The sequence below is a fragment of the Cnephaeus nilssonii genome (genome assembly GCF_951640355.1).
Source record: "Cnephaeus nilssonii genome assembly, chromosome: 8".
NCBI classification, from domain to species: domain Eukaryota; kingdom Metazoa; phylum Chordata; class Mammalia; order Chiroptera; family Vespertilionidae; genus Cnephaeus; species Cnephaeus nilssonii.
The window spans coordinates 19,384,140-19,456,228 of record NC_137079.1 but is presented as its reverse complement, the minus strand read 5'-3'; positions in this window follow the sequence as shown (position 1 = coordinate 19,456,228).

The window sequence follows — 72,089 nt, the reverse complement described above, 5'->3', positions numbered from 1 at the left end:
AGAACAGTTGCTGATGTGTTTTATGTGGGAATTCAGAGGAAGAGAGGGATCAAGGGTAACTTCCAGATTTGGGGCTGGGGCAGTTGGTGAAGCAAGCAAGCAGAGAGACAAAAAGCTGATGTGTTGTGAGGTGGAAGTTGTGGGGCAGGTTGTCTTTTAGATACCCAAGTAGACATATGGTGGAGGTATCTCAACTCCAGAAGAGAGTCCAAAGATATAGATCCAGGGTCATTGCCATAGCGGTTTATTTCAAGCCATGGGTCAAGATGATGTCAGTTAGTGAGTGCATAGAAAAAGAAACCGAAGATTAAATTCTGGGGCATTCCAACATTTAGAGACCCATCAGTGGAAGGAGAAACAGTAAAAGTTCAGATACTTGGATAGGAGGAAAGTCAGGGGCCTGTGATCTCACCAAAGATGAGAGAAAAAAACATCAGGACATTCTAACGCTGCCGGAGTTCCTAATACTTAACTTCCCCACCAGCCAAATCTTAAGCTCGCACCCCCAAAAAGAGGCAGGTTTCTATCCCTCTCTTGCTTATGACTCAGGCCCTCTTTGATTAATTTTTATTTCTCCATTCTAGAAATAATCATTCATTTTCTTCAGGCTTAAACAAGACAGCTCTTGCCTTGTAGCTGGCTCCCAACCCAACCATCTCCCAGGTGCACCTTCTCTGCAGCAAGCACTCCCACCCAGCTAGTCCTTGTCCCCTGGGAAGCACCTGGCAGTTGAGAGGGAGAGCTCAAGGGAAGAGGAGGAGAGTGAAGATAAGCACAGGAAGAATGAGCCCATACAGGGATAACACACTGCACTGGAACAATACCTTTTCCCAGAGATCCGAGGGCTGGAACTTGCACATAAAATTATCTTCTTGCTATTTCTTAGAGGTAGACATTGAAATCACTCCAGGAAGAATAAAGGGAAACTCACCATCATTTCTTTGGGAAAAATGAGTGTTCAGAGCAAATTGATTCTGCAACCCATAATTAAGCATGAGAGGAATCAAAGGTAATGGACTTTTATGCCTCACGAAAGCTACAAAAACATCTTATATTCTACCTCTATTTGTTATTGTTTGCTGCATAATATATTACCTGCAAAACTTAGTGGCTTAATGCAACGTGTATTTATTATCTCACAGTTTCTGTGTCAGAAATTCGGGAGTAGGTGGGTAAGCAGAGAATACCAATCCCCATCCTTCACTCTTTCAACAGAAGAAGCAAATGTGCAAAGGGCCATTCCTGAGATGAACAAGAACACTATGCTTTCCACCAGACATTAGCCTAAAAGAAAGAGGTCTCTGGCCTAGACAACTCGCAGTATCAAACAATGTGGGGAATTAGTGAACTGACAAGCCTAAAATATGGCCAATAGGAATAAAAGTTACCCAGAAGAAGCCCAGGATTTGAACTCTGCAACAAATGACAGTTCTAATCTCTCCTCCCCTTCTCTTTACAATGTAATACTTGGCAAGAGAAAGGTCACTTGACAATATTTATTAGCTCATTAACTGTAAGTGTCTTTGCTGCCATGGGAAATATTTTTTATATCAATTCAATTCTGTTCTACAAGCTACGCTGCAGGTGTCTGTTCATTGTGTAAATGAAATGGTGAGCACTAACTCTCTCCTGGCATCCAAGATCCATAACTAAATATTATTCTTTTTCCAGCTGTGAAAAAGAACATGATCAGACTGAGTTGGGCTTGGCTGACATGCATGAGGTCAACTAGGCAAATGTCTGTGTTGCCTGATCATGGGCAGTACTTTCAAGATGAGGAGCTTGGCTATCTCATTTCCCCTGTTTGGACCCCCCACTTTTCCCATTCCCAAGGAAAGGGAAAGGGAACAGAATTAACATGTACTCAGTGCCAGATACTATATTAGGACCTTTTTATACATTATTTAATTTAATTCTCCCAACAGCTCTAATAAGTAGGAAAGGAATTGTTGCCACTAATAAAATAGATGAGGAAACTGAGTCTCAGAAAACTTAATTTGTTACAAAGCTGTTAATGTGGAGAAGCTGTAATCCAAACCTAAATCCATTTTTTTCAAACACATACTATTCTATTAAAAAACAGTCTTTTCAAACATTGGCAATTTCCCATTTGCTTTCAAGAAAAATTTGGGCATGGTTATAGATGATTCAGTAGCAGCAATAGAATAAAATGTCATTGGACTTCTGATTTAAAAAGATTTATCTTTTTAGAATTAGGTGTACTGATTCTTTAAATAAACTGAAATGTGTTTTTCTAATTGATTGTTTTAAAATAGAAATCTGATCACAGCTTAGCTATTATTTATATTTTTTTTTTGGGGGGGGGAGGAATCTATAAGCCCACCAGCTCTATTGGTAGGGATATGATACCCATTGACTAGAAGATACCAAACATATCATTCATTCATTCATTCCCTGCATTTGCACAGGTTCTTCTTTTTGCCCTCTCCTCCACTCTTGGTTTGACTATCTCTTAATTGTCCTTCAAAACTCATCTCAAGTGCCAACTCTTCTGAGAAAGTTACCTTCCCTCTCATAGTACCATATACAATTTTCACTGTTTTATACAACTCCCCCTGCATTTTTCAATTTAATTATTTTCACCCTCAAACTGCTAGAGTATTAATTCTTTGAGGGCAAGGGTCTTGGCTCACTCATCTCTGTTTTCAGTGCCTAATAGCTGCCATTTAGGGATTCTCAAGTTAGTTAAATGAATGAGTGAATAAGTGAATCACTAGTTAATATGATGACATTATTTATTAGGCACCTACAACTTGTAACAATATTTCACATCAAGTCTAATGTTGTGTGCCACTGCTTTGATGATATTTGAATTCAAAACCATGGCACACTGTCAACTGTAGAACACTGTGGGGTGGTGAACCTCTCTCTCTCTCTCTCTCTCTCTCTCTCACACACACACACACACACACACACATACACACACACACACACACACACACACACACACACACACACACACACACACCTTTTCTCAGGTCAGGGGATCAGTAAAGCATCCCATAGCTTTGAGATAAAAGATTTTTGAGGTTCATTTATATAGGTCTCATTTGAAGAGGACTCTGTCTCTACATGACTTCTATCCATAACGGGGCCCTGGTAAACTTTTAAAGAAAATGCTGTCTATTGGAAAAGAGATTTCCCAGCATTTGAGAACTGTCCCATAGGACCTGGAGCTCAGAACTGATATTCTGTGAGTGGAGCAGAAAATGTTTGGTAGGAGAATGACCACAACAGGCCAATTGGTTTAGCTTTTCAACATTTTGAGCTTCAAAGTTAATACCTATTTAAAATAAACTCAGTCATTCCAGAATGTAAGAATGCAATATACACTGAGTGGCCAGATTATTATAATCTCTAAACACATAATAATCTGGCCACTCAGTGTGTGTGTGTGTGTGTGTGTGTGTGTGTGTGTGTGTGTGTATGTGTGTGTATAAATATATATTAGAGGCCTGGTGCATGAATTCGTGCATGGGTGGAGTCCAGCTAGCCTGGCCAGGGGGAGGGGACATGGGCGGTTGGCCAGCCTGCCTGCTGGTCGAACTCCTGGTCGAGGGGAAAATTTGCATATTAGCCTTTTATTATATAGGATATACACTGAGTGGCCAGATTATTATGCCAGATTATTATGCATTCAGAGATCATAATAATCTGGCCACTCAGTATATTTAAAGAGAATCATCACAGAATGTTAACACAGAAAGCATGTCCAGAGTTTTGAAAAAACTTGATTTTATGTGATAATTAATTGATTTCCCCACTTACCCTATTCCTTTAGATGAAAATGCTGTGAAATCACTTTTGAAAAAAAGAATGAAAACATTACAGATTTTTAATCTAACTTTACTAATGGGGCCTCAGAAAAGGACGTCTCTGCTTTGCTTTATCCTCTCTTTATGATCAAAGAGGAACTTAGGAGCCCAGTGGAACAGACTGGAAAATGGCTTGTGATTCGGAGCCAGCCCTGAGGTTGGTGGAGATGGCAGTAAAGGGGAGAGAAAATGGGGTGCTAATGATATTAGAGAGAGTGACTCTTCAGGAGAAAGCATTTATTTTACAGGTTTCAGGAGAATTTATGAGATAGTTAATATTGACAGTCATGTTCATTTTGTGCAGGGAGTACTTTAAGCAGCAACTGACTAGATGCCAACAGATGTGAAAGTAATAGTCCAGGGTGCAAAATGCTGTCTACATTTACACGAGGGAGAATCAGGAGAGTTCTCACTCTGTGGATTTTCAGTACCAGCAGCTATGGTTTTATAAATTACCAGCCTTTTTTTCTCCTCCCTTCAGAGTGTTCCTTTCTGAAGCAATGTGCCCTGTAGCCAGAACAGCTGTATGTCCCGGGACTTTTGGAACAGCTCTGATTTAAAATAATCTATCCTGTCGGACACCCCTCACATGTTAGATGGTGTGACAGTTTGGGGTTCAGAAAGCATGGTCACCATAGATTCAGTGCTTCCAGATGAACACTTGCATTCCATCAAGTCTCAGACGATTTGATCATCCAGCGCTTGCTGCAGTCCCCCCTCCGGCTTGGACCCCATGCACTGTTGTTCCCAAGCAGGAGAAATAAGGAGGAAAAGAAGGGCATTGCACCCTTACGCTATTATAGGAATATTATTCCATAAGAATTTTAAAGTCAGGCAAAAGTGTGTGTTTTTTAAAATCACACAATGTATATTGTAGGAAAATTAAAGATAGAACCAAGCAAACTAAGGAAAACACCTCCATCCTACCAACTGCATAGATTATTATCTAATATTTATTGTACATAAAAACGGTTGTTGATGGTCCTTTTTTCTTAACAAAAAATACCCATGACCAGGTTTGTCACCATGTTTCTTTTTTTTTTAAAATCCTTTTTAAAAAAATAAATATTTTATTGATTTTTTACAGAGAGGAAGGGAGAGTGATAGAGAGTTAGAAACATCAATGAGAGAGAAACATTGATCAGCTGCCTCCTGCACACCTCCCACTGGGGATGTGCCCGCAACTAAGGTACGTGCCCTTGACCAGAATCAAACCTGGGACCTTTCAGTCCGCAGGCCGATGCTCTATCCACTGAGCCAAACCGGTTTCGGCACGATGTTTCTTATTTAGCAATGTATCACAAACATCTTTCTACATCACTAAATACATATTTACATCATTCTTTTAATCACTGCCTAGTACTCTATAATAAAGATATGCAATAAATTACTAAAAGCCCTTTGGATATTGTTAGTTGGATGTTTTATTAGTACATACAATGCTGAGAAAAGGCATAATTTTCTTCGCATGCAGTATTTGGTGGTGACATGGGACTTTATCCTGTACAAGTCTGCAAATCTCCCTGAAAGCTGCCAGGAATGATAGCTTTCGGTAATGTGCGAGAGTCTAGCCCTTCTATGCCCAACACATCAATGGAACACTAGGGAATCCCAGTTTAATCTTCATTATCATTTGCCATTGGCTTCTTTTGTGTTTCTCAAGGATTCCCTGGTGTCCAGTCCAACTTTCTTGATCATCTCGTTGCCATTATTTTTTTGGCTGGATGTCGCAAGCATTGTTCTGAGGTCAGTCTATGGTTGAGTCTGTCTGGATCGCATTTTCGGGTGGTGCATCACACACCATGTCTGCTCCCTGGCTCCAACCAACAAGACTTAAAAGAGATTTTTTTTAAAGGCTCAGAAAGTTTTTTGGATATCAAACAGCTTTTACAAAAATAACATTTTTATGACTTAAAATGTAAATGAATCAGAAACATATGGATTAAATTTCCTTTGAAATACCCCAGGGTTTAAAAACTGAAGGGATGAGCGCTTGCAAAATGAGTTAAATCGAGTTTTGCCAAAAATCAAACATTTGAAAAATTGTTGGGGATGTTTTGCTGATCCCTAGGTGCTCGTGCTTATGGGCTCTTCATTCTCTATTTCAAAAGCACTGAGACTGTAAAATGTGGGTCACTCCATAAAACGTACTTAGGACTAATTCTATGGGCATTTGGCTCTGGAGTTAAAGAATTGATTTCAGAAGTCAATTTTAGAATGAACTTGAGTTAGGCCTTACTTCTTCAGTATGTTGCAGTCCACTCCTCCAACTGTGGTCATGCCCGTCCTGTGTGAAGGGTGCTCCAAGGGAACTCAGACTATGCTGGGAAAAGCCTGACCTATCCATCAAGCACGCCCAAATTAGTACTCCTCTCTTACGTTACTTATCTCCGGAATTTCCCTACTCTTGTAGTTTAGGTCAATATGCATAGAAGCAGGGCCTAAGAGAGAGATCCTTGTATAAGTGATTTATTGAGAAAGAACTCTCAGGAGAAATCTGTAAGGAAGTGAGGGAAACAGGTAAGGCAGGGGCAGAAGCTAAGCAAAGATGTGGTTTCAGCTGAAAACTATCCTCAGTCTGATCCTACAGAGAGCTCTGAAGCATAATAGCTCCTGGGAGCTGTCCCACCTCGAAACATAACCCCTATCAATCAGTCCTTGGCTGTCAGCTGCCCCTGGGAGGGAGAGCCAACCACTCTGCCTGTTGGGGGAGGGGCAGCTCCAGTCTCTCTGCTGAGGACAGTCCTTAGGGCATTTCCACAGACAAGAGTATAAGTGTCTTAGCCAATAATACCCACAGCGGTTGAGGACAGAGGCAATGGGCACAAAAAGGGATCTGGCAAGTTATTAACAGTGTTCGCTCTATCCCTCTTAAAGCCTTGAAGACACTTTTAATTCCTCCCTCTCTCTCTCTAATGCTTTCCCATATTCAATCAAATTCTTTCCATTTTATTTTATTGTATCTTTTTTCTTGCCTTTATTTTATTTGAAGATTTCCTACTGCAGCCATGTTAGTGTAGGCTTATCATGAAATATCTGGATCCCTCTACCCATGTCTCAGTTGAATCTCTGCTTTAGAAATCTCCTACCCAGGTTATCCCATACATTGCTAGATTACTATTCTCCTCCAAACATCATTTTCAAATGTTTAAGAATCAATTCTAGTTCTTAAATATCCACAGGAACATTTTACAAAAATTGTAAGGTAAAGAATACATTAAAATCATAGTGTTCTTTGGAGTTCCATTAAATGCTAGCATAGTAGTTTTAATATGATAGAAGTGTTGTTTGCTATATCTGCTTTTATACTAAAATAACAGACTATAATGTGGAAAAGTAAAGCATAAGAAAATTAATTTGACAAATATTGATAGAATCTATCAATTAGCTAAGCTTAAGTTTTACTTAAATGGAATCCTATATAATAAAAGGCTAGTATGCAAATCGACTGAACAGCAGAACAACCGGTTGCTATGAGGCACACTGACCACCAGGGGGCAAACGCTCAATGCAGGAGCTGCCCCCTGGTGGTCAGTGCGCTCCCAAAGGGATAGTGCTGCTCAGCCAGAAGCCGGGCTCACACTGGTAAATGCAGCAGCGATGGTGGGAGCCTTTCCCACCTCTACATCAGTGCTAAGGATGTCCGACTGACAGCTTAGGCCCACTCTTAGGTCAGACATCCCCCGAGGGCTCCAGGACTGTGAGAGGGCGCAGGCCAGGCTGAGGAACCCCGCCAAGTGCACGAATTTCATGCACTGGGCCTCTAGTAATATATAAAACACTTAGACCAGTGCCTGCTAAGGTTAAGTGTTCAACAAATAGCCTATCTAATAAAGAGGGAATATGCAAATTGACTGTCATGCTGTAACAAGATGCCTGCGCCCACAGCAGAGGCAAAAGTTCTGTAACACAAGATGGCTGCACCCACAGCAGAGGTGGGGATCCCATAACACAAGATGGCTGCGCCCACAGTGGAGGCCGAGTTCTCGTAATGAGCCTAAACGAGCAATCAGCAGGGATCTGAGGCTGCGTGGCACTGGGCTGGGGCAGGGGACCTGAGGCTGTGCCCCCCGCCTGGTGGGGCTTGATGGGGTCCTGAGGCTGCAACCCCTGGCCTGGGCCAGGGGACCTCAAGGCATGCCCTCTGGCCCGGCACCAGTCCAGGTGACTGGAGGCCATGCCCCCCACCCAGCGGGGCTTGATGGGGGTGAGGCAGGCCGGGTCTGGGTCTCGTGCAATTTTGAGGCACACGTGGGTGGGCAGGGACTTGACTCTGGTTCCCGTGGCGTGCCCCAGACTCTGACAGGAGGAAGATTTTCATATACATTTTACTAATTTTCTTTTATCTCTGACACTTCTATTATAGAGAAAGGTAAAATAGCAATATTAAAATATTTCCTCTAATTAATTCCCTTTTAATGTGCACGAATTTCGTGCACTGGTCACTAGTTGGCTAATATTATCACTGTTGTTTCAGTGATCTCACAACTGGTCTCTCTGATTACACTCTTGTCATTTTCCAAGAGTTGTTTTATACAGAAACTAGAATGATCATGTTTAAATTGAAATCATATGATTATATTACAGTCTTGCTTATATTTCTTCCCATTATATTTACAATGTAACCTCATCTTTATGTTGGTCTGTAAGACAGCACAACCCTTCCCTGCCCATGTCTCCAACTTCAGTTCTAGTCACTGCCAAGACATGCTCCCAGCACATGGGCTATCTTAAGTTCCTTCTCTGTCAATCTCTTTTCTGCCTCAGAGTTTTTGCACCTGCTAAAACCCTCCTCCCGCCCCCTCTTCTTGCATGACTAGATCCACCTTTAGGTCTCAGTTTAAATGTTTTATTCTCAGAAAGTCTTTTCCTGACTGCCTCATTTATTCTTTAATTCAATAAGTATTTATTGAGCACTTACTCTGACCCAGGCATTATTATATTCCCAGAAGAAAAAGTAAAAAACCATCACAAAAGGCAGCAGTCCTTGTCCTCTGAGAACTTACATATAATTAGAGAAACAGAAAAACGAAATAGGGCTCTGGCCGGGTAGTTCAGGATTAGTTGGTTAGACCGTCATCCTAACACACCAAGGTTGTTGATTTGATCCCTGGTCAGGGCATCTCTCTCTCTCTCTCTCTCTCTCTCTCTCTCTCTCTCTCTCTCTCGTAAATCAATAAACAACAATTAAAAAAAGAAAATCAGGATAAGTAAGCAAATTAAATGTTTGTATGAGAAAATAAAGGTGAGGAGATGAGGAGTGCTGGACTTGAATGATTGCAATTTCTGACAGGTCAGAAAAGACCTCTTTAAGAAAGAGATCTGCATTTGAGCCAAGACCTGAAACAGATCCAATAGTCCCATTCCACTACATATTTTGCATTTTGGTCTTTTGTGTTGAAAGAGATCTTTATTTGAGCAAATACCTGAAATAGATCCAGCTATACCATTCCACTATATATTTTGCATTTCAGTCTTTTGCGTTTTTTTTTTTCCTTCTTAAAGGTACTTATTAAAATTTGAAATCGTATTTTTTTCTTATTTTGTCTGTTTTTGCCACTAGGTTGTAAAGTTAACGGGAACAAAATCGTATTTGTCTTGTTTACTATTTACTCCCAGTATATAACACGGTACTGATGCAAAAATTATTAATATATATTTATTCAATAAATAAGTGAAGTTGTTTATTATTACTGAACCAAATATCAGAAATCAGAATTACTCCTGAATGCAACTTATCATGTTAGAATGAAATGAAATGCCTTGTGTGGAAGTACATTTCATAGAAGAACAAAGTGAATTGTAATTGATTGACTATAATGCTCTCTGATATTTTTGCATAGACATGGAGCATAAATAAAATAGAAATACTTTGGCTACCATCTTAGCACTCTATCATACTGCAAGAGAGCAAAAGCAGAGCCATACTCCACCTTCTGAACCTCTGATTTCTGTATCTTTCCTGCCTCCTCCTTCCAACATAAAAAAAGAACAGGAGCACTCACCAAATTTTCCAGGTCTATCTCACTTTCTCCAATGAATGCCTAAGGAACTGAGAGGATTAAGATTGAACCATGAAGCATATTAAAAAATTGGAAACCTAAGAGGTAGGCCTATTTTCTTTTCAAATATATTTTTATTGATTTCAGAGAGTAAGGGAAAGGGAGAGAGAGATAGAAACATCAATGATGAGAGAGGATCATTGATTGGCTGCTTCCTGCACGCCCCACAACCCAGACAAGTGCCCAGACCCGTAATTGAACTGTGACCTCCTGGTTCATAGGTCGACGCTCAACCACTGAACCATGCCAGTGGGGCCCTATTTTTGCACATACAGGCCTGTAGCTGGAGAGCACCAGCCATGACCAGACTCCCGATAGTGTTATTCTAAGAAAGGCCAAGAAGACAAATTAGGAAGTCTTAGCCCAAGAAGTCAAGGGAAGTACAGTGTCTTGTAAATTATTCTAATGGATGTATGCAGAAAGAATAGTTATAAATTCCTTTAGATTACTGAGGAAAAATGATCTAGCAAATTGTATTCCAGGTGGAGTGGAAAGGTTCATAGTTTGGTCAGAGCTCTGCTAGAGACTTGAGATATGTGCAGTATTGTTTTATTTCATGTTCTCTGATAACTAAGGATATTAAATATCTCATAAGGCCTATTTACTGACCATGTGTATTTTCCTTTGGGTAAACTCCCTGTCAAAAATTTCGCCTAATGTTCTATTAGGGGTTTAGAGTGTTTTTTTATTTATTTGAAATTTTTAAATGTTTTAATTTATTTTTTTCCTTTATTGATTAAGGTATTAGATATGTGTCCTTATCCCCCATACCCCCCCGCCCCTTGCCACTCATGCCCTCACCCCCTGGTGTCTATATATGCAGAGGTTTTACACATGATCAATCTGTAATATAAAGTTTAGGGGATTGTGGTTTATCTTGTACAAAGTCTGCACATTAATTAGAACAAAAATAAACCTTAGCAAAATTTGGTCTACTGTATAGGCATATGCCATGCAGCTACATTTCTTTCTTTTTTTAAAAAAATTCTTTATTTTGAAATAATTATAGATGCACATTTAATGTAAGAAGTAATACAGAGAGCTTGTGTGCATCAATAACCCAGTTTTTCCAATGGTTAGCATCTTACAAAACCACAGTACAGCCTGTTTGGTGTGGCTCAGTGGTTGAGCGTCAACCCATGAAACAAGAGGTCACTGGATCATTTCCTGGTCAGGGCACATGCCCGGGTTATGGGCTCAATCCCCCAGTAGGGGATGTGCAGGAGGTAGCCAATTTATATTTTTCTCTCTCTCCCTCTCCCTTCTTCTCTCTCTAAAATCAATAAAAAAAAGTATAATATCACATAGGACATTGACTTTGATGCAGTCAAGGTGTAGAACATTTCCATCACCATGCAGACCCCTCAGGCTGCCCTTTTATATCCACCATCACTCTCTTCCAGTCATAGCTCTTCCCTCAACCCGAATAACCACTAACCTGGTTGTTCATATCTACAATTTTGTCATTTCAAGAATGTTATAGATTTACATAGTATATAACCTTTTGGGATTGCCTTATTTCATACAACATATTTTTTGAGGATTTATTCAAGTTGTTCTGTGTATTAATAGTTTATTATTAAAATACTAGTGGCCTGGTGCATGAAAATTCATGCACAGGGGGATGGGGGCGGGCACGTCTGCCAGCCCGGCCTGCCCCCCTCTCACAGTCCAGGAACCCTCAGGGGATGTCCTACTGACTGCTTAGGCCCGCTCCCCATGGGGAGCGGGCCTAAGCCACAGTCTGGCCTCCCTCTGCAGGAGGCGACACAGCTGATCAGGGGAAGGTGCCTCCCTCATCACCTGCTGCTGCTGCCACTGCCAGCCATAGCAGCTGTGAAGCCTGAGCCCCAGGCCTTGCAGCCACTGGGGCTTACTGCTGCCTGAGCCCTGGGCCTCGCAGCTGCCTGAGCCCATGGCTGCCATGAGCCCTGGGCCTTGCAGCTGCCGGGGCTCAAGGCTGCTGTGAGCCCATGGCTGCCTGAGCCCACGGCTGCCTGAGCCCTGAGCCTCGCAGCTGCTGTGGCTTTGTCTGGATGGACGTCTGGAAGATGTCCGCCCTAATTAGCATATTACCCTTTTATTACTATGAATTTCTTTCTAGTTAGATAATTATACATTTTCCTTTCCTACTTTTCTTTTATTTCCCATTCTTGCGTTATTGCACTAGGTAGACCTCCCAGGACTACCTATATAATAAAAGCCTAATATGCTAAGTGTCCTACCATTTGTTTGACCATTCAACGCACTGACCACCAGGGGGCAGACACTCTGACTGGTAGGTTAGCTTGCTGCTGGGGTCCAGCTGATCGGGACTGGGTCAGATGGGCAGCCCATGCGCTGGAGCCCTCCCGCAGTCCCTCCCTGGCCTGGTAGTGCATCGGTGTGAGGGACCCCACTAGTGCACAAATCCGTGCACTGGGCCTCTAGTGTTGAATAAGATGGTGAGAGTGGATTTCTGAACTCAGGAAAGCATTCAGTCCTTCACCATTTAGGATAATGTTAGCAGTAAGTTTTTGTAAGTACTATGTATCAAGTTGAGGAAGTTTACTTATATTCCTATTTTAAAATTATATTTACTTATTTTTAAATTTATTTTTCAATTACGGTTGATGTACAATATTATATTAATTTCAGGGGTATAGCATTGTGATTAGACATTACATATCTTTTTTAAAAATATATTTTATTTATTTTTTACAGAGAGGAAGAGAGAGGGATAGAGAGTTAGAAACATCGATGAGAGAGAAACATTGATCAGCTGCCTCTTGCACACCCCCTACTGGGGATGTGCCTGCAACCAAGGTACATGCCCTTGACTGGAATCGAACCTGGGACCCTTGAGTCCGCAGGCCAATGCTCTATCCACTGAGCCAAACTGGTTTCGGCGACATTACATATCTTATGAAGTGATAACCTCAATAAATCTAGTACCCATCTGGTGCCATACATAGTTATTATAATATTATTGACTACATTTCCTGTACTTTAGTTTATAGCCCAAAATTATTTTATAACTGGCAATTTGTGCTTCTTAATCCCTTTACTCTTTCCTCCATGTTCCCCAATGTCTTTCCATCTAACGACCATCGGTTTGTTCTCTATATCAATGAGTTTGTTTCTGTTTTGTTTGTTTATTTTGTTTTATAGATTCCACATATAAGTATAATATTTATCTTTGTGTGACTTATTTCAGTTAGCATAATACCTTTTAGGTCCATGCCTCTATTCCTATTTTTCTGAGAGTTTTTATCATAAACTAGAGGCCCGGTGCATGAATTCATGCATGAGTGGGGTCTGGCCTGCTGGAGGGAGGGCATGTGGGAGGTTCGCCACTGGCCCTGCCACTGATCGGGGTAGCGGAGGCTGATTGGTGGCTGGGCCAGCTGGGAGCAGGGCCACAGAAGTTTGGCTGGCTGGCTCTGCCCCTATAGGGCTGGTTGGCCGGCTGCATGCACATCAGCAACCGGTCATTCAGGTCGTTCTGGTCGCTTGGCTTTTATATATATATAGATGAGTGTTGAATTTTGTCAAAATCTTTTTCTGCATTGATTAAAATGATCATACGATGTTGTTGAGTTCTTCCATAACCTTACTGGTTTTTCTCAATCATTCTATCAATTGTTGAGTGAGGAGTGATGAAGTTTCCAACTATAATGAGTGGATTTCTATTTGTCCTTTCATATCTAGCAGTTTTGCTTCAGTGATTTCCCAACTCTGTTGTTTGCTGCACACTAATTTATGATTTCTGTGTCTTCTGAACAGATCGACAGTTTTACTATTATATAATGTGCCTCTCTGTTTCTGGTAATTGTCTTTGTTCTGAAGTTTAATATTAATAGAGGCTTTCCTGCTTTATTTTGATTAATATTTTCATGATATCTTTTTTTCTTTTAGTTCCAACCTGACTATATCATTATCTTTGAAGTAAGTTTCTTTTAAACAGCATATAGTGCATCATGGTTTTTAATTCACTCTGCCAATCTTTGTCTTTTATGTGATTGTTTCAGTTATTACATTTTATGTACATAATTTATCATAGTCTACTGGTGTGTCATTTTACTGGATATCTCATGTTCTTTAACCCTCCCTCATTTATAATAAAATTGTCTTAAATCTTACTTCTACACACACTTAGAACCACACCAGACAGTGCTATAATTTTTGTTTTGAATCAGTCATCCTTTAGAAAATTCAAGAAAAGAAGTTAAGCCTTTTGTATTTTCCCAAATTTTGCTTACCACCTCATTTTGCTTTAGTGAAATTCCAAGATTCCTTCTATTGTCATTTCTTTTGCATTTGGAGAATTTCAATTGGCCATTCTCTTAGGATAGGGATGTTGGTGAGAAATTCTCAATTTTCTTTCATCTGTGAATGTTGTTTTATTTTCCTTTTATTCTTGAAGGATACTTTCACTGGGTATAGGATTTTGTACTGACAGTTGATTTCTTTCAGCACTTAAAAAAACTACAATATCACTTCCTTGTCATTCCCCTGGTTTCTGATGAAAAATCTACTGTCATTCAAATTGTTTCCCCCTTTGAAATATATTTTTATTGATTTCAGAGAGGAAGGAAGAGGGAGAGAGAGATAGAAACATCAATGTTGAGAATTATTGATCAGCTGCCTCCTGCACGCCCCCAAATGGGAATTGAGCCTGCAACCCAGGCATGTTCCCTTGACCAGAATTGAACCCAGGACTCTTCAGACCCCAGGCCGATGCTCTATCCACTGAGCCAAACCAGCCAGAGCTGTTTCTCCCTGTAGGTAGTACATATTTTTCTCTGCTGCTTTCATACTTTTTCTTTTATTTAGTGTTCTGAAGTTTAATTATGATGCATCTTGATGAGAACTTATTTGCTTTATCCTATTTGCGATTTGGTCAGTTTCTTGAATCTGTAGGTTTAAGTCTCTTAAGAAATGTGAAAAGTTTTCAGTCATTATTTTTTAAATATTTTTTCAACTTCTCCCTTGTCTTTTCTTTTTCTAGCAATTCAATGATATGAATATTAGATATTTTATTAAATTTCATAGACTCAGGGCTCTGTTAATTTTTCCAGACTATTTTCACTCTGTTTTTTCAGATTGAGTAATTTCTATTATATTCAAGAATGTTCATAATTGCTTGCTGTAGCATTTTTATGATGGCTACATCAAAGCTTTGTCAGATAATTTTAACATGTTTGTCATTTCAGTATTGATTGTCTTTTTCATTCAGTTTGAGAATGTTCTCATTCACAGTCTGACTAGTAATTTTTTATTTAACCATGGACATTTTATATCATGGGACTCTGATTTTTATTTAAACGTTTATTTTCTCTAGCTTTATCGAATATTGCTCTGGCAGCAGATGGTGAAGAAGCTCTTGTTACTATGATGTGGAGCTGGTAGTCCAGGTCTCCCATTCAGGCTTACTTGCACCCTAGGTGGTGGGATCCTTGTTATTGCTGGGTAGGCTTCACATCCAGCTCTTCCCATTGTCTCCCCTGACACCACAGTGGGGGTGGCCTCATTACTAAAGGGTGATGGTGAATGTCCTCACTTTTGATTAGGCTTATTCTAACACCATCCATAAGGAGGGAAAGAGGTGATTCATTAATGCTGGGTAGGTACTGAGGTCCAGACTTCATAGGTGGTCTGGCCTCACACTGAAGGTAGGGCCTCTTTACATCTCTGTGGGGATAAAAGTGCAGATTCCTTATTTGACACCTCTTCTAATAGGGGTCTTGGGGCACTTTGTTGCAACCTTTTGGGGTAAAAGTCTAGACTTTCCAGTTAGTCTTTACTGACATGAGTGGAGCCATTATTTTGTTGTGATTGGCTGGAGTAAATTATTTAAAATTCTTCACTTTCCAGGTTACCCCTATCCTGAAATTGGGCTACAGATAGCAGACCTTTGTTTGGGATGAATTTTTTTATCTTGCACTTGGCATTCCCAGGTTGCCAGCTTCTTTAGCTCCAAGAGTGGCATATAAGAGGCAAAAGCAAACAAACGAAAACCCTCCACTAATGTAACTCATATTCTTCCTCAGGTCTTGAGATCCTGAGCCTATCTGCCTTCTTTCTGTCTTTCAGAGTCTTCCCATGTTTGTTTTGTGTGTCATGTCCAGGATTTTTAGTTATAATTAGAAGAAGAAATAGGAAGAAGTGCATCTACTTAATATTCCCTGAAGTGGAAGTCCTTAAATCTTCTTTCATTTCTTTTAGTAGGTATTCTATTTTTATGTTATAGGTGCCACATTGTTGTTATGCTCATTTAAAATATATAATATATCTATCTATCTATCTATCTATCTATCTATCTATCTATATATATATATATATATATATACTAGAAGCCTGGTGCACGAAATTCGTGCACGGTGGGGGGTTGTCCCTCAGCCCAGCCTGTACCCTCTCCAATCTGGGACTCCTGGAGGGATGTCCGACTGCCCGTTTAGGCCCGATCCTGGTGGGATCGGGCCTAAACGGGCAGTCGGACATCCCTCTCACAATCCAGGACTGTTGGCTCCCAACTGCTTGCCTGCCTGCCTTCCTGATTGCCCCTAACCGCTTCTGCCTGCCAACCTGATCACCCCCTAACCACTCCACTGCCAGCCTGGTTGATGCTTAACTGCTCCCCTGCCAGCCTGTTTGCCCCCAACTTCCCTCCTCTGCCAGCCTGGTCACCCCTAACTGCCCTCTCCTGCAGGGTTGATCACCTCCAACTGCCCTCCCTTGCAAGCCTGGTCCCTCTCAACTGCCCTCCCTTGCAGGCCTGGTCCCTCACAACTGCCCTCCCTTGCAGGCCGGGTGCCTCCCAACTGCCCTCTCTTGCTGGCCATCTTGTAGTGGCCATCTTGTGTCCACATGGGGGCAGGATCTTTGACCACATGGGGGCAGCTATATTGTGTGTTGCAGTGATGATCAATCTGTATATTACTCTTTTATTAGATAGGATAGAGGTCTGGTACAGGGTTGGGGCCAGCTGGTTTGCCCTGAAGGGTGTCACAGATAAGGGTGGGGGTTCCCTTGGGGTATGGGGCGGCCTGAGCAAGGGGCCTGTGGTGGTTTGCAGGCCGGCCACGCCCCCTGGCAACCCAAGGGGAGGCCCTGGTATCTGGAATTTATTTTCCTTCTACAATTGAAACTTTGTAGCCTGGGGCGGCAGCCATTTCTGTGGCAGTTAATTCACCTTCTACAATTGAAACTTTGTAGCCTTAAGCGGGTGAGCCCGGCCAGGGTGTGCGGAAAGCTTTGCTTCCCCTGTTGCCGCCGGCAACCCTGGCCTGCTCTCTCAAGCTCCATTCTGCCGCCATTTGTTTGAATTTGTTTACCTTCTATAATTGAAACTTTGTAGCTTGAGTGGAGGCTTAGGCCTGCAATGGCTATGGAAAGCTTGGCTTGCTCTGTTACCTGGGAAACCTTGCTCTCTGTGGCTGTAGCCATCTTGGATTGGGGTTAATTTGCATACTCGCCCTGATTGGCTGGTGGGTGTGGCTTATGTAGCGGAGTGATGGTTAATTTGCATATCACCATTTTATTAGAGAGGATATTTGCATATTATTGATTTCAGAGAAGAAGAGGGAGAGATAGAAACATCAATGATGAGACAGAACCATTGATTTGTTGCCTTCTGCATGCCCCCTGCTGGGGATTGAGCCCACAACCCAGGCATGTGCCCCACCTGGGAATCGAACCATGACCTCCTGGTTCACAGGTCAACACTCCATCAGTGAGCCACGCCAGATGGGCTTGTTATGCTCATTTTTAAGCTTATAGTTATGTATATAGTTATTATTTCTAAGTTGAGTCTCTGTAGGATCTAGAACATTTGAATCTTCCATTAGTTCTCAATTTCTCTGGAATTGCAGGGCGAGTCCCAAGAAACACATCCAATATAATAAAAGCCTAATATGCAAATTGTCCCCTTGGGCAGTCATTCAACCAGGAGTTCGACCAGGAGACCGGGAGTTCGACTGCTCATTATGATGTGCGTTGACCATCAGGGGATGGTGCAGAACATGGCGGGCATCATGGATGTGGCACTGGCAGCAGGCAGCAGTGGAGGTGCTGCCAGCCCTGATGGGCCCCGACAGGAGTGGGACTGTGGTGGGATGGTGGAGTAGGTGAGTGGGTGACGCCAGGCCAAGTCGGGTGCGAGCAGGGCGCCTGCCCTTCCATGCCAGACACTTGCGCTTTGATCGCTGGCCAGGCCTAGGGACAGCACCCATGCATGAATTTCGTGCACTGGGCCTCTAGTATATGTATAAAAAACATTTCAGATAGAATCACATTTTATTACTAACTGAAACTTTCAGTTCACAACCCTATACAACATGGTATTCTGGTGAATTGGCTTGAATGCAAGTGGATTTTAAAAATAGTGGTTGCTTCATTTGCCTAATCATGGCTTCAGTAACTGTAGGGTAAAAACACAGACCCTGGAATCAGACAACCTGGCTTCTCCATTTTTGGCTAGGTGACCATGCATGTTTCAGTGACTCTGTTTATTCACCTATAAATGGAGTTATATGAGTACTACCTAAAGAGAAATCTGCTGTCATCCAAATTATTTTTCTCAATTAGTAAGGTGTCAATTTTCTCTGGTTGCTATCCAGAAATTTTATTTTATTTTATTTTTTTGGGGGGGGGTCGGTTCCTCAGTTTTCAGAAGTTTATAGATTTAAGTCTACAGTAGGATTACATGTGTTAATATGCAAAACATTTATAATATAAACAACATTTATAAGACTGTCTCATAAGAGCCATATAAATGTTAGCCATTAATATTATTAGTATCTCCTTCCTTAAGGTAAAAACTAAGGAAATATGGATAGATAATGGGCTTTAGTTAATAATAATGTATCAGTATTAGTTCATTAACTGCAACTAATGTACCATACTAACGTAAAATGTCAATAATAGAGAAAACTGGCTGTGGTGTCTATATGGGAACTCTATGTATTTACTTTGCATTTTTTCTGTAAATCTAAAATAAAAAGTTTACTTTAAAAATGCTCAGGCGATAAATCAGTGAAAAAAAGGAACGGTAAAAAATAAGAAATAAAGCCCTAGCTGGTTTGGCTCAGTGGATAGAGCATTGGCCGGGGGACTGAAGGGTTCCAGGTTTGATTCCAGTCAAGGGCACATACCTCAGTTGCAGGCTTGATCCCTGGCCATGGTTGGGGTGCATGCGGGAGGGAACCAATTGATGTGTCTCTCTCACATCGATGTTTCTCTCTCTCTGTCTCTCCCCTCCTTCTCACTCTCTCTAAAAATCAATGGAAAAATATTCTCAGGGGAGGATTAACAACAACAAAAAAAGAAACAAGGATAGAGATTTTAAAAATTAGTGCAATGAAGAGAATTTTGTGAAAAATTAGATATTTTGTTAGTTTTAAAATATAGACTAGAATAATTTATTCTTTTCTTTTTCATTGCAAAAATAGATGCAAAGAGGAGTCAAAAAATGTGGACACTGTAACTAAGCAAGCACATGGCCAACAGCATTGATTTCAGTTAATTACTTATAATAATCAGTCTAGGGCCAATGAGCCAAACTATTGGAACTATTTTCCCAATAGAATAATTGCCTTAATTCAGACCAGGGAAATATTTGGGGGAGATGTATTTGGTTAGAGGAATAAATAGACCCACTGAAATTATTAATTAGTTTATACAACTATGACCCAAAACCACAGAAATAACTGGCTCAAATGAGGGAAATAAATCAAGAAAAAGAGAATCTAAGTTTTTTTCAAAATTGTGTTGATTTGATTACTGAAAGGTATATTTTAAATTCACTTTACTATAGAATCATCATAAAGCAATGCATGTCATATAATTGTTAATTGCTTTTCATAATGCAGCATAATAATATCAACTTTTTACATCTGTAAATATTTCCCAGTAATCTGATGATGATATGCTATTTTGCATTGTTTCTTTCATTTAAAGGCATTTTTATATACGTAATGGTTCATTTTTTTGCCAAGTGAAATAAAAGTTTATTTTCTCTTCCTTAAAATTGTCTATATTTATTATGAAAATGAAAAAAAATATAGAAATTTAAAAAGCTATCCATAATTGTATCATGTTAACTTTACAAGTATATTTTCTATTAAGCTTTCTCATTTCTTAAATTTTCAACTGTAATTATGACTATATGTATATTTTGTTTGTGTCCTACTTAACTTACATAAGGATTTTCGGATGCTATATAAAAATTTTAATAATCACTATTTTAAGTACTGTGAAATATTAAATCAGTTGTTATGATTTACTAATTTGTTAATCTTTTAGATATTTAGGATTTTCCCCAGTGCTATTTTATTCACCCATAAATGTTCTAATTCCAGAAGATAAGAACAAGCTTACTGGTGTTTGTTTGTGTTTTTTTTTTGTTTTTTGTTTTTTTTTTGGTGTGTGTCTTTGTATGTGATGTGACTCTAGCAGTCTTACATTTGAAATTCAGGAAAGAAACAATGGGGCCAAACACTCAAGTATAAAGGTCTAAAATATAAAGGTATTTTTAAAAATATATATGTTTATTGATTTCAGAGAGGAAGGAAGAGGTAGAGAGAGATAGAAACATCCATGATGAGAGAGAATCATGGATCAGCTGCATTCTGCAAGTCCCCTACTGGGGATCGAGCCCACAATCCAGGCATGAGCCCTTGACTAGAATCGAACCTGGGACCCTTCAGTTCACAGGCCGATGCTCTACCCACAGAGCCAAACCGGCTAGGGCTGAAGGTATTTGTTTTTTACTGCCCATTTATTCACAAAGACTAAGCACATGTCTGGTTAGCTATACAATCAGCCCTCTGTATCCGCAGGTTCCAGATACTCTACCAACCACAGATGGAAAATATTTGGGAAAAAAATGTTACATGGCTGCTGATTGTGTACTATGTACTTAGGCATCTGTACTGAACATGTACAGACTTTTTGGGGTCATTATTGTCTAAATAATACAGTATAACAATTATTTACAAAGCATTTATGTTGCATTAGTATTGTAAGTAATCTAGAGATGATTTAAAGTATACGGAAACATGTGCAGAGGTTTATATGCAAATGTTAGTCCATTTTACATAAGGGACTACTTGAGCACCCATGGATTTTCGTATCCACAGGGGTCCTGCAACCAATCCCCCACAGATACTGAGGGTCGACTGTGTAACAAAGCAGCAAACACACTGCCCTGAACATCACAAACAGTTGCCTAGAAGACAAGACCTCAGACCTCAGCCTCATTCTCTCACAGGGTATCATTCTCAGTGGGAAAACAGTTTTCTGAGCAACCTCTAAGCCATGCTCATATTGAACATCTGAAATTAAGTCCATGACAACATTTGATGGGGCAAGTGCAGGCATGGTAACAAATTCCAAGTCTGGATCACCAACTAGTTTCCTACCATGCCAATGGCCAGGCTTCTCAAAGCTGTAGTTACTTCTGGCAGAAATCTAATATTACTAAAGACTCTGCTTTTATTGGAAGAAAATAGATTTTGCCTTAATTTTCCAGTTCTTACTCTCCACTCTATTGCCATGCAATAACGATGGGGATGTTTTCACATACTCCTACCAGATCTCTATTCCAACTTTTGTCTGGATGGGAATAGGAACGTCATTTGGAAGCCCAGCAAACATTGTATGGGGAATTCAAAAGAAAGCCTAGAACAAAAGAAAACAGATTAATTTTGTCCAAGAAGACAAAAACCAGAGGAAAAAGAAAAAAAGAACTAGAGTATAGAATAGAGATAGAACATATTAACTTGTAGTCCTTGAAAAGTTAGTCTCTCATCACAACCTTGAAGCTATTACGTGGACAATTTACCACACTTGTGTTGAAAGAAGAACAGAAAAGAACAGGTTGTAAAAAGGGGCTTGGGAAAAGTTAGAAAAATATGGAGCTTCATATATTCATCTGTCATTAAACACCAGAGTTTGGTTAGAATGAAGCAAGATGAATTGTGAACTTGGTTAAATTAAAAGAAAAAAAATAAGAATGGCTTGCTATCTGGTTGCAAGTTTGCCTGTGGAGTTTTGCCAAACTATATACATGCATTACCAATGTAATGCTCCTCTCTCAGAATATTGGAAGACTGTGGATTTGTGCTCGCTGACATGGTTTGGCTCTCTCCCTCCATTATTTATATTTTAAAGCATCAAGAGATGGTTTTGTTATATGCTAGATGTTTTTTTTAGATGAGGACAACTCCAATCAATTTCCCTTAAAATTTGAAATGAAAAACTATAAGGCATAAATAAATTATTTCTTCTGAGTTATATAGCAACTGTCTGGCTTGCTGATCTAAATGTGCATCCTAAAAGTGTTAAGGAGTACTTTGGAAAGATCTATTCCTGTAAAACATTGAGTTGGACAAAAATCTGACTTCCCACCAAAGGAGGCAGCTTTTTAACGGTGATCTCAAACTGGCAAAGATGGGAGTACTTGCCTGGTTCATCAGCATCATGTGGCTCCAAATACTAGCTGGGCATGAAGAGTGATGTAATCACTAGTATGATCTGAAACAAGAGTTTTTCTGGATCCTTAAGTCCTCACTGTGACCTGAATCACACACACACACATATATATGCACACATTTTCCAATGACATCAGTAGAAACTTCCTGTGAGCAACTGGGAAAGAGACTTGGCCCAGAATTCCAAGAAACCCAAACTGAAGTTTTAAACCATACTCATTCCCAGTGCTTTGCAATTGATTCAGCTTCCAATGAAATTATCATCGTCCCTGGTTCCAAAAGCAAACTGAAGGGAGAATTCAATTAGGAAGGAGAAAGATTTTGTTTAAAAAAGTGATATGACTCTGTGAGAACATTTCAGAAGGGCCCAAAGGACATGGAATCCGAAGGTGCAATTCCCAAGATCTGTCAGGTTACCTGGAAACAGATGTTGCATGTAGCTAAGGTAGTGACTGAAAATGGGGTCTGGGGATGGAAACGAAGAAACACCAACACCTCCCCTTTCCTTCAGTCTCATATTTTCCCCCTGAAACCAAAGCTTGATGTGCTATTTGGCTCAAGAAGCAGAAGAGGACAGAGAAAGTCAAAGTGCATTTCCATTTCTTGTCGAGTTTCTAGTCCCATGTCAGTAGAGCTGAACCTTGGATGGCCTAGCAACATCCCTACAGAGGTCTGCTTGGCAGAGGGAGGGAAAGAACTCCTGTTGGGGGACAGCCCTCCACGGCTCTCAGCCCACATGCTGTCCATCCTCTCTGACCCCTGCCAGCACTACAAAGGAGAAAACAAGATAAAGCACACTCCCCTTCTCATCAAAAAGACAAGACTTTTACCTACAGCAGGCACTAGACAGTGCCTCCTTGGCTAATGGCCAGGCTAGCTACAGAGATTTGTCTGCAACAACAACAACAAAAAGCTGCCCTGTGACTTCAATAGTGGGTGGTCTAAGTCCACATACACAACAACTTCTCCATGACTGACAAATGTCATAATTAGTGCATTATTGGGGCAGTTATATGAAAATATCCTTTAAAGATAACGTGGTTTAGAGTTACCATCACTGGCCTACCAGAATGCTTTTATCTACTAGACTTTAGATTTCATTGCAATGTAAAAGCGTTTAATTGCCAAAATGTATGTACTTTATGAAAATAGGTTTCTGAATCATAGGTGCTAAGAGAATTGTTTGTGGTAATTGTTTGTCAGCTGTTTTTAAGAATAGTAAAGGAGAGAATTGAGATCTCCTGCTGGCTATTCCAGGCTTAATGATTGATCTTTGGTAGACACTGTGCTTGCATTGGATTGCACACAAGTTGGCATGCAGTCCAGAAAAGTTTTGAACAGATTGTCCCCAGGTTGTTTATGTTCTCAAGTAAGAATTCAACTGCATGTCTTTTATTAACAAGTAAGAGACATATGTGAGGGGAGTTAAGTTCCTCAAGTTATAGAGCAATCTGTGGATATACCCAGAGCTGCCACCACATTCAAACAGCCTTGTGTGAAGGCTCCATTTTTTTTACTGAGGTAGCTTGAAAGTCTAATCTGGGAGAACACCTAAGTAAACCTTTCATTCTGTAGAATTCTGGGCTTGCAAAGAATGTCTATAGTAGCGTGAAAAGTCTGCTTTCCAACTGAACTCCCCCAGCATTTCCTGAAGTTCTGAGCTTTATTTTAACATAGCACAAGGCAAAGAGCATAAGAAATAAAATGAGGAAGGAGAAGCTATAAAGCATTTTGAAAATGACATATTTAAATCTTGATGCAATGGAAATATTTAGAGTAGAAGACACATAGAATACAGTTCAAATGGGACCTGGAGTAGGGATTGTATAAGGCTAAATAAATAAATAAATAAATAAATACAGATGAAGGAGGTAACACCACTTTGTGGTGACAACTGCAGATTCTGAAGTTAGACAGACATAATTTGGAATCCCATCCCTGTCATTTATCTGATGTGTAGTCTCAGGACCCGTTTACCCAGGTTTTTCATTTATTAAAATAAGAGACACACAAACCAATCTCATAGATGCTCATAAAGCCTTTCAGTGAAATTATGTATGTGCATAACTAGGAATGAAGCCTGGAACAGGTTAAGGACTTAATAAATCTTGGTGAAAGTTATCTTGAAATAAACTAGTCAAAGTTTGTAAGAAGGTTTCTTTCAATTGATCTTGGTTTCCATACCATAATTTCTAACCTAATTATTACCAAGGCTACTCTCCGCAGGCTTCATTTTCTATTTCCTTTGTAGGTTTGTGTTGGAATGTTTTAGAAGTTCTATCTAAGGATGCTTAAGTGAAAGGAGGGATTAAGTCCACCTAAAAAGTGAAAAGAAAGCCCTTCAATGGACTCCTCTCCTGCCCACCTCATTCATTCCTTCAGTAGTTCTTCAATTTGAAGATGTCTATCACACTGACCATTCCCTGTTCTTTCAATCTGTCTATGACCTTTTGTTTCCATTTCTTTTGCAATCTAGATAAGACCAGATCATTACTTCAAACTCTTTCTTCTTGTATCCTTTAGGTTTTTTTTCCTCTTGTATTTCTGCCCAGTAAAACCTAGATGAACATCTCTAGTCAGGGGAAGAGAGAAAAAAAATAGGAACATGGGAAAATAATTAGATACAGGCCAGACTAGAAATAACATGTCCATCCTGATGCTTTGCCTATAATCTGGTGAAGAAATGAGGAGAGCCTAAACTATGGCAGTGGGACATAAAGCACAAGGAACAGAGTCTAGGGAAATCAAGGAGGTAGAATTATAAGACTTCGCTTCTGGCTTTTGCAGGTGGAGAGTGAGCAGCCATTCACTAAAATCAGTAATAGATAAAGAGTATACTTTGGTAAAAAGGATAGAATTCAGCTGAATAATTTGAAGTCTTTATGAAGCTTCCGAATAGAGCTTTTCAGGAGTTTAGGAGAGAGCTGTAGGAAACATAGGTGACTAGAGAGTCATCAACATGTAAGCAGTAATTGGAGCCAGGGGGTTTAATTAACCCACAAAAGAAAAATGTGTTGAGAAGGAAAAGGAGGGACTCAAGTATCAGAATAGAAGAGTCCATTAAGGAAATGTGTGAAGAAACCAAGAAAAAAGAGAAAATAAAAACTGAGTAATGAGCAGAACCAAATGCTGCAGAGAGGTCAAGAAAGACAATGATAGAAAATGTCGTTTTGTGTTTATCTAAATTAAAATTTTATGAGAGTTTGAGCCAAAATGAGGACATATGCCTGGGAGCAAGATCTCAAATACTCCGGAGAATAACAGTTTTGCAGCTTCTTTATGGATTTGAGATTAAGAAGGAAATTTAGGGGAGATTACATGGAGGTGGGAGAGAGCAAGGTAGGGATTGCATCACAGGGTAGTTAACAAGATTATGTACTCTCTGGAGGGTGCTAGTTGTAGAATGTCTTTTGGATTAATTGTTGACTCAGGAAGAATATGCACTCATATTTAGGGATAGAACCCAGGTATGCAATAGTTCGAAAAGTGAATATAATATGGCCAAATGGATAAATCTCAGAAATTGCTGTTCAATAAGTTTGGCTACAAAGGAAGAGAGGACAATAAGAGGACAGTGAATGGATGAAGCGGTATTTCAAAGGTGGCAACAATTTGAGTATGTTTAGATATTCATAGGAAAGACCTCGAAGAGAAGGAGAGATGGAAAATTTAGAAGATGATGAAGTAGATGATGTGAGGACTCTAAGAGGAGAGTGGGGATGAGAGCCAGGAAACAAGCAGTGAAGTTATTTAAGACTGAAAAATATTTCTGTTACTTTGATTTGAAAGGTAAGGATTAAGGATAAAAACAGTTGTAGGCAAGTAGGCTGGCAGGCTCTGGTTGGGAACAGGGAGCTGTTGGAATTTCTTCCCAATGACATCTATTTCTAGCGTCAGTTATTTTAATGACGTGAAAGGAGAAAGTTGAGGTCAACAGCTAAAAGAGACTAAGGCAGAGGAGAAGGAGAATGAAGATGAGGACCCAGCAAAGACTGGCAACCGTAGATGTGTAATTTCAGATTCTCAACTCTGCCACCATAATAGAATCACCTGGGGGACTTAAAAATGCACCTATTCCCAATTTCCAACACAAGAAATGCTGATGCTTTGTACAGTCAGAGTTCAGAAAGTACTGCTCTGGTCTCTGATCCCTTTGGTTTTGTGGGTTTTGCACCAGCATGGTTCAGTAGTCCAAGGATAAGTCAGAGAGAGCTGATGGTTGCATTGACAGGAGTTGGGGTTTTGCTGGACAAGAGAAAGAACAAGGAAAAGATATAGAAAAGATATAGAAGGGAATGTCTAGGCTGAGATGAGAAAATGGAGACATGAGGTAAGAAAAAAAAAAGACTAATAGAAAATAGAGTAGTCAAAGAGTGGTGAATACATGTGGAAAGAAAAAAGGGTGATTGAACTGGATACAGTGAAGAAAGTAACATTCATTTCAACTCTTCTGATGATCTAAATACACTCCTTAAGGAACATGGCCTCCAAATAATTTTTTTTAGCGCAAAACTATAAAAGCAAGAGAAAATAAAATTTATAAAGGGGAACTAGTGACTAGGTCAGTGCTTAATGTATGGAGGAGCAGAAAGCACAGATGGTGGGGAAGAATTCTCCATTAAAAAATATATATTTGTATAGTCTCTTACTTCTCATGTATCAGTCTAAATTTATTAGTAACTAAGAATATTTAACAACTAAGAAAGTAATTGAAGTCTTCAATTTTAGAGAGTCATGATTTTGAGATAATTCCTTCGCTTGGAATAGAGATATGATAAACGCTTTTCTTTAGAGAAAGAATGTGATTAATGGAATTTAGGGACCCTGGCTATATTATTATTAAGCTATTCGAATGATCTTAAGTCATCTGCATCTACTATAAGGTTTTAAATAATGGAAGCCCCAGAATGAGATGAATGATAAGGCACAAATAGACCTGAGGACAAAACCCATTTACTCTATATTTCTGTAAGATTCTAGGAAAAAAAATGTGAGCTATTCTTAATAGATGAAGTGACATTAAGGTGGAGAGAATGCAGCAGAGGCCTTCAGATCCTGCAGCAACACAAAACGAAGTCTCAGTAACAGCCCGAGAGAAAGAGAGACAAGTTTAAATGACATTCATTGGAAGTTTTCCCCATTGTTCTCACTCATTAAAACTGGCCCTGCTTTGTCTTCCTCTGAGACTGTTTGAATTGTAGATTCTGATGTCCTTTGAACTTTATTCTCTGATAAAAGTTGGGCAAAAAACACATGCCACATACTACTGTGGACCTGAGATTTGAGACTGGTGATAGTTCTCGGAGAACTTCCTGCCCAGTGCTGCAAAAGGAAGACAACTGTTCAAACTGACCAGCAGGCGAAATAGTTCCATGGTTAGTCATTAATTTTTACTAAGAGACATCAATGAACTGCAAGCTTTTTTAGATTCGAGGAATTTTGTAACAAATCCTGTTTACCTTCTCCATCAGGCTGACAGGGCACAGGGAAACATCTCGTAGGTTTGGTTTCCATCAGCACACTTCCACCAGTACGGAAAAGGGCAGTGTTTCTGTATGTGCTTCCTCAAAAGATGCTGCCTTTTGAATAGACTAAAAAGCAACCGTATGTCAAATTAGTGAATATGGTAGAAGTTTGCTTTTAACTGTTTTCTTTACCCTACATTTCCCTCTGTGACTTTTTTCTTCCTTCCTGCAAATGAGGGGCTGTAAATGTAGACATTTATGATGTAGAGATTTCTTTAGTTTGAACACTTTTATAATGCTGGTAGTTTAAAATGGTTGAGGTCCGTATTCCTTTTTTCTTCTTCCCCATAGACACTTTCTCTGTGTCGCAGTAAATTTATGGTGCTGCTCTATTCCAACTGGCTGGCTTGTGTTGCAGTCATGTTACCCAGAGTGCTCTTCCTCATCATTGAAGTACACAAAAGCTAAAATATGGCTCAGGAAATCTCAGTTGGACCCCATATATTTGAAGGGAATTTTTGAGCACAGAATGCAAAGCCTTTCATATTCTTAGGGGTCTGGTGACACAGAAAACCAGATCTGAAAGCAATAATGGTTCATGCTTCTAACACTATACAAGCAGGGGAGCTGACCCATGAGCTCCATTTGGAGGGAATACCTAGGTTGGGATCTAGGATCATATGCCTCCCTGCACCCCAACGCAGGAAGTGAAGTAATGATGAGGCAATACATAATAATAGGAAGTCAGGGAGAGTAATCTGCATAACTGGGTCTCCCTAGGGGAGTGAACAGAACTCTCCCTTCCATACTTCAGACAGGTCAAACATACCGAGAAAAGGTAGGTTGGATTGATCAAATATTAATACACCCAACAAGCGGGCACAAAAGTAAGAGGATAGTATGTTTTGTTTCTAGATAACTGCCAGAAAAACTTTTCAGTATACTCACCTCCTAACTCAATTAATCTAGTAATTGGCAACTTTGTTGGTTTTGCCAGAGAAAAACATGATTTTAATAAGGAACCCAACCATTCCAGTCAAAATTTGCTATTTTTCAAATGTCCATATCATCCTTGAACTTTTATCCTCATAAGATTGTTAAGTTGTTGAGTCACATGGCAATAGGGACATGAACCACACAACTCTGTGCAGATGTTTTGGTGGCAGGAACCAAATGATACATTATATTATTTAAAAGTGGGAACAACTATACATCTATTAGAGCAGCTAAAATGAAAAACAGTGACAATACCAAATGCTGGCAAGAATGCAAAGCAAGTCTATCTCTCATACATTCCTGGAGGGAATGAAATATTGTACAGCCACCCTGGAAAGTAGTTTGGCAGTTCCCGAAAAAAATTGAACGTACAGGATCCATATGACTCAGCCAGTCACACTCCTGGGTATTTATTTCAGAGAAATGAAAATGTATATCCACACTAAGACCTATATACACATGTTCACAGTAGTTTTATTGGCAATAGGCAAAAACTGGAAATAATCAGATGTCCTTCAATGTAAGAATAGCTGAACAAACTGTAGCATATCTATAATATTGAATACTACTCAGTAATAAAAAGAAAATTATTAACACACACCACAACTTGGATAGAACTCAAGGGAATTGTTAAGTGGAAAAACCAACCTCAAAAGGTCACTTACTGTGTGATTCCATTGACATAATATCCTAAAAATGACAAAATTATAGCGATTGAGAGAAGAATAGTGATTGCCAGGTTAAAGATAGTGTGGAGTGGGGGACTGTGGACATGATTATAAAAAGTTAACACGAGGGAGATATTTTGTTGTGATAGAATAGTTATGTCTTGATTGCGTTGGTGGCTACATGAATCTATACCTGTGATAAAATTTCATAGAACTATACACATGTACACACAGGTGTGTACAGATAAAACTGGTGAGCTTTAAATAAGACATTGAATTATATCAATGTCAATTTCCTAGTTTTGATAATGTGCTATAGTTGATGTGAAATGTCACCATTGGGGAAAATTGGTGAAAAGTACATGGAACCACTCTAATATTTTTGCAACTTTCTGTGAACCTATAAAAACTATATTTAAAATGAAGTATATCATGAAAATGGAGCCACCCTTGAAAAACTGCCTGGAAAATATGACCAACTTTATTTTGTGGAGATAACAAAGCCAATGTGACTGCTTGTGGATATATGATGGTTATAAAAGTGGAAATTCTTTCCAAACATGAACTAATTCTTTTGTATGCAGACTCTGTTTCATGTTTCTGGAAGCTAAATAACTTGATTCAATGTGTTTACTGACACTTTCTTCAAATTGTGAAATATCTGTTTTTCTTAATGAAAAATGTTCCAGAAAACCAAGCAACGATATATATTGCTGTACAACTTCAAGATGCAATTGTTTGCTTTGTACCCTTGCCACATCTACTTTCTAAAGACATGCAGCAGTTGATAACAGCCACTGGGGGGCAGACCTCCACAGGGTACCTACTAACCATGTGATTTCATGCCCAGTCAACTGCAGAAGCCCAGATCTGTAGATTAATGGAACTCAAACCTTCCTTCCCACTTGTAAGAGCTCACCAAAACAGACAGAAATATTTATGTTGATGATAATTACCCAGCTCGGAGCACAAACATATCCAGGGATCCTGGAAGAGACACCAGAGTAGTTTTATATACACCCTTGTCAAATACATCATAGTTAATGAGGAATTCAGCTGAAGGCTAATGTTTTCTCTAACCTCTGGATGAGATGCAATCTTCCTTTTTACAACCTGGTCAAGAGGAGCCCCTGCCCTGGGCCCCTCACTGTAGAAGTCCTCGCCGATCCCCAGCCAGCCATGCCACTCACCATGAGACAAGAATCCAATTCTTTTTCAAATGGCTAAAATACCCTAGATTTCTTCCCAATATTTAAATATCACAGAGTGAAATTTTGAGCAACGATGACCAGAAGACAGTTCTAAAAAAGGCCTTAACAGAGGAGAGATTTTAGTTTCCTAGGGCTATGGATGATGGAATGAATTTTAAAAGGGGGACTATTATGAATCACAGAAGATAAAAGAAAGGAGAAATAAACCAGGATGTGTACTGACAGATTCTAGAAATTGGTTTTGAATTTTTTCCAGTTTGAACAATGCATCCCTAAATCTGGTTGCTAGGGCATGACACAAAAATGCCAATGGTTGAGCTTCTGCAATATGATGCATGGCATGGGGAGGCTCCAAACACCAACACCGAGCACTCAGATCCCGAATAGATGCTAGTTCTCCCCAGTGGTGCTGCCCTTGCCTTTATCTGCTCCTGTGAAGGTCAGGGTGGGTAAGTCACAGGGGGACTTACTACTGTGTTGCTGCCTTTAGAGAACCAATTACTCAAGGACCCTCACACAGGGGCTAGAGAAGGAATTCTCAAGTGGTCAACTTCACAGATTAGGCATTACTTGGTCTAGGGGCTTCAACAATTGCATCTCTTTTCCCTATATATTTCTAAATAGTGTTCAGACTCTGGGACATACATGTAACAGGAATGGTTCCAGAGACTCATACCACCTGTCCTCACATGTTGACTATCTAATTTACTTTCCCTAGTGTTTCCTCTGTAGCCTTCATATTCTCACTTTGCAAGGTGCATTGTGATGTCATCATTTAGGATTGAAGAGTGCTAAGCTAACAGTCCAGCATGGATGAAAAGAATTTCTCTAAGATCATTGCCTTGGAAACCTGAGTGGCAAGATACATGGCTTGCATCAAATGGCAGTAAATATGGTCGTGCTCTAAGTGAAGCAATAACAATTAAACCCATCAACTTTCACTGAGGTTGAGAAAACAAAAGAGGTTCCAGTTTATAGTGGCCCCATGCCAGGAGACTGCCGAGACTGGAGGAAAATCAGACTGCAGACTGAAGAATGCTATCTTCTGAGAAGAATGTGCTAATGAAAAATTTCAGGAACAGCAGCTTCCTCAAGGTTTCTTCCAGAATGTTAATCAGCCAGGACTTCAAAGTCTAACTGGTCAGGTACACATTCTCTGGCAGGTGCAAAGCAGAGGAAAACAAAATATCCCCTGAGCCAACTTAGAGGGAATGAGATATGATGTTATATGCTGGCTGTTAACTTTTTCAGTAGCCGTAAATTAGCTTGTTATTGATGAAGGACTGAAATATCACCTAGACCTTTGAGGCTATGAGTATAGCTTATGGAGGAGGCAAAGGCAAAAAGAAAGAAAAATGCTGTCTTGAAAATGAACTTAGAGTTTTCTGACCTATTACAAGATTCAATAAATGTCCCTTGCCGTTGGCAAAAACGTTAATTTTAAGTCTCAGGTTCAACGAGTTCGCATCAATCTCCTCTAAAGTTACGTCTTTTGAGCAAAGTTCCAGCTCTAAAAGTTCTTTGGAGAGTTCAGGTAAAAGATTATGATTCTCAGTAACATGTTTTTGCAGCTATGACTCCAAAAGTTCTCAGCTACATAAGCAGGTATGATGGAGTCAAACTCACATGTAGCAGGAAGAGTAAATACCCACTTGGTCAAAACCTACTATATTTGAAGTCAAACACTAATGTTAGTAGGCTCAAAATCTCATTTTTATATCCCCTTGCAAACAGAGAGGTAAACACTTCAATTTCTGACACAAAGTCCCCTATCTTGTGTTAACAGTTGTTCAATATCTCTGAGGTCGCCAGGGAGTTGCTGGGTTGTGGCAAAACGGTGTAGGGTAGTGAATTAAAACAGGGGCTTTTCTTCCAGAACGACCGAGTGTTATTCCTGCTGCTGCTACTTGACATCATGCACAGGTTACTCAGACTTTCTGACACTCAGTTCAAATCTGTAAATGAAAAGACTCACACCTATTCCATAGGGTTTTTATGAGAACTAACCAAAACATAAGGCTTGCACATCTTAGGTGTTCTATATGGATGTTCTATTATTGCCTGAGCACATTGAATATGCACACTTGAATAGTGACCTAGCTTGAACATTTATTCTGGGAAATTATACTAGGGAACATCTCAGGTCATAAACTGATTCTGAGAAGCTTTTCTAAAACCTCAGAAGTCCTTGTGATCCCATTTTTTTCTTGGTAGGGTTTTCACTGAACTCTCGCCAGGAGTATGCATTTCTTTTTTAAGAAGAGCTATTTTATCTTCCAGCAGTGGCTAGTTCAGAGGCATCAGAAAGCAGGCAGCAAGCAGAAGCTGAAATTAAAGTCATTGGAGATTACTTTTAATATACGAGCTTACAATATTCATTCATTTTTAGACTGCACATACATGCTTATCACAGAGACTGTGGTTGGTTGTCTTATCTGCCTCTTTCTAGCATGGCTCTTTTCTTCTCTCCTTCCTACCGCCCTGGAAACTAATGTGACCTTGAAATGGTTCTGTGCCATTTCTCTTCTGGTTCGATGTCTCTGTGGAGAATTAGAGGTAACTCCAATTCATCTTTCATTCCTTACTTTGTGTCCTCCAGACTTGATAACTGGTTCCTTCCGAGGAAAGATAACATTCCCGGGCTCTCCTGCCATTGAACTTCATTCTCCTTTCACTTCTGAGTAGTGAACCACCTCATAATTATTATTCTTCACATGAAACTCTCCTAGTGGACTTTCTGTTCTTTTATTTGTTCTTATGGATAAGAGGATGAAATGTGAGTTGGAAGATAATATTATAAACTCCATTTTCATCTGAATGAACAAGGCACCAAGAAAGTTCCAATTAAGGTTGCAGGATCAGGCTTTGGGGAAAATGAATATCTATAATAATCCTATCTAATAAAAGGGTAATATGCAAATTAACCATCACTCCGCGACAAAATGGCGGTGCCCATGGCCACAAGATGGCGGCGCCCAGTCCTCTTAGCCCCGAGCCCCAGCAGAGTCCCTAAGTCTGCCCAGCAGTGGCAGTCCAGGGTGTCTAGCTGGGAGGCGCCCACCCCACACACAGCAATCCTGCCCAGTGGCGCTGGTCGCCTCTGAGCCGCGCGTGATCGGGGGTGAAGGGGGCCTCGGGGCTTTTGGCTGGGGTGTCAGGCCGGCAGTGACCCACCCCCCGAGCTGCGCGCGATCTGGGGCGAAGCAGGCGATGGGGCTTGGGGCTGGGGTGTCAGGCCAGCAGCGCAGTGCACCCCCAATGCGCGATCTTCAGGCCAGGGAAGGCACCCACTGGGCTATCCGCAGCCAGGCTGAGATGGGGTGTCATCTGGGTGGGCTGAGGTGGCAGCCTTGGGCTGGGGTCTCAGCCTGGCCAGGGCCAGAACCCCTCCAGTGGTGGCAGCCTGGGGTCTCAACCATTGAGTCACACCAGCCAGGCAGATATGGAGGAATCTTAAATGTTTCTTTTTTTATAATATATATTTTATTGATTTTTTACAGAGAGGAAGGGAAAGGGATAGAGAGCTAGAAACATCTATGAGAAAGAAACATCGATCAACTGCCTCCTGCAAACTCCCGACTGGGTATGTGCCCCCAACCAAGGTACATGCCCTTGACCAGAATCAAACCTAGGACCCTTGAATGTGCAGGCCAGTGCTCCATCCATTGAGCCAAACCAGTTAGGACTGTCCAATATGCTAAAGAAAAAACCCTATCTAATAAAGAGGGAATATGCAAGGGAGGGCATTTGGGGGTGACTGGGGTGTCAGGGGAGGGCAGTTAGGCATCAATCGGGCTGGCAGGGGAGTGGTTAGGGGGTGATCAGGCTGGCAGGCAGAGCGGTTAGGAGCAATCAGGAAGGCAAGCAGGCGAGTAGTTGGGAACCAGCAGTCCTAGATTGTGAAAGGGATGTCTGACTGCCTGTTTAGGCCCGATCCCATGGATCGGGCCTAAACAGGCAGTCAGACATCCCCCAAGGGGTCCCAGATTGGAGAGGGTGCAGGTTGGGCTGAAAGACACCCCTCCCCCCACCCCGTGCACAAACTTCATGCACCGGGCCTCTAGTAATAACATAATATGCTAATTAGACTGGTCATCCTTCTGGACGACCTTCTGGACGAAGCCAGGGCTGCAAGGGAAGTCCAGGTACCAAGTGCCAGAGGGAAGCCAGTGCCGGCAGCTGGGGGAAGGAAGACCTACTCTTGCATGAAATTCGTGCATCAGGCCTCTAGTAGATGATAGATAGATGATAGATAGATAGATAGATAGATAGATAGATAGATAGATAGATATCTTCAGTAGGGTCCACATGACTCTGGCCTTAATCTTATCTTGTTTAGAGTATTTAAATGGACATAGAGAAGATGTCACATTTTCTGATGAGCCAAACGTGGAGGATAATTAAAATGAAAATTGAAAGAAGAAAAAGCTAGATTATTTCAACATATTGGAATTATGGACTTATTCCTATTAAGTTCTGTTCTATGTCAGTAGAACAGAACTTAATAGGAATAAATATAAAAATCCTTATTTGATATTAAAAAGACTATCCTACCTAATAAAACAGTAATATGCAAATTGACCACACCTTTGCTATGCACAAGCCACGCCCACCAGCCAATCAGAGTGAGTATGCAAATAAACCTGGCCAAGATGGCGGTTAATTTGCATACATAGGCGCCCTGAGCTGACCCCCTGCGACGGATTGCAGGGAGCTGGGGTCCGCTTTGGCACCAGACCGAAAGCCTCCGCCAGAGGCTTTTGGCCTGGAGCTGGAGCGGACACCCAGCTCCCCGCTTTAGATGGATGGTGGGCGTGGCGGACACCCAGATCCTCGCTCTGATTGGATGGTGGGCATGGCGAGCGGACCCCCTGCCATCAAAAGTGGGGAGCTGGGTGTCTGCTCCAGCTCCCCGCTTTCGAGGCTTTTGGCCTGGTACACGAGCGGACCCCCTGCCATCGATTGCAGGGAGCTTGGGGTTTCTTCGGCCTGGTACACCAGCAGACCCCCTGCAATTGATCACTTGGGCAGGGAGCTGGGGGTCTGCTTTTGGCCTGGGCAGGAGCGGACCCCCTGTGATTGATTGTAGGGAGCTGGGGGTCCACTCCTGCCCAAGAGGCTTTCGGTCTGGGCAGGCCTGGGCAGGGGCTGAGCCGGTGATCAGAGGGAGCTGGAGAGGCCTGCCCAAGCCTAAAGCTTCGGCCAGAGGCTTTAGACCTGGGCAGGGCCCAGCCCTCCATTGGTGTGAACTATAGAGGAAACACCTTTTCTGACTGCACATTGGCTAAGCTTCCTGTATGCCACTGGTAATATTCTTAGTAACGTGGGTAATAAGAATCCAAAAAGGTGATCCAGGGTTTTTCCACCACACTTCTGGAGAAAAAAACGAAGGTCCGCTGCTGGAGGGGCTAAGAAATATCATATCCTGCCCTAGCCGGTTTGACTCAGTGGATAGAGCCTCAGCCTGCAGACAGCAGGGTCTGGGTTTGATTCTGATCAAAGGCATGTACCTAGGTTGCAGGCTCCTCCCTGGCCGGGGCCCAGGTCAGGGCTCATGCAGGAGGCAACCAATCAAAGTGTTTCTCTGTCTTTCCCTTTCTCTTCCACATTCTCTAAAAGTCATTGGAAACATACCCTCAGGTGAGGATAAAAAATAAATAAATAAATCCATATCCTATGAAAGACACATCTTGAAAATGCCTAAAGAAAGTTGTCATTTTTTTTTCTTGGTGAAGGGACTGGAGTCCGTGTTGATGAAAACACCTTGGTAGCTGCGGTGACTGACAGTGGGTGCAACAGTGGGGTGATGGGGCTGGTGCCTTCCCCTGACCAGCCCGGTTGCCTCCCACAAAGGGAGGCCAGACTGCGGCTTAGGTACACTCCCTGTGGGGCGTGGGCCTAAGCCGTCAGTAGGACATCCCCTGAGGGTTCCCAGTATGTGAGAGGGGGCAGGTTGGGCTGAGGGACCCCCGACCCCCAGTGCACGAATTTCGTGCACCGGGCCCCTAGTATTATAAGAAAGTAATGAAATGTTAAAAAACAAACCCACAATGATGGTGATATGTCAAAGGAACATCAAAGCTAACTGAAAGAGCTTCTAATGGCCAAAGCTGGAATAATTTGAGCAACATGATAAATAAATAGTATCAGATTATAACCCAAAGTGTAAAATAAATATCCATGAATTCATACTAATATAAATAAATGCTTGAGTAAGTTAATAATAGTTTATTACTATAAATTGAATGATAGTGAAATCTGTGAAGAAGATTACAAATAGTTTATGTAGATACTCTGCCCTCAAGGAGGCGGAGTAATAGCTCTCTGCTGTTTAAGTGTGGTCTGTGCAGAGTGACTTCTTCCCAAAGAGTACAATGTGGACAGGCCTCCCAATAGTGACATGTATCTGTCATTATAGTATCACACAGAGTACTTTCACTGCCCTAAACTCCTCTCTGCCATACCCCACCTCTGGCAACAGTGATCTTCCCACCGTCTCCATAGTTTTACCTTTTCTAGAATATCATATAGTTTAAATCATACTGTCTATAGCTTTTTCAAATTGATTTCTTTCACCTAGTAATATGCATTTTAGTTTTCTACATGTCTTTTCATGGCTTAGTAGCTCATTTGTTTTACGATTGTACTTTTATTTTTGGTTTTGTTACAGCAGCGAGCATTACCTTAACTATTACAGCAAACCAAATTATAAATTATACTAGAGGACTGGTGCACGAAATTTGTGCAGGGAGGGGTTGCCTCAACCCAGCCTGCACCCTCTCCAGTCTGGGACCCCTTGGGGGATGTCCAACTGCCGGTTTAGGCCGGATCCCCAGGACATCTCTCTCACAATCCCTCTCACGTGAGCAATTAGGAGCCAGCAGTCAGACATCCCTCTCACAATCCTGGACTGCTGGCCCCTAATTGCTCACGTGCCTGTCGGCCTAGTCGCCCCTAATTGCCCCCTCCTGCTGACCTGATCACCCCTCACTGCCTCTGCGTGCCGGCCAGGCCACCCCCAACTGCCCCGCCCCCCCCCCCCCCCCTGCCGGCCTGGTCGCCCCCAACTGCACCCCCCCGCTGGCCTGGTCACCCCTCACTGCCCCCCCTGCCAGCCTAATCGCCCCCAACTGCCCCCCCCCCCCACTGACCTGGTCATTTCTAACTGTCCCCGCTGCCGGCCTGGTCGCCTCTTACTGTCCCCCCTGCCGGCCTGGTCATCCATCACAGCCCTCCTGCTAGCCTGGTCGCCCCACGCAGCCTGTTGTTCAGTCGTTTGGTCGTCCTTCACTAATCCCCCTATCGGCCTGGTCGTAGGCAGCCATCTTGTGAGGGTGTGAGGGTTAGTTTACATATTACCTCTTTATTACATAGTATGTTGGAAGGAATGATTTATACTTTTATAGTTCTTAAACAAATAGCAACCTCTTTTAGAATCTATATAAATATCTAATAAAAGATTACTGCTATTTACAATAAAATAATATTGCCTTTTGTGAAAAATCTAATCCATAGGGTATTATGCTTTTATTATCATATATTTTCTTACTAAAGTCCCCCTCTTAGTTTTATAATCCATTCATCTCCATCTCTATAGCTTTTGCCTGATGTTTTCCTTTCCTCCCAAACCTCCATTCCACTGTGCAGGAGAGAGTATATGTTTTTCCTTCAATATTCATTGTCCACTTGAATTATAGTAACAGGACCCTTGATTTTAAACTATACATATGACCACAAAATTAAATATTATGTTTTGCAGCATATGTTGTAGCTAGGTGTAAATATTTGATTTGGCTAGGTTCTTACCAACTGGGTTTAAACATCAATTTGTGCAACTTCCAGGAAGTATCCTCTTTCCTAATTGCTGGAATGTGGAAGTAATTGCTAGAGTTCCAGCAGGCATACTGGACCTAGAGGTGACCTTGGGGATGGAAGCTATGCCTGGCAGAAATAGAAGATAAAAAGAGACTCAGCTCTTGTCACTAAGGAATACCAAGTCAGCCCTGAATGGACTGCCTACGATTCCCACACCCCAAAGGGATATCACATTTATTTTTCTGTAACTTAATTTATATCTAGCATTCACATTCTTCCCAGCAGAGGAAAATTTAATTAATTCAGAGAAAACTCAGGCAGAATAACATATATATTAGACTGCTTGAAATTGTAACACAGCTCATTAAAGCAGTTTAATTTTCTCAGTCTTTTTCCCTATCATTTTAAGTAGTTTTTATTTCCCTATCTTTTTGCCCATTAATCTTTTTGTCTACGGGCAGAATCTTCTGTCCATACTATTGGAGCATTGATTTTTTAAAATCCTTAGACATTATATTTTCATTTCTAGAAGCTTTCTTTAGGTCTTTTAAAATATTTTCTCTGTCTCTACTAACATGCTCGAGCATTCTACTACTTGATTGAAGATCTATAGTTGTAATAACTTTTAATGTTCTCATCTACTAATTCTGTCATATACATAATTAAGAATCTGTTTCTATTGGTATTTCTCCTCATTAAGAGTCATACTGTACTGCGTTTTTGTATGACTGTAAATTTTTTTATTGGATGCCAGACATTGTGAGTTTTACTAAGTACTGTATATTTTGTATCCCTATACACGTTGTTCAGTTTCTTTTCCCTTGAATGTGGTTAAGTTACTTGGAAATAGTTTGATCCTTTTGAGACTTGCTTTTAATATTTGTAAGGTGGGATCAGAATCAGAACAGCCTTGTTATCTGGGCTAATTTTGCCCACTACTGAGATAATACTCCGCTGAGTACTTTACTCAATGCCCAGGAATTAACAGCTTTTTTTTTTTTTTTTTTTTTTTTTTTTTTTTTTTTTTCTGGAGGGAACACAAACTGTTCTGAGGGTCAGTTCCAGAGATTGTTCCCTCTTCTTACAGGGGGTTCTTTCTGCACCCTTGGCTGTTTTCCTCACATACACACTGAACGATGCTCAGCACATCCGCGGGGAACTCTGCCTCTGTGCACCTCTCCCTTCTCTCGTATTCGCCCTGTGAATTCTCGCTGGTGTAGCCTGTCTGGATTCCTAACTCTGCTGGACGGCTGGGCCCCACCTGGTGTCCCCACCTGCGCTGCAGCCAGGAGACTCAGCAGTAAGCTGAGGCATCTTGTTTGTTTCCCCTCTTGCAGGGAAGACTGTCCTGTGTGGCCTGGTATCAAGTCTGAAAACCATTGTTTCAAATATTGTATCTTTTTTTTTTAATTGTTTCAGATAGAAAGGTAAACCTGGTCCCTATTACCACATTTAGTCAGAGGGAGAAGATCTTGCATTCTTTTTAAATAAGAGAAACAAATGTATCTCCCTGTATAGCCGCTCTTGACAAAATTCTAATAATAACCTTAAATAAACAGGCCACTAAATTTCAGTTGGATGCCAATGGTTCTAAATAATTTTTCAGAAATCAATACATTTGATGAATATATTTTTCCTGGATGAAGGAAGACAGTCCATTGTGTATTTCTTGCGGTGCTGTAAGGTTATGAAATCGCCACAGAGGAAACGGATTTTATTTGAGGACTGATTAACCAAGGATCAGCTCCTCTCCCGGGGCTGAACTTGGCTCTTCAGTAATGAGTAGGTTTAATTAGTAACCTGCTTCTTAGATATGGATGCTAACTCTCAAACTCTAGCTACACATACAAACACCCAGAGTAAAACAGTTTCACCAACTGGAGGGAGGACTTTCCAAGCATATACTCGCAACGCATGTGCATCGTCCAAGCTCTGGCCCTGTTATCTTGCTCTACGCCCTATCTCCAACCTTGTGCAGGCAGTTACGTGGGAGGCTTGTTATGTCTGTCTTTAACATGTTCTATTTTCACATCTTTTTTACTCACTGGAGCCCAAGCTTCAAAGATGATATACTAAAAGGAACATTGAAATAAGACACATCTGAGTTTACCAACACTTGGTCACTGTACATACTTCATATTTCATTCATTATTCATTACTTAGTCTTAGTTTCCTTCAGGTAGGTAATACTCCATCTTCTAGATCAGTGGTTCTCAACCTTTATAATGCCGCGACCCTTTAATACAGTTCCTCATGTTGTGGTGACCCCCAACCATAAAATTATTTTCGTTGCTACTTCATTACTGTAATTTTGCTACTGTTAATGAATCGTGTGTGTATTAAAGGGTTGCGGCATTAGAAAGGTTGAGAACCACTATTCTAATGAAGGAAACTAAGACGAAGTAATGAATACGTTTTGAAAGAACTAAATGAGATAATTCAGTGAACTTAGAAGCAGGCACTAAAGTGTTTCATAGGGTATATGTATTAAATAAACGTTGATGGATTTCCTTCTTTTCCATTCAACATTCTTCTTTCTCTTTTATCCTCTGTTTTTTGTTTGTTTTAAAGAACCATCCTAATAAAATATTCAAAATGAAGAAAATTAACAAGGGTCATTTTAGTACTTGAAGTGTTATCTATAAGGATGCTGTAAATACATTTTTATCCACATTTTATCTCAAATGCAAATATCATTTGACTACAACTATCAGATAAAATAATCCACAGAGAATGCCAACTCAGGAAGTAACAACTGTGGCCTCTGAAATAAGCATGCCAATGTCTAAGAAGTCACTTTAAAAACACTTCTGGCTTCTAGTAAATCTCTACCCAGTACTAACATTGGCTTGCATTTAATGCAGGAGGTAATGGGAGGTCATTTGAGTTGTCTGGAAGCATCCAAGAACTTTTATTGCTGTTCTCAGAGTAGAGCCAAGGACTTAATCCTCATCTATAAAATGAAGACACTTGATTAGATAACTTCCAGCTGTAAAAATTGTATGATTGGCTAATTATTTATTATGGAGGTCTAGCTCTTTAAATGTATCTCACATGAATCAATTTATGTCAATTCAAGCCCAGTGGAACAAAGCCACAAAGAAAAAAGTTTGTTTTGCATTATCTTGGCTTGCACATAGTGGACTGCAAAATAATAATAATAATAATAATAATAATAATAATGATGATATTTTATCCTGAAGAGAATTTTAAAATTTATAGAGCCATCAAGTAGCTTTCCCTATACAAACTGTGATTATGAGGTGTGGGGAGGGGGAATAAAAATAATAGAAGAGAGAAGGCTCAGAATTTTCTTCTGCCATTATTTAGCACCATCTTCTTTCTGCTGGCAATGACAAACATAAGACTTTCCTCCTCTCAGGATAGCCTCTTGTCAGATAAGAACTAACCCCTTATCTTTGATGGGATTTTCCCCAGCATTGAGCATTTTCATCCAATACGTTCTATTAAGTGGAGGAAGAAGGAAGAGCAGGTAGAGAATCTCTCTCCCAACATTCTAACACAATATTTAGCATTTGTTCAGCAGCATACTGGATGTGTCTTTGTCCTGAATACCTCCTCAGTCTTCATCACCAATAAAAAAATACTTTCCACCGTGGACATCTGAAAGACATAGGAGGGAACACATTAGGAAAAATGTTTCTTCAGCAGCCATTAACTTTCTCGCCCCCCCCCCCCCCCCCCGCGCCCCTTCCATTACCTCTCTAGAATAGAATTGCAGTGCTGCCGTTTCCTGTGATTAGCAGTACTTTTTTTATGGCACTCACTCTAGGCAAGTTTGGCACCTGGTAGTGCAGCCATGCTCCACTGAACAGCCATCAGCATTCAATCTACCATTTGCAAACTCTTAAAGGCAAATGGAAAGATGACCTTAATTGAAAATCAGCATAATCTTCTCCTATGGGGAAAGGCTCTCACAGTTTTATCTAAATGTGTAAAGACCATCTCATGACAATTAATCTAATTATGGCCACAGAAGTTAATACAGATTGTGTCTATCTCACCATGAAGGGTTCCTCCTTAACCAACTCACTTTTCAATGCACAGGAAGGATCCTGTTAGAAAGAAATTAGATAAGAGAAGTTCAAATATTTCTCAAATGTTTTGGGTATACAATTGCGTGTGAACATCTCATCATTGAATCAATCAATCTTTATAACATTTTATGACAATAAGCTTGCTTTTGGGATTCATGATCAGTCAATCAATCAATAACTTTTATCTTGATGCAAAGCCGAACTCTGAACAGAACTGTGCTATACTCTTGGGTAGGTCTGTCAGTTCAAAATATGTTTCGGCTGGGATTAAAATATATGATGAAATTGAAGGATGCTTGAATGTACACTTCATTCTTTCATCCAACAAATATGTATCAAGTAATAACTATGTTTCAAAACTGTTCTTAGAAGATTGCACTGTGGTGAAAACAAACAAACAAACAAACAAACAAACAGAAACAGACAAAACCTTTGCCCTTTAAATCACCCCCTGTAAAATCTAGTGGGAGCAAAAGACATTAGATATTTAAAAACCCAAATAAATATCTATATATATAAAAGCCTAAGCGACTGGTCGACCGTTCAACCAGCTGACTGTTCAACTGGCCGACCGTCAGACCAGTAGCTATGACGTGCACTGATCACCACGGGGCAGATGCTCAACACACAGGCATGGAAACATGGAACAGACTGATGAATCTCAGAGGGAAGAGGGGAGGAGGAAGTTGGGAAGAGATTAGCTAAAGATCTTATTTGCATACTAGAGGCCTGGTGCACGGATTAGTGCACCAGTGGGGTCCCTTGGCCTGGCCTGTGGGGATCAGGCTGAAACCATGCACTGGTGGGGGTCTCTTGGCCTGGCCTGTGGGGATCAGTCCGAATCCGTGCACCAGGCATCCAACATCTCCCGAGGGGTCCCGGATTGCGAGAGGGCACAGGCCAGGCTGAACGTGCACCGGGCCTCTGGTATAATTATAAAAGACTAGTGGCCCGGTGCACAGAATTCGTGCACAGGAGGGGGGTGTCCCTCAGCCCGGCCTGCACCCTCTCCAATCTGGGACCCCTCGAAGGATGTCCTACTGCTGGTTTACAGGGATCAGGCCTAAACTGGCAGTCAGACATCCCTCTCGCAATCCAGGACTGCTGGCTCCTAACCGCTCACCTGCCTGCCTGCATGATTGCCCCTAACCACTCTGCCTGCTGGCCTGCTCACCCCCAACTGCCCCCCAGCTGGCCTGCTCGCCCCCACCATCCCTCCCCACTGGCCTGCTTGCCCCCAACTGCCCCCCTAATGGCATGCTCACTCCAAGCTGCCCGCCCCTGCTGTCCTGATCACCTCCAACTGACCCCCACTGATGGTCTGCTTGCCCCCAACTAGCCCCCGTGCTGGTCTGCTCATGCCCAACTGCCCCCCCCACCAGCCTGATCACCCCCAATGCCCCCCCCCCCCAACCAGCCTGATCACCCACAACTGCCATCCCATCCTGGCCTGATCACCCATAATTGCCCTCCCCTCTTGGCCTCTAACTGCCTCTACCTCAGCCCCGCCACCATGGCTTTGTCCAGAAGAACGTCTGGAAGGTCTCCCAGTCTAATTAGCATATTACCCTTTTATTAGTATAGATAGAGGCCTGGTGCATGGGTGGGGGATGGCTGGTTTGCCCTGAAGGTGTCCAGATCAGGGTGGGGGTTCCCTTGGGGCATGGGGTGGCCTGGGCAAGGGGCCTGTGGTGGTTTGCAGGCCAGCCACACCCCTATGGGGTGAGGGTCTCTGCTGGGAGGGCGTGGCCAGTCTGGGTGAGGGGCTGAGGGCTGTTTTCAAGCTGGCCACACCCCCTTCAGGGTGGGGGTCCTTGCTGGTGTGCCTGGCCAGCCTGGGTAAGGGGCTGAGGGCCGATTTCCGGCTGGCCACAGCCCCGTCAGGGTGAGGAGTCCCACTGGGGTGCCTGGCCAGCCTGGGTGAAGGGCTGAGGGCTGTTTGCAGGCTGGCCAAGCCCCCCAGCATGGACCCTCACCCCATGGGGGTGTGGCCAGCCTGGGTAAGGGGCTGAGGGCTATTTTCAGGCTGGCCATGCCCCCTGGCAACCCAGGCTCCCAACCCCTCTTTCTTTTTTTTTTTCCAGCGCCTCCTTCAGCGGCGGCCAGGGTGGGCGGGAAGCTTGGCTTCCTCCATCGCCAGGGGCAACCCAAGCCTCCTGCTCACTCCAGCTCCATGGCTGCTGCCATCTTTGTTGGGTTAATTTGCATACTCGCTCCTGATTGGCTGGTGGGTGTAGCGGAGGGATGGTTAATTTGCATGTTTCTCTTTTATTAGTGAAATTAGGTTGCTGTGAAATAAAATAAAGGTAGTTCTCTAAATTGAGTTGCTTTCAGATGGGGGAGAAGGTCACAAAAGTTCTCTCTAGAAACATTTAAGTTGAAACCTCAAGGATGAGTAGGATTCAACCAAGAGGAATGTTCAAAGGAAAAGTTTTAGGCAGAGGAAATATCAGCACCATCCAGTAGTGCTCAGAGATTCAAGTTTCACCAACAGAATCAACCATGAGGTGAAATAATTGCTGTATTGTGTTTCTAAAAATTGGGAATTTCCTGGATGATGACATGGAGTTGGATAATTCTTGTGTATAGAATCTACAATGAAACACTCCAGTGATTTTCTTGACTGGATACAATTTCACATTTATAATGGCTAAAAATAAACTCTAGCTAGTAAGACTTGTCCATCTAATTTCACAGAAATTAAAGTAGCAGCTTCTATTTAAGATTATATTGTCAGACACACAGATCTTGACAATAAGGTCAGAAAACCTTAGGATTTATGCAATTAAATATGTAGAGATTATTTCAGATGCAAGGTAAGACCTGTGGACTGATATGCTTCTTTACAGGAGGATAACTGTACCATTCAAAATCTAGTTTAAAATGCTCAGAGGGTCTGTGACCTTAAATAAACATGTTACTTCTTATTCTGGTAAAGTCTGGTAGTTGTGCTATTCTCATAAGTTTAATAGCATTCAGAAACACTGCACTATTTGCATATATAGACCAAAGTCTATGAAGTTATATCTTAAAGCTCTGCAAAAGACAAAAATTTCTGGTCTGTATTATGTATATAACCACAGAACTGCCTTTCCCTCAGTGAAGTTGAAGAATGTGTTGACATTATCTTTATTAACTTCATTACCCTCTTAGAAAAACATTTTCCAAAGTGTAGTCCATGGAACACTAGATTCAAAGGACACTAATAGATGTTACTTAAAGAAGGAGATTTTTTTTAATAGAGTATGTGAAAATGCCAAATTAAACAAAGTAGAAAGAGTTACTGCCTAACTCTTAAGATCCCTTAAACTATTAATAATGTTCATTGAAAATATCAAAAAAGAGGATTCACTGTGTAGTATTTTCTAGATGCATGTATCTAAGAAATCTTTTTCCATAGGTCATTGATGAAAATCAGCATGCTGTGGAGCATTCTTTGACTATGCTTCCCTAAAAACTTTTTTAAAAATTGAATTAATTAGATGAGTGGGACAGATATCTAGGGATCATCTTACATGGAATTTTATAAAATATTAGTTAACAAAGTCCTGCAAGTGTTATTATTTCAAATATAACATTAAAAACATTGATACCAATAAAAACTAATACTGAATATTAATGTTATCTTAATATTTGCTCCAGCAGAGTTCTTGCAGACTTAAGGACATATGAGACCAGTGCAACCTGTGAAGACTATTTGTGCTGCACTTACTTTGAGTCGTAACAAAATCCAGCCCTTGTTAGAAGCTATTAACTAGGCTAATTTGTTTTCTGCCACTTTAGTTACATCATAAGGTCTAAAGGGCACATTGGCAGATAGCACTTACATGTTTATCAGTCTTTGTGTTTCTTCTAATGTTAGTAGACAAGAACATGCTCAAAGCTTAATATCTACTCTAGAAATATCTGGCATTAATTTGTCAACTTTGCTTTCTGAAAGCTTTCAAAATGCAGGCAAAGGAGTTTCATTTCCAGTAAGGATGTAGAAGTTTCTGACAAACCATTTCTCCCATGAGAACAATTAGAAAAACCTAGATAATTTGGAGGGTTGTGGATGCAAACAACTCAAAAGAACTAAATTCCAGAGAAGGAAAAGCACTCTTTAGGTGAGCAGATTGGCAGCCATTACCTACGGCCCTCTCACCCCCAGAGGGAAAATAAAGTTTCCATATCTGGGTATGACTAGAAAATTGAGCTTGCCATAACTGATGGATTCTTGCAGGAGAAAGAGAAACCACCATAGCTTTTAAAAGCTGTGCAGATTGGAAATGTCAAATTGGAATTAGGAGATGCCTCAACCACACAGCCGATTTCCACCACATGCTGATTTCCGCCCATAGGACTTTTGTTGAGTATTGGGGATCATAGGAGTCTGGACACTGAGCTAGAAAGATAGAGAAAAGTCTGCAGTTTCACAGTACTTAGAAGTCAAAGTACTTCCCTGCTTGAGGGAAGGGCTTGCAATAATTTCAAGACAGGTGCCATTTTCTTGAAGTAAAAAGTAAACTAAAACATGAAATCTGCAATCCAATTCTTACTGGCACAACATGATCAACTCCTCAATGGAAAGGACATGTATTTTTTGGGAGGCAAATAATGACACATTCAGGACTTAGAATTTTATTATACTAGTACATATTGTTTGGCATATAATAAAAATGTGAAGTAGGAAAATATGACACATACTCAAAAGAATAATTAGCCAATAGAAGCATAACCCACAAATGACCCAGATATTAGAATTGGTAGACAAAATCTTTTCAGTACAATCATAAATATGTCAAAGAAAATAGAAGAAGGATGGACAAAAGACAAAAAAAACAGATGAATAATTTCAACAGAGAAATTAGATCTTCAAAAAAGAACTAAAGAACTAATTATACACTATAGAACTTACTAATAGAACATCATACCAAAATTAAGAACACATTGGATGGGTATAACAATACCAGTGGAAGCAAGGATCAGTAAGCCAGAAGACAGGACTATATAAATAATGCAAAATGAGGTACAGAGTGAGAAAAAACTTGAATAATAACAGCAGAACAAAGCATAAGAGACATATAGAATACTATCACAGTAGGAATTCTAGGAGAGGAGGAAGAAAAGAGTTCAGAAGCAGTAGTTGAAGAGATAATGGTCAAGGCTTTATCCAAACTGATGAAAACTATCAAACCACAGATTTGTGAATATGAAAATTAGGTTTCTGTTAAAAGGAAAAAGAGGAGAAATGATACTGGGTAGCTTCCTTCCAGTTTTCATTCCTTTGGTAAGAGAAAGTTTTATGTCTGAGGACTTGAGCTGAGCTTTGCAAATAACATTGGAATTAGACATCTGGAGAGAAGGCAGGGATTTAAAGTTTATGTGAGTCCAGATATAGAAAGTCTCACTTTGTGTTAAATGAGAAATACAATATGTATTGAGAAGAGAATGACTAACCAACTGTCTGAATGGAGGTATTTTGTAAAGGAGCAAGGGAATCCTAGGAGAGGTAGGCTGAGGTTACTCAGTGAGAGACCTTATATACCAAGCTAAAGTTCTTGAATTTTATTCTCAAAGCTTAATTGAACTATTGAAAATTTTTAAGCAAGGAACTAATATGAGGAATCTGTTACTTGAGGAAGATATTAATTTGGCAGTAAGTAGAATAAATTGGGAAAGGAAGAGAGTAGAGATGGGGAGGAGAGAAGAGCTCCAAATGTTGAAGTATAACCTGTCTTAGTTAGCATCAGGATATAATTCCTGAATTCAAATTGTGGCAGTGAAAATAAGTAAAGTGGACAGGGCCAGGGAGGACTGATCACTTAGCCACAAAATTCATATGCCATTTTAAGCAACTATAATTCATTCTTCTTATTATAAAGAGTCTAAATTTCCAGACATAATACTGTACAATTAAAATGCTTCTAAAATCTCAGCAAAAAGCTCTCATATTCAGCAATAGTAACACAATTATGTGTGTACAGAGTGACCATAACTTTATATCTTTAAAATGTAATGACAAATCCAAACCTATAGAAATATTTAAAAATTAAAAATGCCTTGCCACATCTAATGTTCCAATTCCTACAATTTGAATTCTAATTTTATTCCAGACGATGCTGCACAAAGAACAAAGTTAATAATCCATATACTTGCAATTGTGAGACTGAGCTTAATGTGAAGCTTGGAGAAGTATATGAATGGTTTTAAAAGATAGTCATTTCACTGTGACTTTATTCAGTTGAGACAATCTGATTTTGATTTGACTTGATTTCTAAAAAACATGGGTTAAAATCCATGGCAGACATGTTATTTATGGATAATTTAATATCTTAAAGAAGCAAGATATTCTGGGTCTATGGAAATGGTTCCGTGAATACTTTTTTAACCTCTTATTTTAAAGTTTACTACTTTAAACACTACTCCACTAATTTTATTTTCTCCTAAATTGTGATACCTGATACTGGAACAATATAGTCTATGGTTCAAACACAGCCATAGAGCACAAAAGTTAGTAAGATACCAAAGTTATTGTAATTTTTAACACATTTGCTAATACTTTCCTTCTGCTGCATGTTTATATTTTCTTCTTGCACAGCCCCTCACTTTAATTTTGAGAGCCTGCATTTTCTTTTCTCTGGTTCAAGCTTTACACCAGCAAGGGCAGGATCTGTTTTGAAGTTTCATGCAGCATACTAAATGGATGCGACAACATATTTGATGAATATATAAGATGTGCTTAAAATGATGAATACCTGCTTTTATCTGTCTTCTAGAAGTCTAATTTCACACCTTTAATTTCAAGTAGTTAAACAGTAAAAACTAATGTGAAAATGTGAGAAAATATTTACATAATTTCCTCAGAGAGAATAATCCTGCTGCTAAGAGCAGCTCTCTCCAAGATGGCGTGCCTTTTTTAGCATTACTAGGTTTAATGGTTCTTGATGATGTTTTAACTATGTGATGATTTCCCAGCTATAAGAATCTCCTTAGACTTTCAGTCAATCCTTATTAATTAACAAGATTTTACTGAGCACTTGCCCTGTTCCTCCCACTGTGCTGGCCCCTGTTGCACTCAAACTGTATAAGAAATCTTTTTGTTAAGGGGATTACGGCCTAGTTAGGGAGACTGGCAAGACTACTGCCTAAAAATAATTAGAGAACATTTCAGATGACTTGCAGTATGCTAAAGAAGAGTGATGGTGATTGCTAGCACTTACTGAATGCTTGCTGTGTGGCAGTCCCCGACTTAACCACTTTGATGTGGGTTCCAATTACAAGGGCTGTAGGCACTGCGGCAGGGATAGATCAGTATGGGCAAGACAAGGCGAGCATCACAATCACAATCACAGGTACAGTTCCTAAACTTTTGATGGGATCTTCCTGATAGAACCTAGAGCTTCAGAGTAGTAAGGACTGGTGTGGAGGGTGATTGCAAAAATATCCCCAAATTTCACTCCTTGTGACTTGCGTTGGCCAATATAAAAATGGCAATGTGCAGTGTTCCAGTTCCAAGCCTAGGCCTCAAGATGCCTGTGTATTATTTTGCTCTCTCTCTTACTCTCATGCTTTCTTGGACACCTCCCTTTTGCTATGAGAACATGCTTGGCTGCCCCCTGGATCACTAGAGACCATGTGGAGCAGAGCTGAATCAGCAAAGCCTAGGTTATTCCACATCAGCCAGCCCCTAGCTGACCTGCAGGTTCATGAGTGAGCTTAGCTGTGATGACAGCAATAGCTAGCAGATATAAATGAAAAGCAATTGAATGTTGAAAGTAAGACCTGTTTACCAAGAGTTAGTTAAAATCCTCTTTGATATATGTTCTTTACTTGGCCTTGCAGAACATCAGACAACCATTAATTTTTCTTGCTTCACTTCTTCCTTCTCAGTTTCCTTTGCTGGTTCATCCTCTTCATGTTAGAGAGGTCATAGCAGTCCCGTGAGCCTTCTCTCTAGCTATATCCAGTAGCTTATTAATTTTATCCAGCCTCTTTGTTTTCAATTCCATCTATGTCCTGGGAACTCCAAATTTTATATATTTAGCTTATATCTCTCTCCCAAAGTTCTATCAACTCTCTACTTGACATTTCACTCAGAAGTCCAAGAAGCTCATTGAACTCACTGTATATTCAAACCTGAGTTCCTGATCTTCCCTCTCATTCCTGCTCTACCACAGCCTTTACCATCCCAGCTTATCAAGCACTTGCTGCTTCTACCTTTGTCCCCCTAAAGTCTATTCTCAACTCAGCAGTCAGACAGATCCTTTTTAGAAATAAGTCACATCACAGCATATTTTAGTTCAAAAATTTTCAGTGGCTCTCCCTCTCCCTTTCACTCAGAGTGAAAACTGATGTGCTGGCTGTGGTCTCATGTGATCTAGCCCCTGTGAGCACCCTGAGCTTCTACTCCCCTGCTCCAGCTGTTTTTTCTTCCTTGTTTTAACTCAAACATGCTATACATGACCCCACTTTAGAGCCTTTGCTCAAGATGTCTCTTCCACCCGGAATTTTCTTTCTGAAACACATGCTTCTATCTTAGGACTTTTAATGAGCTGCCCCTCCAGCTGACCACTCTTTCCCTGGATTTATACATGACTGACTCCTCCACTGCATTCAAGTCTTTGCTCAAATGAGGCTTCATAAGAGCCAGATAGAATATGTTTTGCAGAATATCCTGAGGGAAAAAAATCAAACCTGTGCAGAGAATATTCTTGGTCACTTATGTTTTCTCGACTCATGGAGTGGTGCTTGCCCAACTCTCCTTCAACAAATACCTGTTAAACAAATGAAGGCAAGAAGATGTGATATTATTGTTTTGGAAAATGGAAAAAAACACACCACAAGTATGTGCTCAAAGCATGGCTTTTCTACTTGGTGGTGTGATACTTTGGGCAAGGATTTTAACATCTCTATAAAATGGTGATAAACTACTGCCTATTTTATGGAGCCATTATGAGGATTCAAAGATTGAATTTATATAAAATGATTAGAGTAATGCCCAGCAGATTATAAATATTAAATAAATAGTGCATTTTATTAGTAGTACTACCTACCTCATAGATTTGGTTCCAAGGACTGAATAAAATAATCTGTGAAAAGTTCTTAACATAGTAAATGCTTAGTTGATGTTAGCTGATGATCTAGTTTCTGTATTTTAGGACATTGACTTCTCCTCCCTAGAAAGCTGTTAAAAATAGCATTCCACTCTTAGAGTACAATATGTTTTAAAAAGAGCCTTTCTTAAATTTTATTCTTCTTCTCACCTCTGTGCTATTTATTGATTTAGCTAAGGTCTTCTTCCTAGGAATCTTCCTTGTTAATAATTGGCCAGTATTTTTCTTTCCCTAATCTATTACCCCTTGAATATCAGTTTTCTCCTAATAAGCCACCATTTGTTTCTTTTATTATTGTTGTTGTTGTTAATCTTCACCCGAGGATATTTTCCCCCCATTTATTTCCACAGAGAATGGAAGGGCAGGAGAGAGACAGAGAGAGAAACATCAATGTGAGAGAGACACATTGATTGGTTGTCTCCCTTACATCTCTGATCAGGGCTGGGGATGCAGCCTGCAACTGAGATACATGCCCTTGATTGGAATCGAACCCCTACCCTTCAGTCTGTGGACCAACACTCTATCCACTGAGCCAAACCAGCTAGGGCTCTTTCTTTTTTTTTAATTAAAAATTTTTAATGTTGACATTATTGCACAGAAAGGTTTTTTGTATACAACTGTAAATGTCAACACTAATAGAAACCTTGCACATAATAAGTTCTTTAACAAAAAAATTGTTAGTATTTTTCATTATGGAATAGTCTTTTGGATCCTAGAAATTGGCTTACATTGATAAAGGCAGAATAACTGACATTTTGTTAGTGGCTTATACTTATACTGCTTAGTAAGCACAGTGCCTTAGAATATATATTTGCTATCAGATTTTCTCCTGATAGAGAAGGAAGGACCTTATTATGCTGCTAACATTCATTATTTTAGACATTATGCCGAGAGAGAACAGAGAAGGCATTTGGAGGAATTTTTCTATAGGTCATTGGATCATCAGATTATTGTTCTGTGTTTCATTGATCACTATGGACTCTATCTTTGCAGATATGAACAATTACTAAATTCAATGAAAATAAGATTAAAGCCTCACTAAGAACTAGAAAGATGATAATAGAAGATCTCATTTTGCTGGCCCTGGGAAGTTTCCCACTTACTGACTTGCCTACTCTTTCATCCATCCCCCTCCCCAAGTCTATTGTGTGCTCTTTCTTCCCAGAAAAACTGAGTCTATGATGTCTCAATTCCTGGAAATGATTCATCATGCCAGCATAACATTTACTACCAATGCATGATATTTAGGACACTCATTTTCCCAATTCCCTCATCAAATTGAACAGAGCTGATAACCTTTCTTGAAGGTGCATATTATCATATACTGAAGTGAATTCACCAAACTATTTCAATTTTTTAAGTCATTATGTGGATATGAGTAGGAGTTTGTTGAGTGAATTATTACATGAAGTGGCTGGAATCAATAGAACTGCATAGCTGAAGGGAGGTTGAGAGTTTCCTTCTGTAACTATCACCTTTGTTAATCTATATTGAAACCACCACCTTAACCAGATGGTAGTGTGTGTGTCTGTTTTGTGAAATACCTCACCACCCCCCCCCCCAAAAAAAAAAATCAAACCTCTTCATATACATGATATTGGATTTGGAGATCCTTGAATGGACTTTAACCATATTCTTTTTTCCAGGAGTGAAAACTCAATTCTATTATAAAAAGAGGCACATAATACATTGTGCAGTGAAAAAGGCGTTAAGCTAATCAGAAGGCCTAGGTTTATGATCTAGTTTTTTTCACTTACCAGGTGTGTGACCCAAAGCAAGTCACACTTTCTCTCTGGGATTTATGTCTATAGTAGTCAGAATTTTTGATTCATGGACTTCTTCCAGTGGTCACCACAGGCAACCTTATTACCTTTGCAGGAAAAGATTTGGGGAAAAATTTTTTTCTACATGGATAATCAATATGGGAATGGAAGTTTAATATGTATTAGGGTGTACAATATGTTAGTATTAGGCTGTTAATTCTTAGGTTTAGATTATCTAGAATTATACTCATTTATAGAAAATACACAGATTTTTCTGCATTCAGCTTTTATTAGAAAGATAAAATATGGCACGACTATTGAGATCAATGCACTTTTCTTTAAATAGCTATGATGTGGCATATTAGATTGGATGTAATCTGCTCTCAACTGCCTCTTCATTCTTTCTGCACGATAATTACAAATGTTCAGAATGATGACCTCAAGTTACTGCAAGATCTTCAGGCATCAAAAAATTAAATTAAATAAACTATGCTAAAAATACCCTACCTATTAGAGTGGAGTGTTATTGAACATTTTAACAAACACATTAAAAGGCATGTTTCCAAGAAAAATAAAGATTATTTGGTGAAGCAATCAACCCACAATTATTTATTGAACATGAATTTTTGTAGGTACTAAGAGGCATTCAGAAGTTTGAAATATGGTCTTATTCTCAAATGTTGTTTTTTTTTTAAGGAAATATGAGCGTAGGAAAAAAAGCTGTGATTAGTAGTAACATATGTGTTTATGGTTGCTATGGTAAGTTGATACTCACCTACCCAATATTGCTCATTGCTTCCAGTGTGCTTTTCTGTGCTACAAAGTGTAGAGGTTAAAAACTACATTTCCCAGACTCTTTTAAAGCTAGAGTTCTGGACGTCAGTTAGATTCTTCCAATTAGAGGTATTACATGAGTCTTAGAAGACAGAGTGAGGCAGGAGCCTTTTGATTGCTGCTTCACTTGTTTTTGCTGGAAGCCAGGTTGTGGAGATGGGTTTTTTCTGCAGCCACATTGCAGCATCCAATCACTCACTTTGTGGGTATGGAGAGGCAGTTGCAGAGGTGGTACCAGTGCCTTCCAAAAATCCTAATTTCAGCTCCACAAATAGCTATCACGCCTCGTAGTTCCCCTGGCATGCTGTTTTGTGGGTGTGGTGGAGGTGTTTTCCCTCTGGTAAGCCCTTCAGGAGGTCTTGTGGGAAGACTCCTACATGCTCAGCCTATAGCCAATTCTGCTAACCCTTGCAATAGTTCTGTGAGCACCCAAATCTCTGTATCAAATCCCTTTCCACTCAAAATAGCTGGGCTGGTTCCTGTGGCCAGATGCAAATATTTGCTGTATGACAAATATTTGTAGACCAGTGATGCTGCAGAAGCTCAGAGAGGAGAGTAAACAGTGAGGACAAGAATTATAATGTAGAGTTTTGTGGACTGGGTGACAAATTTACACCTTGAAGAAAAATTATTGGACATCTGATAATTCTGTGAAGAGTTTGTACCAGATTTACATAGAGATTCATATTTATACTTTATATAGGTAATAATAATTTGGATTTTCCTCCAACCTACAAATTATAAGATCACAGGAGATCCTGAGGTCCACTGCTTTTAGACATTTTGTTTTACTAATGTCAATTTAAAGAGTTTCTTAGTAATTTTCCAGGCTCCAATATATGAAATGGCCCTCCAAAGAGCATTTTCTGTTGGTTTAGCCCCAGACCTTAAGAATAAATTATGAATGATTGAAAATGTATTCCAGATATTTTATGGATAATGCTAAGCTACCTAAAGCCAGAAAACTATAGACTAAAGGCTAAAAATTCTCCTGAGCCCACCCTTTTGTGCCAAAGTATTATAGGGATTTTAGTAGTGGTTTTGTGGCTTTAAGGTCTCATATTTTGAAGGGTCACATTAGGAAGTGGTGCCGGGGGATTGCAGGAATGCTGCTGAAATGGACAGAAACCTCCATCATGTTAGGAAGCCCCAGTGGGTTACTTTCATGTTCATGTTGGGAAGTCTCTTACTCCCCAAGACCAACCACTCCAAAGCAGCCCGGTCCTCTGCGGGGCCTGGATCTCTTAGTTACAAAATGACATGTGTCCTTGGTGGCTTCTCCGTGAGGGTTAAAATGATAAGCAAACCTTCTTTACACTCATTCCTGCAAGTGATGGACCACCCCTGGCCTGGCCGAGTTAGTGCAAGTCTCCTCTGTACATAAAGCCACAAAGAACCGTGTGTTGGTTATTTGCTTCTGAGAGCAGAGCTTATGGGCAGCTCTCCCACTAAACTGGGCTGAGGAGTCCTGTAATACATCAGTGACCACAGCGCACATCAGCTTAGCTAAGAGCAGGACAAGACTAAAATATCCGATCTTTCCGTGTGCTTGGGACTTGATAATGGTTTGAGATACAGAAAAGGATTTTCTTCAGAAGAGGAAGCACCAAAGAATCAAAGGATTTTCCTGCTTTGCCTTTTTAGAAAACACAAGTGTCCATCCTTTGTCACTGTTGACCATGTGTATTATTTCCCTTGATTACTAGAAACAATATGAGATTGCAAATACAGTGCTAACCCTGTGAAATTGTTGATATGAGTCTTCACACTCCAGACTGGTCACTCCAGGGGCTTCCAGCTCTACATGGAACAGGAATGGGAGAAGCAGATGATGTGGAGGTTGTTCTTTTTCTTCCAAAATTAACTTTAGAAGAGCTTTTACAGACCATGGTAGGATCATACTACACGAAGTTAGAAGCCACCCTATAGGATAGTAGCTTGCAACCTAAACCAAGTATCTTTAACATATTGGCTGGAATGGCCTTTGAATCCTGGCATACCAGGGGGACTTCTCTTGCTGTCTCTATCTTTCTCAGCTTCTCACTCCCTCCAACCTTGATGAAATCTATGTGTTATCTATAACAATAAAAGCATAATATACTAATTAGACCAGATGTCCTTCCTTCCAGACAAAACCACAGTGCTGGGGGGTGGGAGTGGAAGGGGGGCGGGCTGCGGCCGTGGTGGCAGCCGAGGGCCGAGGCTAAGGCCCTTGCACCAATTTTGTGCATCGGTCCTCTAGTATAGTAAGTGGTCAGACCTTGAACCTTGTCTCTGTGGTGAAAAGAAGTCCTGCTCTGGTCTGACCTAATGCATAATTGTCAGAGAGAGCAATAAGTAGGCTCAATTCTGACAAATCACCCCACCAATGGCTATACTAGATATTCTCAGGAAAGGTCATTTCTTTAATACAAAGCTCCCCACCCCCATTAAATACAAATGGATTTCCAGATGGTAAATGCTTTGTGTTGTTACCATTTACACCCCAGGATAAATCCAAAATATAATTTTAGGTTCTTATTAAGGCTTCAGAGAAAGCATAGGGCACTAGGCACTTGCAGTTGAGAGATTGAAAGGGATACTTGGAAGGGGAGTGAGCAGATTGAAGAGGCTGTTTTAAAAAATACCCACCACCACCAAAAAACACCTCTCTAAGTCTGTGGACCTTCTATTGGCTCATTCAGCAATGTTTTAGTATTTGTTTGGTTTTCTGATGACCTATACAAGGAATCTTCCATTATTATGAACCGCGTAATCTCCAGAGTGGGAGGAACCTTCTCTTTGTATCCTCCTTGCTAGAGCTCAGTCTTCAGTGAATAAAGTTTCTCCTATTATATAATGACAAGGGCAGGGATTCTCAGTAGGAAAAGAAGATATAAGTAAAAACATCTTCACTGTTCCCCACAATCACAGTTTAGGAAATGAGAGCGGGAAAGAACAAAGGGCATCTTAAAGATGAATATACACAGTGAAGTTGTGTAACTAGATTAAGGAAAATAAAAATATTTTGAGCTTATTGTCTTTTCTAAGCTCAAAATAACATGGTAATGAACTTGTTTTTTTAAGAGTTAAGTTGATAAAAATTTTCAAGAGCTTTCAAGCCTACAATATTTTCTCAAATAAATGTACTGCAAATAATAGTTTGTAATAACATGTGTTTGTTGCGTAGTGATTTACAAGTCTTTCCCCATTACTTCAAAGATTTTTATGTTGGAAGAAATTTAGATTTCTAGAGCTTATTAGATTTGCCAGATATTATAACTTTGGAAATATTAAAGGTAATGCTGATTTTCGTGTGGGGTCTGGGGATTCTTTGAGGTGAAATATAAGTACCAGGAAATCCCAGAGATCACCACTGCAGGGAGAAACATTTCATGTTTGTTAAATTAAGAAATGGCATTTGACATTGAGTTTTTCCTCCTTAACTCACAAGCTGCTGGGTTAATTCAAGTCTGTACTAGTTGGGGGTTTTGTTTGGCTCAAAATTATAGGCTCTTAAAGAAAGGCACAAATGTTCATATATTACACACCACTCCTAATTATAAAATATAAGTGACAGTACAGAATTGGCTCAGTTTCCCATTCCAGATACCACATATGGTATTAAGTTCAATAAAGACAAAATGTATTGAAGGTACTGAAAATGGAAAGCTTTTCATTCTTCACATATGCTTCATACATTTCATCTTTGAGTTTCTTATCATAGGTTTTTATGATGTGAAATAAAGCCAATTTCATATTTATTCTGTGTGGCCAGAATGTGACCCTTTCTGAGCTTTGAGGACTTCTGGGATTTTTTGACTTTGAAAATCATAGCATTAACTGAATCATTTTATTGTATTAATATAGCCCCCTTTGTAGAGAGGTTATTTAACTTGGTGAGCATGCCCCTGCTAGAACTAAGAACTGGGAACTCAGAAGCAGTCCCTTGCTCTTTAGAGAAAAGCCTGGAAGGTACTTTTATCTACACTCTGAAGGACAGTTTGATCACCTACATACAGCACCAGGTATCCTGACCCTACTTAACTGGAATCAGAATACTCTTGTGTTCTTATACTGAACTGTGGAGACAGGAGGAGAGAATAGCAGAGCCAACAGGAGAGTGATTAATTCTCAGGATCCCATGTTCTGATCTGTTCTATGTTGTATGGTTTAAAATAAAGATGGGAGAGAACTTCACTGACAGTTGTTCATTTATGTATCTGTACCTCATCCCTCTTCAGAAAACATTAAGTTACTGTCAAGAATACAAAGGAAGAGAAACTATAAGAAGACAGAACTGACTGGCATTTCACCATTTCTTTTCATTTGGAAAAGCCCGACTCTAAAAAGTCAAAGTTTTGGACTTGTCACATATTCCTCATTTTATGAAGAGAAATTTATCATTTTGATTATTATTTATCTCCACCTGAAACTTTCTTTAGTTCAGGAATTACAAATGTTGAATTTGTCTTCCTAATATGGCCCCATAGCTCTCTCCCTTTAATCTTGTCAAGGGTGTGAGTCCTAGATTTCAAGAATAAAGAGGGGTATTTGAAAACATCTAGTCCAGTCACTTCATGTTTTACATGAGGAAAACTAGGCTTGAGTGTTCAAATAACCAGTCCAAAGTTACTCAGATACTTGGTAACAAAACCAAAACCAGATTCCACCAGCCCCAGTCCCATATCTCCTGTTTTTCTGCCTACCCTATGCTTATCCTAGTTCTTTACATTTCCCATATATTCAGTTTATTTCTTCTGGACATTGGTTTGCATGAATGGATGCTACCATCAATCATGAATCCTAATAGAGTTAATTCAACCTTTGTGGGAAATTCAGATATAATCTCAGTATTGTCAGGGACCTCACTCAGTTAATTTTTTCGGCATCATCTTTGATTATTAGACATCTGTCCTCTCTTCCAATTACTGCAATGTAAGAGAATGCTTGAATTTCTGAGCTAAACCATTTTATGACTGATTAGGACTACTTACATGAAGAAGCCTGCATTATTTTGAGCAAATATGCCAATCTATAAATTCCACCAAATGGCCAAGGTTTGTTTCCCAATAAGGAAAACATTTCCCTATCCCAGTACAATAGAAGACTCCCTTGAGTGTAAGTACTTGAAGCTTTGAAATTTAATAAGACATCTCCATGTCAGAGGGCATTCCAAGAGAAATCTCAAATCCAAGACATCTCTTATGTTCCTGTGAGAATGACAGTTGCCATGGGAATGGGGAGAGGGGGCGCTGTCCTTAGGCACTCCATGATTTCATCCCAGCTCAGCTCCTGCTGGGACATAAGTGCCTGCTGAGATTTTTATAGAGATCAATCAGCTGGACCTAGCAGAGGAAATGCTGGGTCCCTCTGCACCAGAGTAAGGGAATATGATTTATTTAGTGCTTATCAAGTGGTTCTAATGTCCCTGCCTTGCCTCCCTCACAGAAAAACACAGGAATTCTGATTTCATTATAACTTCAGGCTCTTGTTTTCAGTCATAATTCTTGGGTGGATTTTAATAGTTTATAATTAAAAGAAGAGAGCACTCTAATTAACCCTAAGCTGATCAAGTACCTATAGGTCCATGGATGTATCTAGAGTGCAAGTCAGACTCTAAATATTAAGCTCTTGATTTTTCTGTAGCTGTAAATATGAGGAAGTAGCTCAGACGGGCTTCAACAGGATCTTCAGCATGACTCACCCACTGTTGGGAATTTCAGTGGAAAATACAGTTAGTGCATCAGGCTATTTTGCAAACTAACGAGAAATCTGACTCTGTCCTTGGAGGGAGACACCACCCAGAAGACAACACAGCCATGTTTACATATAGGGGAGACTGGGAGCCTGAAACAGGCAGCCAGGAGCCACCTAATGTGAAATCCAAGGCTGGATTTTTGTATTGATCTAGGAGTGGGACAAGGAAGAGCATTCCTTTATATGAAAGCCCCATCTCTAGAGAGTCTGAAGCATTCTAGGGAAGCCGCTGACCCATTCATCATCATCATTTTGTCAGGAAATAGGAAAATTGGATGTACATTAAGTCCTTAAATAGGTTTAGCAATATCTTTGCTAGCTTATAGGCAGAACACCAGTTTGCGTCATCAAAGTCAATGTCTTGCTTAGGTACTCCTGAATATATGGATGTGGTAAAAAGGTAGACCATTTCTAAAACACTTCCCAAAGGCATTCTTACATAAAAAAAAAAAGCATCATTCCCTTCCAGAGTGGCAGTACTTGATAGCTCTAGTAATTCCCTGGAAATGTTAGAGTGCCCAGTTCAAAGCCATTTTTCTTGACTAATAGGCAGATTTGTCATAGAGGGCAGAAATATCCTGAAAACCAGTGTGCTACCAGCCAGGCCCTCACTATTATGCTGTTGCAGGAAGTCTCTGATGTGCTTGTCGTATGAGTAGGGCTTTTAATACTTATAAGAACTTATTTAAGATACACAGAAAGATATACAAATAATACAATGAAACTTTATGATTCATTATTCAGCATAAGAAAAATAATGACACGTCAATTGCAAGCCTCTCTATGCTACCCCCAATCTCATCTCCCCAGGCCCTTGTGTGGTTTTTCCTGAATCACATGCTTTTTATTCTCAAGCATTTAGTTGTAAAATTAGTGCATATAAGTGAATACTTATAAACTTTATATAAAAGATAATTTGTACATCTTTTATTGTAATTTGCTTTTTTCACAATATCTATGAAGACTCATCCACATTAATAATATAGCTCCAGTTCATTCATTTTCATTTGTGATTAGCATTTCATTTATATTTTCCAATGAACAGATATGTGGGTGGTTTTTATTTTGGTTAAAAATGTATACTTTCAACTTTACTAGATATTGTAAAATTGTTCTTGAAAGTGGTTATACTAATATGTAATCAAATGGGGGATGTATTAGAGTTCCTATTGCTTCATATCCTCACTAACATATGCTATTGTCAGCCTTTAAAAAATTTTACCAAGCCAATGGTATCTCATTATGGTTTTAATACCCATTTCTCTGATTTCTAGTGAGGTTAAGCAGATTATTGGTAAAATTTACATATTTTATACTAAATTTGCTTTCCCAATTTCCTTCTTCATTTCTTATATTAAATATTGGCCTCTTTCTCTCTGTCTCTTTTTCTTTCACACATACACACACAATACTTTTCACTGGTATGTGTATTAGGACCTCTCATTAAACAACAAACTTGGAGAGAAAATTTCTATTATGTCATATTGGTGAGAAAATAAGATTCTTGTTTTTATTTCCATTTGGGGAGAAAATAAAATAAATAATTTCTTACTTTTTATTTACATTTGGGGAGACATTTTGGGGAGCCCCTAATATCTGAGCTGTTTTTACATAAAATAAAACAAAAAAAATTGGCCCTGTTTATGGGTTTCTTTGAAATTCTTTATAAGTGTAGATATATGCATTGTGGGTATCTTGATATTTACTCGAATTAGGTAACTAAGTTATATATGTATTTTGTTAGGGGTTTTCCCACCTAATGATATGTTTTCATCCATGAAGTATTACTTGCAGAGACCACAAAAGTATATTCCAGATAATCTATGTCTGATCATGCCTGATTTTCTATACATTTCTTGGCTATGGCTTGGATTCTATCCAAAGGTGAATATTGAAGGGATGAGTTGAACTCTATTCCATGTAGTCAATTTACTGTAGTCATGGGGAGGGGGAAGATGTTTTCCTATAGGAATTTTAGCAAAAGTGTTGGAGTTTAAATTTCTTGTGTGGTTTTTCCTTTATGAGGATTAGCTGCTGTGCAATCCTGAAAATAAAATGCTATGGAGAGCTAAAATTGTAGATTGAGATAGTATAAAACCAAGGGTGGCTTTTGAGTCACACTTAATAGGAATATAGAACACTTTACACTTTCCAAGTTTTCCTCATTCTGTTGGGACTCTTAAACTGAAATAATAATCTCTTTTCCCCTTTAAATAATTTGTGTCCTACTTTTAAGATTACTAAGGGAATAAAATAAAACACATGAAGAACTTAACATCAGCATTACTAAAACATATGTGACAGCCTGCATAAACTCTACTAACCTTGTAAAAATCCATTTAAGACCACAGATAAAATCACCTAAAATACAGACCAAAATGTATTTGAATAAAGAACATGGGTTTGGAGAGCAAGAAACTCAGGATTTACTTTTGGCTTTGTCATTGCCAAAATCTGTGCCTTCTGAGTAATCCTTCTTATGTACCTGGATTTTAGACTCACCCTTCATACAGTTGGGTGACAGTTTTCTCTTGTCTTCCAGAGATATTGGGAATATTATGGTCACTTTCCCAATATTACTAGGCCAAATGACAGGTGGCTGAATAACTCAAGAGATATTACTGCTGTGACAAACACTAGTGTTATACAAGATGGTATGGCTCTTGTAGAGTCATGGAACTGGCATTAGATCTAAGGTCGTTTGCAAAACACATAAGTTTGTGATTAGCTACTATTCTTCTTGGATCCATGTTTCTATGACCATATTCCCTTGAGTAGACTTAGATTGTGTAATTTTTACTTAACCAAGCATTATCTTCTTCATGTTCACCAGCAGTTTAAAAACATCAACTTCAATATGCAATAGATTTCCTTCCATCTTAATATCTAATGGATTCCCCTTATGAGAATCTAAGTGAGAGGAAAATGAGGTGCTACAAATCAATGAACTTTAAGATTTCTTTCTGTAATTCTGAGGTCACTTTCTCAATTCTAATAGTTCCAAGCAGCCAGTCTCTAGTCCTTGATCTTGACCTTTGGACTTGGGTCTACAGTCTTCGTAACTGGGAGTCAGCCCAAGTATAATTCTTATCTGGCTGCAGTCCAAAAGTTCAGTAAAACTCCTAGCAACAAAATATCTATAAACAAAATTAACTAATACAATACTTACATGTCATTTGAATTTAAATCACAGCCATTACTTTTAAAAAGTCACATAAAAGTATCTAAACACGTTCATACTAGTATCTGCTAAAAGATGTTCTTCAGCAACACGACAGTTTTTAGGAACACAATGAATTAGGTTTTATGGAAACTTTTGTATGACCTCTCATTACACTTAGTCTGTAACCACTCTGGACAACTACACTGAGCACACATGTGGTCAGGCACACATCATGGGCATTCAACCTCTGCAGTCTCACAGAGCCCATGTTCAGAAGGGCACTGTGCTTGGTTGAAAGTTCTGTCATTGTCTTCTTGAAATTTTAAATTTTATCTTTGAACTTGGGTTTTGTAATTGAAGTTTGATAGGTAATGAAGCATGGGCATGAGAAAAAGAGATATACACCCCCATTGTTTGTCTCCTTATTTGTATATGGTGTTTACCATGAACACACAGTTCCAAGTGACCCACCATGTGTGGGAATTCACTACTAATAAAAATGAGTATAAGGTAAGTTTCTTTCATCCACGACTGAATAAGCAAGGGTGTGACAGCCCCAAGAACTACATTCCATTAGAACTAAAACTGCTTTGAACTCAGAAAGAAGGCAACTCCATCTAAGAAACACTAATAACCAAAGAACCCTATTAATCCATTATTATCTGTGCTGCTTCCCAGTATTAGCCAATGGCCTATGTTGAAAATGATGGAATGGTAGGACAGATGGAAGGAATGGTAGGACAACCCAGAGCTCCTCCCCACCCCCCAGTCTTTTCTTACACATCAGTAAACAAAATGTAGAGACTATGTGTATGAAGAAGTGAAACTGAAAAACTGAGTTGATTTTCTATACCATTTTCACTGTCCTGGCAAGAAAAAGTACACATATGTGTGTAAACTGCAAAATACAGATTGTGTAAATTGTTGATTTCCCCATTCAAGTAACATGCTCTTATATTTGCAATTTAAATTTGTATTGTATAATATAAAAATGAATGGTAACACGTTAATAATTCAAAAGCAAAGTGTGTTTTTTTAATTTTCACTTAGAATAACATTAAAAGCTAATCAAAATCTCCATGGTATGCCCAGCTGGCATGGCTCAATGGTTGAGCATCGACCTATGAACCAGGAGATCACAGTTTGATTCCCAGTCAGGGTACATGCCTGGGTTGTGGGCTCCATCCCCAGTGTGGCGCATGCAAGAGACAGCCGATCAATGATTCTCTCTCGTCATTGGTGTTTCTATCTCTCTCTTCATATCCATTCCTCTCTGAAATCAATATATATATATATATATATATATATATATATATATATATATATATATATATATATATATTTTAAACCTCCATGGTAGACCAAGAGAAAAAAGCAGAAAAAAGGAATATAAATTTAGTGCCTTTAACAGCAATTTCCCCACCTGCTTTTTGAATAAGACTTATATTTTCATTTAGTATGGGCCCCTGAAAATTATGTACTTAGTTGGTTGTGGTAGGTATGAGCAGTGAAAAAAAAGATTAAGAATATAATGCCTCAGATAAGAAAAAGAGTGAGGGAAGGGTATAACTGCATTTTAAGTGGAGAGGATGAACCCCCAAAGAGTTACTGTGCTCTGTGGCCTGGGTTGGTTAAACTGGCTCCAAAGCAGAGAGCAGGAGCCTTCATCAGCCTTCTGGTCCTGCTCTGGATAACTGTTCCAATGGCTGGCCATCATTCTTTCTGTTTGTTTGTTTGTTCCCACTTGCAATCTTTTGATCCCTAGTATGCTAAGGTTAATATAACAAATACAAGTCAGGCAAAAAGGTGTCTGTCTGATAGCCAGATGCTTTAGCTGGTATCTGTTTCTAAGGCAGGACTCCGTCAGTCCAGGAAAACTGGGTAAATAGTGATGTTAGGGCTTGGCACTGAAAGAAATTATATTTTCTAAAAAATGTAATCTTAGAGGTCTTATAAATTTAAATTTGTAAGTTCTATCTTATCTAACAATCTTTTATTCTCACCCTTAATCATGAATAATTTTACACCTTTTAATTCTCCCACTTAAGCATTACATGGTTTCATGCCTGGGGCATTTCCTCTGAAACTTGGCCTTTCTCTTATTTTTGAAGTTTTAAATGTCTACTTTCATCACCTGTGTCAGTTCAGGTCCCCTTTTCCTGCCACATTCTCACCTGGTATTTCTTTTTTTCCCCTATGATGCTGCTACTTTGGGAGAGCTATTTCTGGCCATCAGAACATGTTAAGTCCACGGAGGACAGGCTGGAGTCTAGGGATAGAAGTTCTGTGAACAGTTTCAACAGATGACAAGATGACAAAAAGAAATTAGTAGATACATATGTTAGTGTTCTTGCTTTTGGATTGGGCAGCTTTGAGACATGGTGTCATCCAGAGGTCAGTGTGGCTCATAGTGATTGGCTGATTATTACACCTTATATTGCCTTCATTCCTTCCTTCTGGAATGGCCTCCCAAATAAACTGGCACTCAAATCCAATTCATGGTCTGCTTCTGAGGGAACCCATTATTAGACAAGATGTTTTTAACCAAGGTCTACGCAAATCCAAAGGATGAACTCTTAAGCACTATGCTATCCTGTAGTGTCTCTTAAAATGTGGCCTGTGGAGCCCTAGCTGGTTTGGATAGAGTGTCGACCTGCGAACTGAAAGGTCCCAGGTTCGATTCTGGTCAAGGGCACATGACCGGGTTGTGGGCTCAATCCGCAGTGGGGGGGGGGTCTTGCAGGAGGCAGCCTATCAATGATTCTCTCTCATTATTGTTGTTTCTCTCTCTCTCTCTCTCTGTCCATCTTCCTTCCTCTCTGAAATCAATAAAAATATATTTTTAAAAAATATGGCCTGTGGAATAATCACGTTAGGATTACCTACTCATAACTGTTAATAATGAAGACTCCCAGACAGATGAGTCTTAAACTGAATATGAGAATGAACTTTAGTATTTGGGGTCTTAGTTAAGATTTCTAAGGTTAAGGAGTATTCTCTTTCCATATGTAATCATTACATACAATTTCAAGTCACTTAGACTGGCCCTGAATAATTTTCTATCTTCTCATTTTGTGTATGTATGTCTATATGATGCTTATGCTATATGCTTATGCTTATGTATAGATTTCAGTATAGGTCAAGAACATTCAACCAGTTAAAATAAGAAAATGTTCTAATCACAGAAAAACAAAATCCAAGGAGCAGAGAATATTGCTCAAAGCTAAGAATTTTTGATCCTCCATCCTCTATCTACCAACCATTTCCCATGAGGCCCTGAAAAGGCCAGTTAACCTCTTAAGGCCTATGCTTCCTTGTGTGTTAAATGGGGCTCATCCTTATGATGTAAGGGCACTAAGCAGATGAATTATTTAATGTTAGATGATCTATAATCTGTCACACAGTATTATTTTGAAGATGCCCATCCATTATTCATTGCTAAATGCACTTATGAGAGAATATGCAGTCTCTCACAAATTTCAGATATTATACACACCTTTTTAATAGGTGGCAGCAAGATACATGCGGTGGGATATTTTTAGCTAAAGTGAATTAATCTAGGTGACCCAGAGTGAAATGTTTTAAGGCTCTATAAAATTACTGTATTTATCTGTAGTTCAGCAGACTCAGGGCATTGAAGGATGTAACATCACAGTTTGTGTTCTTTGTAAGCAACTTCAGAGATTTATGTCACACAGTAGTGTGCAGTTTTGTGGTAGCATGAATTTGAATTGTGCCCACTGAGAGCATGATAAGTGGGAGCCGGTCACAATAGCACTGAGGGAAGCAGCTGGCTTCCCATGTGTGGCTCACCTTAGCTGTGTTCTCCTCTCTAATGCAGTAGCTGTTCTTAAGTGATAAAACCTTAGTATGTTTATGAAAAATGGCTCTTCAGGGAGAAATAAACCATTGCTGGAGCTGGTGATGAAAACGAGGAAGTCTAAGAAGTACTTACTTATTCTTAGCCAGAAAAGATGGATTTTTAATAAATTAGAGTAGAATGTTGAACTTGGCAGATTTAAATCCTTGATTTGACAGAATCCACCAAATGGGTATATGAAAACCAGAAGAATCACTTCATGAAATTATTTTAGCAAGTGTCCTCACCAAGTCAAAATTTTATTCATTTATTTTCACATTTTTGCTTTTTTTGTTTTTTTAAGAAATAGCTAATCTGAGGGTCAGAAGGAGTTTTCAATTTTCACTTTTGCTTTGTAGTATTTTATGAGAGGTTACATGTTATAGTAGCATGCTTTTGTATTCCTTTTATCTATTTAGATAGTTTCAGTTAACTCATTGTACTTTTTAGGTGGAAATCATATAATCTCTGAATGAAAATGTTACCTCCTCCTTTTTGACATTTGAACCATTAAAATCTTTATTGTTTTTGTATTTTATCAGCACTTTGGAAATAATGTTAAAATATAGTTCCTGACATGCTTCTATTGTTCTTAAATTTAACTGAAATATTTTGAGTATTTCTCAAAGTATACTTTATAGAACAGGTAGCCTCCTTGAAGAAAGGATTTTATGATAAATTAAGCTTAGAAATCGTTCATGCTCTGTTCCCAACTTAGAGTCAAAGAGTATATCTACTTACTTGTTAAATATGCTGAGCAGCTCTATAGTTTAATATTCTGTGGTTTAATTGTTGTATAATCCTGGGATAAATAGTCCTCCAGAGATTAAAAAAAGAGAGAGCAATTTCTAACATCTTATAAAGCCAACATAACCTTGATATTACAATGAAGGAAAAACTGTATTTTTACTGGTTTTTAATCTCATCCTTAAGTAAGTCAGCAGATATGTCATCATTTATTCTCAGAGCAGCACTGTGAGGAGAAACCCTCCCACAAGGTCTCTGGCAGTCACTATAGAATGGACACAAAGCCCTCTAATTATTGAAATGAAGTCACAAATAAAAGCTTCCCAAAGTAAACAATCATTGTGCTAGAGATTTTTGACCACTAAGCTTTGTTGAATACTGAGACAAAATGTATCTACATTTCCTTCTGTAGACTTCTGGATTAGTTTAATCAAAGAATATAAGGCAAAATATGTAAAACATTGATCCATTTGCAACTAGTTTTCCTGCTGAACCAGGGAGCTTTCAATTCTCTGCTACGTGGCTGCACTTATGATCTACGATCTTCTACCTCGCATTGTCTTGTTTATCAAAACAGCCTTGTTGTCCATAAAAAATTGACTACATGCTAAACTTTACGAAGTAAAACTTACAAAATACATATAGAAATATAAGTCCCTTTTCTGTTTTGTAACTTGGGATAGTATCTGTATAAAAGTTAGTTTAAAATGTTTGAAAGTTCTACAATGCTGTTTGCTTTGATTAATAGCATCTATGTTCTTTGGTGAGATTTGCTTAATGTTCTGCTTTGCTTGGTACTTGGTCAAGTTTTGACATCATACATCCATTTTACCCCTATATTTTGAGACAGTCTATATGTTTTAATTATCTATACTTGAAAGATTTGAAGACTTCACCTATAAGTCCGTACTATAGTAGTTTTGAATAATCTTGTAATTTTTTTCCATTTCAGTCATGTTTATTAGTATATTTAGGCTTTCTGTATTCTCTTTAATCAATATTGGTAATGTTACTTTTTCTTAAAATTCAAGATATATTTATTATTCATGGCTATAATGAAATATGCCCTATACCATTTTCTCTCTAATTTTTCCTCACGTTGGGAAAGAAAAAGAGAAAGACGGTGATAGTAATAAAAGCATATGTGGACTGAAAGAGACCCACTGTGGGAGAATGGAATATAAAAAGCTGCTTTATTTTTCTACAGACCTCTTTTCTTTATTGAAGTAACATTAATTAAGAACAATTTCCAGGTGTACAACATTATAATTCCATATCTGAATACATTATAGTGTGTTTATCACCAAAAGTCATCATATAATTGATACCCTTTATCCACTTAGCCCTCCACTCACCACCCTTTACTTCTGGTAACCATCAATCTGCTCTCTGTATCTATGAATTTGTCTTGTTGTTTGTTTCTTTTTTGTTTGAAATCATTTGGTTTTTGTCTTCTTTCATCTGACTTATTTCACCTGGCATACTACCATGTGATCCAGCTATTCCTCTTTTGAATTTTACCCCAAGAATATGAAAGCACAAATCTGAAATATATATACACTCCTATTATTTTTCATTTCATCTATTGTTTTGTTTCAGTGGCAAAATTTGATTTATCTATTTTAACATAATTTTACCTATAGTTTTGTTACTATCCTGCTAGTAAAGTGAGTTTATATTTCCTGAAATTAATCATTTTAGATATTCTACAAATGTCCATAACTTCCTCTTATGGATACAATCCCTTCATGGTGGCAAATAATATTTTGATCAGTAAGAACATGAATTGAGAACCAAGAGGCAAAAATGGTGTACTTAATTGAAGCCCATTATGTTGAGCCCATGGAAATATTGTACAGCTCATTTAAACATCTATAGAAGTGCATTTCTCTAGAGAAAAATAACCAGATGAAATGCCCATTTTCCATGTTATGCACAGGCATCAATTTGCATAGCTAGAGGGAGTGTGGCGAAGGAGGAAATGCTAGTGGTACTGTAAAACTTTGTGGGTTAATCTGCATATCAGATGCCCCAAACTGGGGATATTACATTAAAAATGACCTTCATGAATTATGAGTTTATTTTAGAAAGTATGAAAAGGAGGACTGTCTCATGAATGTAAAATATTTAGATAAGCTGAGGCAACAAAAACACAATAACGTCTGTGCTATAGAGGTACAAATCTAATTTTCTCATATTCTCCTTCTTCCTTCCAGCCAACCCAATTTCTTAAGATAAAATGACTGAGATGGTTCAGCAAAGACCAAGAAAATCAGGTGAACAACTGTAAAATATTGACCTACACCATGAGCCAGAGAGAGTTACATGTCACTTGGGAAATTAACATTTGTATAGTATTTAATTTACAAATCACCTTGAACACTGGAATCTTATATTCTTCTTATACTGGAGGTATTATTTTGATCACTTTCTGCTTTTTAAATAGAGTAAATGAAGACTTAGATGTTAAATGACTGGTTCTTTGCTCAACTACTAAGCACAGACTTGGGATATAAACCCAGATGGCCTGGCTCCAAAACCCATGCTTTCAGGAGTTAACAATGTTGGGGGAGGTATGACTCACCCATAAGAAAAAATAGAGAATTAAACAGACCATATAAAGGGAACACCGGGTGAGTGTCCTCACCCGGCTGGCAAAGTGAAGCTGGTGGATCCAGAACGCATATATGACTATCAGTAGTTTACTCTGAAGCAACTCAGACTAGCTTGAAGGACTAGTTTAATGACCTTTATAGTGGTATACCCATGTGAATAATATTATTACATGTTTGTAAAACATGTATTGATTCAATCTGCAAGCAATGCTTGCATTCCCATCCCATTTGTTGTTGACATATGTACCCCAGTGTGGATAAAGCTTCTTCAGGCTCCTTTGGTCCTGGCTATTCTCTACCTCAAAAGGTGAACAAAACCTTGCTACCCTCTCTTTCTCATGTAGTCACCTTATGTATTTTTTAAAACATTATTAAAATGCTTGAAAGTTAGAGTATTCAAAAGAGTGCCTCTGTGTTTGGAGAACTTTACTGGGTGTTCTCTGAACTTGGGATATAGACTTTCCAAGACTCTGACCATTTCTTATACCCATCATTGTTCTTTCATAAATTTTCCTGAAAGGTATAGAAAATCATCCTAAAATTCAGATAATCAAAAAGGATGAATAGGTTTTCTAGGTGACTCCTTTAGCCTGTTCCAAATTACTTTTTAGGGGAGGACATGAGATTTTTCTCTCTCTTATATTAAATGCCAGCTATTGAATCATTGTTTCTAAAGCACCATTAGAGCTGTCCTGAGAGCCTAATGCCAGGTTCCCTTGGTTTTCTGCATTAGAATATAGTTACCTGGTTTCTTTGCTCCAAGAAAAAGCCCTGAGACAACTTTGCTGTCAAAAATGTTTTTCCTTAAGTGGGAGGTCAACAGCATCACCATATCCCTGGCTGGGAAGAAGAAATGAGATGCCAAGTGTGACGCCCACTCATCATCTCCCTTTCAGGGCTTGATTGGGCAATTTTCTCTGAGGATGAAAAAGCTGACAGAAATGCTTTCAAGATGGAAAGGGGGCTTGTAAACCTGCCTGACTTATTATTTTCTGCCTGAAAGCAATAAACATCTGTTTTCTTGATAAAGTAACCAGGTTCGTATTTGAAGGAACAAGGCTATTTAGTTGGCCTCCAATCATTGATTCTTGAGAACATTACCCTGAGGGCTCTGTGCAACACTGAATATTATCCCACACCAGCTAGATTCCCTTACTCTGTCAATAGCCCAAATACCATGCCTCAAGACATATTTTTATACTATAAAATGTTGGCAAATCTGTTAGCATAGAAAGTAGGTAATAGCTGTTTGCTTTGATTGAGATATTAGAATAGGCCAAAGCTAAGGGAAAAGAATAATTCCCACATATCAGTAAGTTCCACTCCCAAGTAGAGAGAAGTAGTTTCTTTGGATTTAGATAAGCAAATTGGTCTAGAAAGAGATAGAACTCTTGTCTTTTGCATGTGTTATGTCTGAGTGTTTATTACCATATTTATACAACACTAAGACTTTTGGTTCTTGACTAATAAAAGTTTATTCTATTATCTATAATCTTAAAACATGACAAAAACTATTCATTTATTTATTCAGCAAAACTTTTTGAGTATCTCTATGTGCTAGACAGTCTTTTAGGTACTTTTAAAAAAAGGTTCGGACACAAAAGATAATAACCCCTCTTTTCTTGGAAACATATATTCCAGGAAATAAATAACAAGCATAGTAACTAAGGAGATGGCATATTGTGGGAAA